This window comes from Phyllobates terribilis, unplaced genomic scaffold, assembly GCF_046119375.1.
Source record: "Phyllobates terribilis strain yellow unplaced genomic scaffold, ASM4611937v1 Scaffold_125__1_contigs__length_5108534, whole genome shotgun sequence".
In the NCBI taxonomy this organism is placed as follows: Eukaryota; Metazoa; Chordata; class Amphibia; order Anura; family Dendrobatidae; genus Phyllobates; species Phyllobates terribilis.
The window spans coordinates 1,160,249-1,232,337 of NW_027362885.1; the positions used below are offsets into that span (position 1 = coordinate 1,160,249).

The following is a 72,089-nucleotide window of genomic DNA, read 5'->3' on the forward strand; positions in this document are numbered from 1 at the left end:
GTGACAGCCTGCATGGGGCATTATATTGGACGCGGGCCAAAAGGACGAGGACGCAGGCCAGAGGACGAGGTATGGTGGACACGGGCTAAAAAGGACGAGGTATGGAGGACTCGTTTCAAAAAGGACCAGGTATGGAGGACGCTGGCCAAAAAGGACCAGGTATGGAGGACGCTGGCCAAAAAGGACCAGGTATGGAGGACGCTGGCCAAAAAGGACCAGGTATGGAGGACGCGGGCCAAAAAGGACCAGGTATGGAGGACGAGGGCCAAAAAGGACCAGGTATGGAGGACGCGGGCCAAAAAGGATGAAGTATGGAGGACGCGGGCCAAAAAGGACGAGTTATGGAGGACTCGGGCCAAAAAGGACGAGGTATGGAGGACGCGGGCCAAAAAGGACCAGATACGGAGAACGCGGACCAGATGACGAGGCCGCGGGCCAAAGGACGAGGTATGGAGGACGAGCGCAAAAAGGACGAGGTATGGAGGACGCGGGACAGGGGACCAGGTATGGAGGACGCGGGCCAAAAGAACGAGGTAAAGAGGACGCGGGCCAGAGGACGAGGACGCATGCCAGAGGAAGAGGTATGGAGGATGCGCGCCAAAAGGGACGAGGTATGGATGACGCGGGTCAAAAGGACGAGGACGCAGGCCAGAGGACGAGGTATGGAGGACACCGGCCAGAGGACGAGGACCAAAAGGGACGAGGTGTGGAGGACGCGGGCCGAAAGGACAAGGTGTGGAGGACGCGGGCCAAAAGGACCAGGTATGGAGTACGCGGGCCAAAGGACCAGGTATGGAGGACGCGGGCCAAAAGACCAGGTATGGAGGACGCGGGCCAAAAGGACCAGGTATGGGGGACGCGGGCCAAAAGGACCAGGTATGGGGGACGCGGGCCAAAAGGACCAGGTATGGGGGACGCGGGCCAAAAGGACCAGGTATGGAGGACACGGACCAAAGTACCAGGTATGAGGACGCGGGCCAAAGTACGAGGATGCGGGCCAGAGGACGAGGTATGGAGGAAGCGGGCCGAAAGCACGAGGTATGGAGGAAGCGTGCCGAAAGCACGAGGTATGTAGGACGCGGGCCAGGGGACCAGGTATGGAGGACGTGGGCCAAAAGAACGAGGTAAGGAGGGCGCGGGCCAGAGGACGAGGACGCGGGTCAGAGAACGAGGTATTGAGGACGCGGGACAAAAGCACGCGGGCCAGGGGACCAGGTATGGAGGACACGGGCCAGGAGACCAGGTATGGAGAACGCGGGCCAAAAAGGACCAGGTATGGAGGACTCGGGTCAAAGAGGACGAGGTATGGAGGACGCGGGCCAAAAAGGACCAGGTATGGAGGACGCGGGCCAATAAGGACCAGGTATGGAGGACGCGGGCCAATAAGGACCAGGTATGGAGGACGCAGGCGAAAAAGTACCAGGTAAGGAGGACGCGGGCCAAAAAGGACCAGGTATGGAGGACGCGGGCCAAAAAGGACTAGGGATGGAGGACGCGGGCCAAAAGGATCATGTATGGAGGACACGAGCCAGAAAACCAGGTATGGAGGATGCGGACCAAAGAACGAGGACGCGGGTCAGAGGACGAGGACGCGGGCCCAAAAGGACGAGGTATGAAGGGCGCAGGCCAGAAAAGGACGCGGACCAAAAAGAACCAGGTATGGAGGACGCAGGCCAAAAAGGACCAGGTATGGAGGACGCGGTCCAGAGGACGAGGAATGGAGGACGCGGGCCAAAAGAACGAGGTATGAAGGACGCGGGATAGGGGACTAGGTATGGAGGACGAGGGCCAAAAAGGACAAGGTATGGAGGACGTGGGCCAAAAAGGACGAGGTATGGAGCACGCGGGCCAAAAAGGACGAGGTATGGAGGACTCGGGCATAAAAGGACCAGGTATGGAGGAAGTGGGCCAAAAAAGGACCAGGTATGGAGGACACGGGCCAGAAAACCAGGTATGGGGGACGCGGGCCAAAGCACGAGGACTCGGGCCAGAGGACGAGGACGCGGGCCCAAAAGGACGAGGTATGAAGGACGTGGGCCAGAAAAGGACGCGAGCCAGAAAAGAACACGGGCCAAAAAGGACCAGGTATGGAGGACGCGGGCCAAAAAGGACCAGGTATGGAGGATGCGGGCCAGAGGACGAGGACGCTGGCCAGAGGACGAGGACGCGGGCCAAAGGACGAGGTATGGAGGACATGGGACAGGGGACCAGGTATGGAGGACGCGGGGCAAAAGAATGAGGTAAGGAGGACGCGGGCCAGAGGACGAGGTTGCGATCCAGAGAAAGAGGTATGGAGGACGTGGGCCAAAAGGACGCGGGCTATGGGACCAGGTATGGAGGACGCGGGCCAGGGGACCAGGTATGGAGGACGCGAGCCAAAAGAACGAGGTAAGGAGGACGCGGGCCAGAGGACGAGGACGCGGGCCAGAGGACGAGGTTGCGGGCCAGAGAACGAGGTATGGAGGACGCAGGCCAAAAGGACGCGGGCTAGGGGACCAGGTATGGAGGACGCGGGCCAGGGGACCAGGTATGGAGGACGCGGGCCAAAAGAACGAGGTAAGGAGGACGAAGGCCAGAGGACGAGGACGCGGGCCAGAGGACGAGGACGCGAGCCAGAGGACGAGGTATGGAGGACGCGGGCCAAAAGGTACGAGGTATGGAGGACGCAGGCCAAAAGGACGAGGACGCGGGCCAGAGGACAAGGACCAAAAGGGAACAGGTATGGAGGACGCTGGCCAAAAAGGACCAGGTATGAAAGAAACGGGCCAAAAAGGTCCAGGTATGGAGGACGCGGGCCAAAAAGGACCAGGTATGGAGGACGCTGGCCAAAAAGGACCAGGTATGGAGGACGCTGGCCAAAAAGGACCAGGTATGGAGGAAGCGGGCCAGAGTATGAGGACGCGGGCCAGAGGATGAGGTATGGAGGACGTGGGCCAATAGGAAGAGGTATGCAGGACGTGGGCCAGGGAACCTGGTCTGTAGGACACGGGCTAAAAGAACAAGGTAAGGAGGACGCGGGCCAGAGGACGAGGTATGGAGGACGAGGGCCAGAGGACGAGGACGCGGGCCAAAAGGGACGAGGTGTGGAGGACGCGGGCCAAAAGGACGAGGTGTGGAGGACGCAGGCCAAAAGGACCAGGTATGGAGGACGCGGGCCAAAAGGAACAGGTATGGAGGACGCGGGCCAAAAGTACCAGGTATGGAGGACGCGGGCCAGAAAACCAGGTATGGGGGACGCGGGCCAAAGCACCAGGATGCGGGCCAGAGGACGAGGACGCAGGCCCAAAAGGACGAGGTATGAAGGACGCGGGCCAGAAAAGGATGCGGGCCAGAATAGGACGCTGGCCAAAAAGGACCAGTTATGGAGGACGCGGGCCAAAAAGGACCAGGTATGGAGGATGCGGGCCAGAGGACGAGGACGCGGGCCAAAGGACGAGGTATGGAGGACGCGGGCAAAAAGGATGAGGTATGGAGGACGCGGGACAGGGGACCAGGTATGGAGGACACGGGCCAAAAGAATAAGGTAAGGAGGACGCGGGCCAGAGTACGAGGTTGCAGGCCAGAGAACGAGGTATGGAGGACACGGGCCAAAAGGACGCGGGCTAGGGGACCAGGTATGGAGAACGCGGGCCAGAAAAGGACGCGGGCCAAAAAGGACCAGGTATGGAGTACGCGGGCCAGAGGATGAGGATGCGGGCCAGAGGACGAGGACGCGGGCCAGAGGACGAGGTATGGAGGATGCGGGCTAAAAAGACGAGGTATGGAGGACGCGGGGCAGGGGACCAGGTATGGAGAACGTGGGCCAAAAGAATGAGGTAAGGAGGACGCGGGCCAGAGTACGAGGTTGCGGGCCAGAGAACGAGGTATGGAGGACGCGGGCCAGAGTACGAGGTTGGGGGCCAGAGAACGAGGTATGGAGGACATGGGCCAAAAGGACGCGGGCTAGGGGACCAGGTATGGAGGACGCGGGCCAGGGGACCAGGTATGGAGGACGCGGGCCAAAAGAACGAGGTAAGGAGGACGCGGGCCAGAGGACAAGGACGCGGGCCAGAGGTCGAGGTATGGAGGACGTGGGCCAAAAGGGACGAGGTATGGAGGACGCGGGCCAAAAGGATGAGGACGTAGGTCAGAGGACGAGGTATGGAGGACGCGGGCCAAAAATGACCAGGTATGGAGGACGCGGGCCAAAAAGGACCAGGTATGGAGGACACGGGCCAAAAAAAAAACAGGTATGGAGGACGCAGGCCAAAAAGGACCAGGTATGGAGGACGCGGGCCAAAAAAGGACCAGGTATGGAGGACGCGGGCCAAAAAGGACAAGGTATGGAAGACGCGGGCCAGAGGGTGAGTACGCGGGCCAGAGGACGAGGACGTGGGCCAAAGGACGAGGTATGGAGGACGCGGGCAAAACGGACGAGGTATGGAGGACGCGGGACAGGGGACCAGGTATGGAGGACGTGGGCCAAAAAGGACCAGGTATGAAGGACGCGGGCCAAAAAGGACCAGGTATGGAGGACGCGGGCCAAAAGGACCAGGTATGGAGGACGCGGACCTAAAGGACCAGGTATGGAGGACGAGGGCTAGAAAACCAGGTATGGAGGACGCGGGCCAAAGAACGAGGACGCGGACCAGAAAGACGAGGTATGATGGACGCGGGCCAGAAAAGGACCAGGTATGGAGGACGCGGTCCAAAAAGGACAAGGTATGGAGGACGCAGGCCAGAGGATGAGTACGCGGGCCAGAGGACGAGGACGCGGGCCAAAGGACGAGGTATGGAGGACGCGGGCAAAACGGACGAGGTATGGAGGACGCGGGACAGGGGACCAAGTATGGAGGACGCGGGCCAAAAGAACGAGGTAAGGAGGATGCTGGCCAGAGGACGAGGTTGCGGGAAAAAGAGCGAGGTATGGAGGACGCGGGCCAGAGTACGAGGTTGCGGGCCAGAGAACGAGGTATGGAGGACACGGGCCAAAAGGATTCGGGCTAGGGGACCAGGTATGGAGGACGCGGGCCAGGGGACCAGGTATGGAGGACGCGGGCCAAAAGAACAAGGTAAGGAGGACGCAGGCCAGAGGACGAGGACGCGGGCCAGAGGTCGAGGTATGGAGGACGCGGGCCAAAAGGGACGAGGTATGGAGGACGCGGGCCAAAAGGGACGAGGTATGGAGGACGCGGGCCAAAAAGGACCAGGTATGGAGGACGCGGGCCAAAAAAAAAAACAGGTATGGAGGACACGGGCCAAGAAGGACTAGGTATGGAGGACGCGGGCCAAAAAAGGACCAGGTATGGAGGACGCGGGCCAAAAAGGAGCAGGTATGGAGGACGCGGACCAAAAAGGACCAGGTATGGAGGACGTGGGCCAAAAAGGACCAGGTATGACGGACGCGGGCCAAAAAGGACCAGGTATGGAGGACACGGGCCAAAAGGACCAGGTATGGAGGACACGGACCTAAAGGACCAGGTATGGAGGACGAGGGCTAGAAAACTAGGTATGGAGGACGCGGGCCAAAGAACGAGGACGCGGACCAGAGGACGAGGACACGGGCCCAAAAGGACGAGGTATGATGGACGCGGGCCAGAAAAGGACGCGGGCCATAAAGGACCAGGTATGGAGGACGCGGGCCAAAAAGGACCAGGTATGGAGGACGTGGGCCAAAAAGGACCTGGTATGGAGAACGCGGGCCAAAAAGGACCAGGTATGGAGGACGCAGGCCAAAAAGGACCAGGTATGTAGGACGCGGGCCAAAAAGGACCATGTAAGGAGGACTCGGGCTAAAAAGGACCAGGTATGAAGGACGTGGGCCAAAAAGGATCAGGTATGGAGGACGCGGGCCAAAAAGGACCAGGTATGGAGGAAGAGGGCCAAAAAGGACCAGGTATGGAGGACGCGGGCCAAAAAGGACCAGGTATGGAGGACGCGGTCCAAAAAGGACGAGGTATGGAGGACTCAGGCTAAAAAGGACGAGGTATGGAGGACGCGGGCCAAAAAGGACGAGGTATGGAGAACGCGGGCCAAAAAGGACGAGGTATGGAGGACGCGGGCCAAAAAGGACGAGGTATGGAGGACGCGGGCCAAAAAGGAACAGATATGGAGAATGCGGACCAGAGGACGAGGCCGCGGGTCAAAGGACGAGGTATGGAGGACGCGCGACAGGGGACCAGGTATGAAGGACGCGGGCCAAAAGAACGAGGTAAAGAGGACGCGGGCCAGAGGACGAGGACGCGGGCCAGAGGACGAGGTATGGAGGACGCGCGCCAAAAGGGACGAGGTATGGATGACGCAGGTCAAAAGGACGAGGACGCAGGCCAGAGGACGAGGTATGGAGGACGCGGGCCAGAGGACGAGGTATGGAGGACGCGGGCCAGAGGACGAGGACCAAAAGGGACGAGGTGTGGAGGACGTGGGCCTAAAGGGACGAGGTGTGGAGGACGCGGGCCAAAAGGACAAGGTGTGGAGGACGCGGGCCAAAAGGACCAGGTATGGAGGACGCGGGCCAAAGGACCAGGTATGGAGGACGCGGGCCAAAAGGACCAGGTATGGAGGACGCGGGCCAAAGGAGCAGGTATGGGGGACACGGGCCAAAAAGGAGCAGGTATGGAGGACGTAGGCCAAAAAGGACCAGGTATGGAGGACGCGGGCCAAAATGGACCAGGTATGGAGGACGCGGGCCAAAGAGGAACATGTAAGGAGGACTCGGGCCAAAAAGGCCCAGATATGTAGGACGTGGGCCAAAAAGTACCAGGTATGGAGGACGCGGGCCAAAAAGGACCAGGTATGGAGGACGCGGGCCAAAAAAGACCAGGTATGGAGGACGTGGGCCAAAAAGGACGAGGTATGGAGTACACGGGCCAAAAAGGACCAGGTATGGTGGACGCGGGCCAAAAAGGACCATGTAAGGAGGACTCGGGCCAAAAAGGACCAGGTATGGAGGACGCGGACCGAAAAGGACCAGGTATGGAGGACGCGGGCCGAAAAGGACCAGGTATGTAGGACGCGGGCCAAAAAGCACCAGGTATGGAGGACGCGGGCCAAAAAGGACCATGTAAGGAGGACTCGGGCCAAAAAGCACCAGGTATGGAGGACGCGGGCCAAAAAGGACCATGTAAGGAGGACTCGGTCCAAAAAGGACCAGGTATTGAGGACGAGGGCCAAAAAGGACCAGGTATGGAGGACGCGGGCCAAAAAGGACCAGGTATGGAGGACGAGGGCCAAAAAGGACCAGGTATGGAGGACGCGGGCCAAAAAGGATGAGGTATGGAGGACGCGGGCCAAAAAGGACGAGGTATGGAGGACACGGGCCAAAAAGGACGAGGTATGGAGGACGCGGGCCAAAAAGGACCAGGTATGGAGGACACGGGCCAAAAAGGACCAGATATGGAGAACGCCGTCCAGAGGACGAGGCCACGGGCCAAAGGACGAGGTATGGAAGACTCGCGCAAAAAGGACGAGGTATGGAGGACGCGGGACAGGGGACCAGGTAAGGAGGACGCGGGCCAAAAGAACGAGGTTAAGAGGACACGGGCCAGAGGACGAGGACGTAGGCCAGAAGACGAGGACGCAGGCCAGAGGACGAGGTATGGAGGACGTGGGTCAAAAAGGACCAGGTATTGAGGACGCGGGCCAAAAAGGACCAGGTATGGAGGTCGCGGGCCAAAAAAAAAAACAGGTATGGAGGACGCGGGCCAAAAAGGACCAGGTATGGAGGACGCGGGCCAAAAAAGGACCAGGTATGGAGGACGCGGGCCAAAAAGGACCAGGTATGTAGGACGCGGGCCAAAAAGGACCAGGTATGGAGGGCGCGGGCCAAAAGGACCAGGTATGGACGACGCGGACCTAAAGGACCAGGTATGGAGGACGCGGGCTAGAAAACCAGGTATGGAGGACGCCGGCCAAAGTACGAGGACGCGGACCAGAGGACGAGGACGCGGGCCCAAAAGGATGAGGTATGATGGACGCGGGCCAGAAAAGGACGCGGGCCATAAAGGACCAGGTATGGAGGACGCGGGCCAAAAAGGACCAGGTATGGACGACGCGGGCCAGAGGATGAGGAAGCGGGCCAGAGGACGAGGACGCGGGCCAGAGGTCGAGGTATGGAGGACGCGGGCCAAAAGGGACGAGGTATGGACGACGCAGGCCAAAAGGACGAGGACGCAGGCCAGAGGACGAGGTATGGAGGACGCGGGCCATAAAGGACCAGGTATGGAGGACGCGGGCCAAAAAGGACCAGGTATGGAGGACGCGGGCCAGAGCATGAGGACGCGGGTCAGAGGACGAGGACGCGGGCCAAAGGACGAGGTATGGAGGACGCGGGCAAAAAGGACAAGGTATGGAGTATGCGAGACAGGGGACCTGGTATGGAGGACGCGGGCCAAAAGAACGAGGTAAGAAGGACGCCGGCCAGAGGATGAGGTTGCGGGCCAGAGAACGAGGTATGGAGGACGCGGGCCAGAGTACGAGGTTGCGGGCCAGAGAACGAGGTATGGAGGACACGGGCCAAAAGGACGCGGGCTAGGGGACCAGATATGGAGGACGCAGACCAGGGGACCAGGTATGGAGGACGGAGGCCAAAAGAACGAGGTAAGGAGGACGCGGGCCAGAGGACGAGGACGCGGGCCAGAGGTCGAGGTATGGAGGACGAGGGCCAAAAGGGACGAGGTATGGAGGAAGCGGGCCAAAAGGACGAGTACGCAGGCCAGAGGATGAGGTATGGAGGACGCGGGCCAAAAAGGACCAGGTATGGAGGACGAGGGCCAAAAAGGACCAGGTATGGAGGACGCGGGCCAAAAAAGGACCAGTTATGGAGGACGCGGGCCAAAGAACGAGGACGCGGACCAGAGGACGAGGAGGCGGGCCTAAAAGGACGAGGTATGATGGACGCGGGCCAGAAAAGGACGTGGGCCATAAAGGACCAGGTATGGAGGACTTGGGCCAAAAAGGACCAGGTATGGAGGACGCGGGCCAGAGGATGAGGACGCGGGCCAAAGGACGAGGACGCGGGCCAAAGGACGAGGTATGGAGGACGCCGGCAAAAAGGACGAGGTATGGAGGACGCAAGACAGGGGACCAGGTATGGAGGACGCGGGCCAAAAGAACGAGGTAAGGAGCACGCGGGCCAGAGGATGAGGTTGCGGGACAGAGAACGAGGTATGGAGGACGCGGGCCAGAGAACGAGGTATGGAGGACACGGGCCAAAAGGACGCGGGCTAGGGGACCAGGTATGGAGGACGTGGGCCAGGGTTCCAGGTATGGAGGACGCGGGCCAAAAGGACGAGGACGCAGGCCAGAGGACGAGGTATGGTGGACACGGGCTAAAAAGGACGAGGTATGGAGGACTCGTTTCAAAAAGGACCAGGTATGGAGGACGCGGGCCAAAAAAAAACAGGTATGGAGGACGCGGGCCAAAAAGGACCAGGTATGGAGGACGCAGGCCAAAAAAGGACCAGGTATGGAGGACGCGGGCCAAAGAACGAGGACGCGGACCAGAGGACGAGGAGGCGGGCCTAAAAGGACGAGGTATGATGGACGCGGGCCAGAAAAGGACGTGGGCCATAAAGGACCAGGTATGGAGGACGTGGGCCAAAAAGGACCAGGTATGGAGGACGTGGGCCAAAAAGGACCAGGTATGGAGGACGCGGTCCAGAGGATGAGGACGCGGGCCAGAGGACGAGGACGCGGGCCAAAGGACGAGGTATGGAGGACGCGGGCCAAAAGAACGAGGTAAGGAGGACGCGGGCTAGAGGACGAGGTTGCGGGCCAGAGAACGAGGTATGGAGGACGCAGGCCAGAGTAAGAGGTTGCGGGCCAGAGAACGAGGTATGGAGGACAAGGGCCAAAAGGGACGAGGTATGGAGGACGCGGGCCAAAAGGACGAGGACGCAGGCCAGAGGACGAGGTATGGAGGACGCGGGCTAAAAAGGACGAGGTATGGAGGACTCGTTTCAAAAAGGACCAGGTATGGAGGACGCGGGCCAGAGGACGAGGACGCGGGCCAGAGGACGAGGACGCGGGCCAAAGGACGAGGTATGAAGGACGCAGGCAAAAAGGACGAGGTATGGAGGACGCGAGACAGGGGACCAGGTATGGAGGACGCGGGCCAAAAGAACGAGGTAAGGAGGACGCGGGCGAGAGGACGAGATTGCGGGCCAGAGAACGAGGTATGGAGGACGCGGGCCAGAGTACGAGGTTGCGTGCCAGAGAACGAGGTATGGAGGACACGGGCCAAAAGGACGCGGGCTAGGGGACCAGGTATGGAGGACGTGGGCCAGGGGACCAGGTATGGAGGACGCGGGCCAAAAGAAAGAGGTAAGGAGGACGCGGGCCAGAAGACGAGGTATGGAGGACACGGGCCAAAGGGACGAGGTATGGAGGACGCGGGCCAAAAGGACGAGGACGCAGGCCAGAGGACCAGGTATGGAGGACGCGGGCCAAAAAGGACCAGGTATGGAGGACGCGGCCAAAAAAACAAAAAAGGTATGGAGGACGCGGGCCAAAAAGGACCAGGTATGGAGGACGCGGGCCAAAAAAAAAACAGGTATGGAGGACGCGGGCCAAAGAAAAAAACAGGTATGGAGGACGCGGGCCAAAGAAAAAAACAGGTATGGAGGACGCGGGCCAAAAAGGACCAGGTATGGAGGAGGCGGGCCAAAAAGGACCAGGTATGGGGGACGCGGGCCAAAAGGACCAGGTATGGAGGACGCGGACCTAAAGGACCAGGTATGAAGGATGCGGGCTAGAAAACCAGGTATGGAGGACGCGGGCCAAAGAACGAGGACGCAGACCAGAGGACGAGGATGCGGGCCCAAAAGGACGAGGTATGATGGACGCGGGCCAGAAAAGGACGCGGGCCATATAGGACCAGGTATGGAGGACGCGGGCCAAAAAGGACCAGGTATGGAGGACGCGGGCCAGAGGATGAGGACGCGGGCCAGAGGACGAGGACCAGGGCCAAAGGACGAGGTATGGAGGACACGGGCCGAAAAGGACCAGGTAAGGAGGATGCAGTCCAAAAAGGACCAGGTATGGAGGACGTGGGCCAGAGGACGAGGACGTGGGCCTAAAAGGACGAGGTATGGAGGACACGGGCCAAAAAGGACGAGGTATGGAGGACTCGGGCCAAAAAGGAACAGGTATGGAAGACGCTGGCCAAAAAAAAAACAGGTATGGAGGACGCGGTCCAAAAAGGACCAGAGGTCGAGGTATGGAGGACGAGGGCCAAAAGGGACGAGGTATGGAGGAAGCGGGCCAAAAGGACGAGTACGCAGGCCAGAGGATGAGGTATGGAGGACGCGGGCCAAAAAGGACCAGGTATGGAGGACGAGGGCCAAAAAGGACCAGGTATGGAGGACGCGGGCCAAAAAAGGACCAGTTATGGAGGACGCGGGCCAAAGAACGAGGACGCGGACCAGAGGACGAGGAGGCGGGCCTAAAAGGACGAGGTATGATGGACGCGGGCCAGAAAAGGACGTGGGCCATAAAGGACCAGGTATGGAGGACTTGGGCCAAAAAGGACCAGGTATGGAGGACGCGGGCCAGAGGATGAGGACGCGGGCCAAAGGACGAGGACGCGGGCCAAAGGACGAGGTATGGAGGACGCCGGCAAAAAGGACGAGGCATGGAGGACGCAAGACAGGGGACCAGGTATGGAGGACGCGGGCGAAAAGAACGAGGTAAGGAGCACGCGGGCCAGAGGATGAGGTTGCGGGACAGAGAACGAGGTATGGAGGACGCGGGCCAGAGAACGAGGTATGGAGGACACGGGCCAAAAGGACGCGGGCTAGGGGACCAGGTATGGAGGATGTGGGCCAGGGGTCCAGGTATGGAGGACGCGGGCCAAAAGGACGAGGACGCAGGCCAGAGGACGAGGTATGGTGGACACGGGCTAAAAAGGACGAGGTATGGAGGACTCGTTTCAAAAAGGACCAGGTATGGAGGACGCGGGCCAAAAAGGACCAGGTATGGAGGACGCGGGCCAAAAAAAAACAGGTATGGAGGACGCGGGCCAAAAAGGACCAGGTATGGAGGACGCAGGCCAAAAAAGGACCAGGTATGGAGGACGCGGGCCAAAGAACGAGGACGCGGACCAGAGGACGAGGAGGCGGGCCTAAAAGGACGAGGTATTATGGACGCGGGCCAGAAAAGGACGTGGGCCATAAAGGACCAGGTATGGAGGACGTGGGCCAAAAAGGACCAGGTATGGAGGACGTGGGCCAAAAAGGACCAGGTATGGAGGACGCGGTCCAGAGGATGAGGACGCGGGCCAGAGGACGAGGACGCGGGCCAAAGGACGAGGTATGGAGGACGCGGGCCAAAAGAACGAGGTAAGGAGGACACGGGCTAGAGGATGAGGTTGCGGGCCAGAGAACGAGGTATGGAGGACGCAGGCCAGAGTAAGAGGTTGCGGGCCAGAGAACGAGGTATGGAGGACAAGGGCCAAAAGGGACGAGGTATGGAGGACGCGGGCCAAAAGAACGAGGTATGGAGGACTCGTTTCAAAAAGGACCAGGTATGGAGGACGCGGGCCAAAAAGGACCAGGTATGGAGGACGCGGGCCAAAAAAAAACAGGTATGGAGGAAGCGGGCCAAAAAGGACCAGGTATTAAGGAAGTGGGCCAAAAAAGGACCAGGTATGGAGGACGCGGGCCAAAGAACGAGGACGCGGACCAGAGGACGAGGAGGCGGGCCTAAAAGGACGAGGTATGATAGACGCGGGCCAGAAAAGGACGTGGGCCATAAAGGACCAGGTATGGAGGACGTGGGCCAAAAAGGACCAGGTATGGAGGACGCGGGCCAGAGGACGAGGACGCGGGCCAGAGGACGAGGACGCGGGCCAAAGGACGAGGTATGAAGGACGCAGGCAAAAAGGACGAGGTATGGAGGACGCGAGACAGGGGACCAGGTATGGAGGACGCGGGCCAAAAGAACGAGGTAAGGAGGACGCGGGCGAGAGGACGAGATTGCGGGCCAGAGAACGAGGTATGGAGGACGCGGGCCAGAGTACGAGGTTGCGTGCCAGAGAACGAGGTATGGAGGACACGGGCCAAAAGGACGCGGGCTAGGGGACCAGGTATGGAGGACGTGGGCCAGGGGACCAGGTATGGAGGACGCGGGCCAAAAGAAAGAGGTAAGGAGGACGCGGGCCAGAAGACGAGGTATGGAGGACACGGGCCAAAGGGACGAGGTATGGAGGACGCGGGCCAAAAGGACGAGGACGCAGGCCAGAGGACCAGGTATGGAGGACGCGGGCCAAAAAGGACCAGGTATGGAGGACGCGGCCAAAAAAAAAACCGGTATGGAGGACGCGGGCCAAAAAGGACCAGGTATGGAGGACGCGGGCCAAAAAAAAAACAGGTATGGAGGACGCGGGCCAAAGAAAAAAACAGGTATGGAGGACGCGGGCCAAAAAGGACCAGGTATGGAGGAGGCGGGCCAAAAAGGACCAGGTATGAAGGACACGGGCCAAAAAGGACCAGGTATGGGGGACGCGGGCCAAAAGAACCAGGTATGGAGGACGCGGACCTAAAGGACCAGGTATGGAGGATGCGGGCTAGAAAACCAGGTATGGAGGACGCGGGCCAAAGAACGAGGACGCGGACCAGAGGACGAGGATGCGGGCCCAAAAGGACGAGGTATGATGGACGCGGGCCAGAAAAGGACGCGGGCCATATAGGACCAGGTATGGCGGACGCGGGCCAAAAAGGACCAGGTATGGAGGACGCGGGCCAGAGGATGAGGACGCGGGCCAGAGGACGAGGTATGGAGGACACGGGCCGAAAAGGACCAGGTAAGGAGGATGCAGTCCAAAAAGGACCAGGTATGGAGGACGCGGGCCAAAAAGAACCAGGTATGGAGGACGTGGGCCTAAAAGGACGAGGTATGGAGGACACGGGCCAAAAAGGACGAGGTATGGAGGACACGGGCCAAAAAGGACGAGGTATGGAGGACTCGGGCCAAAAAGGAACAGGTATGGAAGACGCTGGCCAAAAAAAAACAGGTATGGAGGACGCGGTCCAAAAAGGACCAGGTATGGAGGACGTGGGCCAAAAAAGGACCAGGTATGGGGGACGCGAGCCAAAGAACGAGGACGCGGTCCACAGGATGAGGACGCGGGCCAAAGGACGAGGTAAGGAGGACGCGGGCCAGAGGACGAGGTTGCGGGCCAGAGAACGAGGTATGGAGGACGCGGGCTAAAAGGACGCGGGCTAGGGGAACAGGTATGGAGGACGCGGGCTAGGAGACCAGGTATGGAGGACGCGGGCCAAAAGAATGAGGTATGGAGGACGCGGGCCAGAGGACGAGGTATGGAGTACGCGGGCCAAAAGAACGAGGTAAGGAGGACGCGGGCCAGAGGACGAGGTTGCCGGCCAGAGAACGAGGTATGGAGGACGCGGGCCAAAAGGACACGGGCTAGGGGACCAGGTATGGAGGACGCGCGCTACGGGACCAGGTATGGAGGATGCGGGCCAAAGTACGAGGACGTGGACCAGAGGACGAGTATGCGGGCCACAAAAGACGAGGTATGAAGGACGCGGGGCAGAAAAGGACGCGGGCCAAAAAGGACCAGGTATGGAGGACGCGGGCCAAAAAGGAACAGGTATGGAGGACGCGGGCCAAAAAGGATGAGGTATGGAGGACGCGGGCCAAAAAGGACGAGGTATGGAGGACTCGGGCCAAAAAGGACCAGGTATAGAGGACGCGGGCCAAAAAGGACCAGGTATGGAGGACGCAGGCCAGAAAACCAGGTATGGAGGACGCGGGCCAAAGAACGAGGACGCGGGCCCAAAAGGACAAGGTATGAAGGACGCGGGCCAGAAAAGGACGCGGGCCAAAAAGGACCAGGTATGGAGGACGCGGGCCAGAGGACGAGGACGCGGGCCAAAAAGGACCAGGTATGGAAGACTCAGGCAAAAAGGACGAGGTATGGAGGACGCGGGACAGGGGACCAGGTATGAAGGACGCGGGCTAAAAGAACGAGGTAAGGAGGACGCGGGCCAGAGGACGAGGTTGCGGGACAGAGAACGAGGTATGGAGGATGCGGGCCAAAAGGACGCGGGCTAGGGGACCAGGTATGGAGGACGCGGGCCAGGGGACCAGGTATGGAGGACGCGGGCCAGGGGACCAGGTATGGAGGACGCGGGCAAAAGAACGAGGTAAGGAGGACTCGGTCCAGAGGACGAGGACCCGGGCCAGAGGACGAGGTATGAAAAGACGCGGTTCAAAAGAGACGAGGTATGGAAGACGCGGGCCAAAAAGGACCAGGTATGGAGGTCGCGGGCCAAAAAGGACCAGGTATGGAGGACACGGGCCAAAAAGGACCAGGTATGGGAGATGCGGGCCAAAAAGGACCAGGTATGAAGGACGCAGGCCAAAAAGGACCAGGAATGGAGGACGCGGGCCAGAGGACGAGGACGCGGGCCAGAGGACGAGGAAGCGGGCCAGAGTACGAGGACTCGGGCCAGAGGACAAGGTATGGAGGACGCGAGCCAAAAGGAAGAGGTATGGAGGACGTGGGCCAGGGGACCAGGTCTGGAGGACCCGGGCTAAAAGAACGAGGTAAGGAGGACGCGGGCCAGAGGACGAGGTATGGAGGACGCGGGCCAGATGACGAGGACGCGGGCCAAAAGGACCAGGTATGGAGGACGCGGGCCAAAAAGAACCAGGTATGGAGGACGCGGGCCTAAAAGGACCAGGTAAGGAGGACGCAGTCCAAAAAGGACCAGGTATGGAGGACGCGGGCCAAAAAGAACCAGGTATGGAGGACGCGGGCCTAAAAGGACGAGGTATGGAGGACACGGGCCAAAAAGGACGAGGTATGGAGGACTCGGGCCAAAAAGGACCAGGTATGGAAGACGTGGGCCAAAAAAAAACAGGTTTGGAGGACGCGGTCCAAAAAGGACCAGGTATGGAGGACGTGGGCCAAAAAAGGACCAGGTATGAGGAACGCGAGCCAAAGAACGAGGACGCGGTCCACAGGATGAGGACGCGGGCCAAAGGACGAGGTAAGGAGGACACGGGCCAGAGGACGAGATTGCGGGCCAGAGAACGAGGTATGGAGGACGCGGGCTAGGGGAACAGGTATGAAGGACGCGGGCTAGGAGACCAGGTATGAAGGACGCGGGCCAAAAGAATGAGGTAAGGAGGACGCGGGCCAGAGGACGAGGATGCGGGCCAGAGGACGAGGTATGGAGGACGCGGGCCAAAAGAACGAGGTAAGGAGGACAAGGGCCAGAGGACGAGGTTGCCGGCCAGAGAACGAGGTATGGAGGACACGGGCCAAAAGGACACGGGCTAGGGGACCAGGTATGGATGACACGGGCTAGGGGACCAGGTATGGAGGATGCGGGCCAAAGTACGAAGACGCTGACCAGAGGACGAGTATGCGGGCCACAAAAGACGAGGTATGAAGGACGCGGGGCAGAAAAGGACGCGGGCCAAAAAGGACCAGGTATGGAGGACGCGGGCCAAAAAGGACCAGGTATGGAGGACGCGGGCCAAAAAGGATGAGGTATGGAGGACGCAGGCCAAAAAGGACGAGGTACGGAGGACTCGGGCCAAAAAGGACCAGGTATGGAGGACGCGGGCCAAAAAGGACCAGGTATGGAGGACGCGGGCCAAAAAGGACCAGGTATGGAGGACGCGGGCCAAAAAGGACCAGGTATGGAGGACGCGGGCCAAAAAGGACCAGGTATGGAGGACTCGGGCCAAAAAGGACCAGGTATGGAGGATGCGGTCGAAAAAGGACCAGGTATGGAGGGCGCGCTAAAAAAAAAACAGGTATGGGGGACGCGGTCCAAAAAGGACCAGGTATGGAGGACGTGGGCCAAAAAAGGACCAAGTATGGAGGACGCGGGCCAAAAAAGGACCAGGTATGGAGGACGCGGGCCAAAAGGACCAGGTATGAGGACGCGGGCCAGAAAACCAGGTATGGGGGACGCGGGCCAAAGAACGATGACGCGGGTCAGAGGATGAGGACGCGGGCCAAAAAGGATGAGGTATGAAGTACGCGGGCCAGAAAATGCCGCGGGCCAAAACGGACAATGTATGGAGGACGCGAGCCAAAAAGGACCAGGTATGGAGGACGCGGGCCAGAGGACGAGGACACGGGCCAGAGGACGAGGTATGGAGGACGCGGGCAAAAAGGACGAGGTATGGAGGACGCGGGACAGGGGACCAGGTATGGAGGACGCAGGCCAAAAGAACGAGGTAAGGAGGACGCGGGCTAGAGGACGACATTGCGGGCCAGAGAACGAGGTATGGAGGACGCGGGCCAAAAGGACGCGGGCTAGGGGACCAGGCATGGAGGACTCGGGCTAGGGGACCAGATATGGACGACGCGGGCCCAAAGAATGAGGTAAGGAGGACGCGGGCCAGAGGACGCGGGCCAGAGGACGAGGTATGGAGGACGCGGGCCAAAAGGGACGAGGAAAGGAGGACGCGGGCCAGAGGACGAGGACGCGGGCCAGAGGACGAGGTATTGAGGACGCGGGCCAAAAGGGAAAAGATATGGAGGACGCGGGCCAAAAGAACAAGGTAAGGAGGACGCGGGCCAGAGGACGAGGACACGGGCCAGAGGACGAGGTATGGAGGACGCGGGCCGAAAGGGACGAGGTATGGAGGACGCGGGCCAAAAGGAAGAGGACGCAGGCCAGAGGACGAGGTATGGAGGACGCGGGCCAAAAGGGACGAGGTGTGGAGGACGCGGGCCAAAAGGACAAGGTGTGGAGGACGCGGGCCAAAAGGACAAGGTATGGAGGACGCGGGCCAAAAGGACAAGGTATGGAGGACGCGGGCCAAAGGACCAGGTATGGAGGACGCGGGCCAAAAGGACCAGGTATGGAGGACGCGGGCCAAAAGGACCAGATATGGGGGACGCGGGCCAAAAGGACCAGGTATGGAGGACGCAGGCCGAAGGACCAGGTATGGAGGACGTGGGCCAAAGTACGAGGACGCGGGCCAGAGGACGAGTACGCGGGCCACAAAGGACGAGGTATGAAGGACGCGGGGCAGAAAAGGACGCGGGCCAGAAAAGGATGCGGGCCAGAAAGGACCAGGTATGGAGGACGCGGGCCTAAAAGGACCAGGTATGGAGGACGCGGGCCTAAAAGGACCAGGTTAGGAGGACGTGGGCCATAAGGACCAGGTTAGGAGGACGCGGGCTAAAAAGGACCAGGTATGGAGGACGCGGGCCAAAAAGGATGAGGTATGGAGGACGCAGGCCAAAAAGGACGAGGTATGGAGGACTCGGGCCAAAAAGGAGCAGGTATGGAGGACGCGGGCCTAAAAGGACCAGGTATGGAGAACGCGGGCCAAAAAAAAACAGGTATGGAGGACGCGGGCCAAAAAAGACCAGGCATTGAGGACGCGGGCCAAAAAGAACCAGGTATGGAGGACGCGGGCCAAAAAGGACCAGGTATGGAGGGCGCGGGCCAAAAAGGACCAGGTATGGAGGGCGCGGGCCAAAAAGGACCAGGTATGGAGGGCGCGGGCCAAAAAGGACCAGGTATGGAGGACGCGGGCCAAAAAGGACCAGGTATGGAGGACGTGGGCCAAAAAGGACCAGGTATGGAGGACAAGGGCCAAAAAGGACTAGGTATGGAGGATGCGGGCCAAAAAGGACCAGGTATGGAGGACGCGGGCCAAAAAGGACCAGGAATGGAGGACGCGGGCCAGAGGACGAGGACGCGGGTCAGAGTACGAGGACTCGGGCCAGAGGACAAGGTATGGAGGACGCGGGCCAAAAGGAAGAGGTATGGAGGACGTGGGCCAGGGGACCAGGTCTGGAGGACCCTGGCTAAAAGAACGAGGTAAGGAGGACGCCGGCCAGAGGACAAGGTATGGAGGACGCGGGCCAGACGACGAGGACGCGGGCCAAAAAGGACGTGGTGTGGAGGACACAGGCCAAAAGGACCAGGTATGGAGGACGCGGGCCAAAAAGAACCAGGTATGGAGGATGCGGGCCAAAAAGGACCAGGTATGGAGGACGCGGGTCAAAAAAGACCAGGTATTGAGGAAGCGGGCCAAAAACGACCAGGTATGGAGGACGCGGGCCAAAAAGGACCAGGTATGTAGGACGCGGGCCAAAAATGACCAGGTATGGAGGACGCGGGCCAAAAAGGACCAGGTATGGAGGACGCGGGCCAAAAAGGACCAGGTATGGAGGACGCGGGCCAAAAAGAACCATGTATGGAGGACGCGGGCCAAAAAGGACCAGGTATGGAGGACGCGGGTCAGAGGACGAGGAAGCGGGCCAGAGGACAAGGTATGGAGGACGCGGGCCAAAAGGAAGACGTATGGAGGACGTGGGCCAGGGGACCAGGTCTGGAGGACCCGGGCTAAAAGAACGAGGTTATGAGGACGCGGGCCAGAGGACGAGGTATGGAGGACGTTGGCCAGACGACGAGGACGCGGGCCAAAAGGGACGAAGTGTGGAGGACACGGGCCAAAAGGATGAGGTGTGGAGGACGCGGGCCAAAAGGACCAGGTATGGAGGACGCGGGCCAGAGGACCAGGTATGGAAGACGCGGGCAAAAAGGACCAGGTATGGAGGACGTGGGCCAAAAGGACCAGGTATGGAGGACGCGGGCCAAAAGGACCAGGTATGGAGGACGCGGGCCAAAAGGACCAGGTATGGAGGACGCGGGCCAAAAGGACCAGGTATGGAGAACGCAGGCCAGAAAACCAGGTATGGAGGACGCGGGCCGAATAACGAGGACGCGGGCCCAAAAGGACAAGGTAAGAAGGACGCGGGCCAGAAAAGGACGCGGGCCAAAAAGGACCAGGTATGGAGGACGCGGGCCAAAAAGGACCAGGTATGGAGGACGCGGGCCAGAGGACGAGGACGCGGGCCAAAAAGGACCAGGTATGGAGGACTCGGGCAAAAATGACGAGGTATGGAGGATGCGGGACAGGGGACCAGGTATGGAGGACGCGGGCCAGAAAACCAGGTATGGAGGACGCGGGCCGAATAACGAGGACGCGGGCCCAAAAGGACAAGGTATGAAGGACGCGGGCCAGAAAAGGACGCGGGCCAAAAAGGACCAGGTATGGAGGACGCGGGCCAAAAAGGACCAGGTATGGAGGATGCGGGCCAGAGGACGAGGGCCAAAAAGGACCAGGTATGGAGGATGCGGGACAGGGGACCAGGTATGAAGGACGCGGGCTAAAAGAACGAGGTAAGGAGGACGCGGGCCAGAGGACGAGGTTGCGGGACAGAGAACGAGGTATGGAGGATGCGGGCCAAAAGGACGCAGGCTAGGGGACCAGGTATGGAGGACGCGGGCCAGGGGACCAGGTATGGAGGACGCGGGCAAAAGAACGAGGTAAGGAGGACACGGTCCAGAGGACGAGGACGCGGGCCAGAGGACGAGGTATGAAGGACGCGGTTCAAAAGAGACGAGGTATGGAGGACGCGGGCCAAAAAGGACCAGGTATGGAGGACGCGGGCCAAAAAGGACCAGGTATGGAGGACGCGGGCCAAAAAGGACCAGGTATGGAGGATGCGGGCCAAAAAGGACCAGGTATGAAGGACGCGGGCCAAAAAGGACCAGGAATGGAGGACGCGGGCCAGAGGACGAGGACGCGAGTCAGAGTACGAGGACTCGGGCCAGAGGACAAGGTATGGAGGACGCGGGCCAAAAGGAAGAGGTGTGGAGGACGTGGGCCAGGGGACCAGGTCTGGAGGACCCGGGCTAAAAGAACGAGGTAAGGAGGACGCGGGCCAGAGGACGAGGTATGGAGGACGCGGGCCAGACGACGAGGACGCGGGCCAAAAGGGACGAGGTGTGGAGGACACGGGCCAAAAGGATGAGGTGTGGAGGACACGGGCCAAAAGGACCAGGTATGGAGGATGCAGGCCAGAGGACCAGGTATGGAGGACGCAGGCCAAAAGGACCAGGTATGGAGGAGGCGGGCCAAAAGGACCAGGTATGGAGGACGCGGGCAAAAAGGACCAGATATGGAGGACGCGGGCCTAAAAGGACCAGGTATGGAGGACGCGGGCCAGAAAACCAGGTATGGAGGACGCGGGCCAAAGAACGAGGACGCGGGCCCAAAAGGACAAGGTATGAAGGACGCGGGCCAGAAAAGGACGCGGGCCAAAAAGGACCAGGTATGGAGGACGCGGGCCAAAAAGGACGAGGTATGGAGGACGCGGGCCAGAGGACGAGGACTCGGGCCAAAAAGGACCAGGTATGGAGGACGCGGGCAAAAAGGACGAGGTATGGAGGACGCGGGACAGGGGACCAGGTATGAAGGACGCGGGCTAAAAGAACGAGGTAAGGAGGACGTGGGCCAGAGGACGAGGTTGCGGGGCAGAGAACGAGGTATGGAGGATGCGGGCCAAAAGGACGCGGGCTAGGGGACCAGGTATGGAGGACGCGGGCCAGGGGACCAGGTATGGAGGATGCGGGCCAAAAGAACGAGGTAAGGAGGACACGGTCCAGAGGACGAGGACGCGGGCCAGAGGACGAGGTATGAAGGACGCGGTTCAAAAGAGACGAGGTATGGAGGACGCGGGCCAAAAGGACAAGGTGTGGAGGACACGGGCCAAAATGACCAGGTATGGAGGACGCGGGCCAAAGGACCAGGTAGGGAGGACGCGGGGACCAAAAGGACCAGGTATGGAGGACGCGGGGACCAAAAGGACCAGGTATGGGGGACACAGGCCAAAAGGACCCGGTATGGAGGACACGGGCCAAAGGACCAGGTATGGAGGACGCGGGCCAAAGTACAAGGATGCGGGCCAGAGGACGAGGACGCGGTCCAAAAAGGACGAGGTATGAAGGACGCGAGCCAGAAAAGAACGCGAGCCCAAAAGGACCAGGTATGGAGGACGTGGTCCAAAGAGGACCAGGTATGGAGGATGCGGGCAAGAGGACGAGGAATGGAGGACGCGGGCCAAAAGGACGAGGTATGAAGGACGCGGGACATGGGACCTGGTTTGGAGGACGTGGGCCAAAAGAACGAGGTAAGGAGGATGCTGGCCAGAGGATGAGGATGCGGGCCAGAGGATGAGGATGCGGGCCAGAGAACGAGGTATGGAGGACGCGGGCCAAAAGGACGCTGTCCTGGGGACCAGGTATGGAGGACGCGTGCCAGGAGACCAGGTATGGAGGACGCGGGCCAAAAGAATGAGGTAAGGAGGACGCTGGCCAGAGGACGAGGACGTGGGCCAGAGGATGAGGTATGGAGGACGCGGGCCAAAAGGATGAGGACGCGGGCCAGAGTACGAGGTATGGAGGACGCAGGCCAGAGGACGAGGACCAAAAGCGACGAGGTGTGGAGGACACGGGCCAAAAGGACGAGGTGTGGAGGACGCGTGCCAAAAGGACCAGGTATGGAGGACGCGGGCCAGAGGACCAGGTATGGCGGACGCGGGCCAAAAGGACCAGGTATGGAGGACGTGAGCCAAAAGGACCAGGTGTGGAGGACGCGGGCCAAAAGGACCAGGTATGGAGGACGCGGGCCAGAGGACCAGGTATGGAGGACGCGGGCCAGAGGACGAGGACGCGGGCCCAAAATGACAAGGTATGAAGGACGCGGGCCTGTAAAGGGCGCTGGCCAGAAAAGGACGCGGGCCCGGAGGACGAGGACCAAAAGGGACGAGGTATGGAGGACGCGGGCCAGAGGACGAGTTATGGAGGACGCGGGCCAGAGGACGAGGTATGGAGGACGCGGGCAAAAAAGGACGAGGACGCGGGCCAGAAAAGGACGCGGGCCAGAAAAGGACGCGGGCCAAAAAGGACCAGGTATGGAGGACGCGGGCCAGAGGACGAGGAATGGAGGACGCGGGCCAAAAGGACGAGGTATGAAGGACGCGGGACATGGGACCTGGTTTGGAGGACGTGGGCCAAAAGAACGAGGTAAGGAGGATGCTGGCCAGAGGATGAGGATGCGGGCCAGAGAACGAGGTATGGAGGACGCGGGCCAAAAGGACGCTGTCCTGGGGACCAGGTATGGAGGACGCGTGCCAGGAGACCAGGTATGGAGGACGCGGGCCAAAAGAATGAGGTAAGGAGGACGCTGGCCAGAGGACGAGGACGTGGGCCAGAGGATGAGGTATGGAGGACGCGGGCCAAAAGGACGAGGACGCGGGCCAGAGTACGAGGTATGGAGGACGCAGGCCAGAGGACGAGGACCAAAAGCGACGAGGTGTGGAGGACGCGGGCCAAAAGGACGAGGTGTGGAGGACGCGTGCCAAAAGGACCAGGTATGGAGGACGCGGGCCAGAGGACCAGGTATGGCGGACGCGGGCCAAAAGGACCAGGTATGGAGGACGCGAGCCAAAAGGACCAGGTATGGAGGACGCGGGCCTGTAAAGGGCGCTGGCCAGAAAAGGACGCAGGCCCGGAGGACGAGGACCAAAAGGGACGAGGTATGGAGGACGCGGGCCAGAGGACGAGGTGTGGAGGACGCGGGCCAGAGGACGAGGTATGGAGGACGCGGGCAAAAAAGGACGAGGACGCGGGCCAGAAAAGGACGCGGGCCAGAAAAGGACGCGGGCCAGAAAAGGACGCGGGCCAAAAAGGACCAGGTATGGAGGACGTGGGCCAGAGGACAAGGACGCGGGCCAGAGGACGAGGACGCGGGCCAAAGGACGAGGTATGGAGGACGCGGGTAAAAGGACGAGGTATGGAGGACGCGGGACAGGGGACCAGGTATGGAGGACGCTTGCCAAAAGAACGAGGTAAGGAGGACGCGGGGCAGAGGACGAGGTTGCGGGCCAGAGAACGAGGTATGGAGGATGCGGGCCAAAAGGATGCCGGCTAGGGGACCAGGTATGGAGGACGCGGGCCAGGGGACCAGGTATGGAGGACGCGGGCCAAAAGAACGAGGTAAGGAGGACACGGGCCAGAGGACGAGGACGCGGGCCAGAGGACGAGGTATGAAGGACGCGGTCCAAAAGGGAAGGGGTATGGAGGACGCGGGCCAAAAGGACAAGGTGTGGAGGACGCGGGCCAAAAGGACCAGGTATGGAGGACGCGGGCCACAGGACCAGGTATGGAGGATGCGGGCCAAAAGGACCAGGTATGGAGGATGCGGGCCAAAAGGACCAGGTATGGAGGACACGGGCCAAAGGACCAGGTATGGAGGACGCGGGCCAAAGTACGAGGATGCGGGCCAGAGTACGAGGACGCGGACCAAAAAGGACGAGGTATGAAGTACGCGGGCCAGAAAAGAACGCGGGCCAAAAAGGACCGGGTATGGAGGACGCGGGCCAAAGAGGACCAGGTATGGAGGATGCGGGCCAAAAGGACCAGGTATGGAGGACGCGGGCCAAAAGGACCAGGTATGGAGGACGCGAGCCAAAAGGACCAGGTATGGAGGACGCGGGCCAAAAGGACCAGGTATGGAGGACGCGGGCCAGAGGACGAGGACGCGGGCCCAAAAGAACAAGGTATGAAGGACGCGGGCCTGTTAATTGCGCTGGCCAGAAAAGGACGCGGGCCCGGAGGACGAGGACCAAAAGGGACGAGGTATGGAGGACGCGGGCCAGAGGACGAGTTATGGAGGACGCGGGCCAGAGGACGAGGTATGGAGGACGCGGGCAAAAAAGGACGAGGACGCGGGCCAGAAAAGGACGCGGGCCAGAAAAGGACCAGGTATGGAGGACGTGGGCCAGAGGACAAGGACGCGGGCCAGAGGACGAGGACGCGGGCCAAAGGACGAGGTATGGAGGACGCGGGTAAAAGGACGAGGTATGGAGGACGCGGGACAGGGGACCAGGTATGGAGGACGCTTGCCAAAAGAACGAGGTAAGGAGGACGCGGGGCAGAGGACGAGGTTGCGGGCCAGAGAAAGAGGTATGGAGGATGCGGGCCAAAAGGACGCCGGCTAGGGGACCAGGTATGGAGGACGCGGGCCAGGGGACCAGGTATGGAGGATGCGGGCCAAAAGAACGAGGTAAGGAGGACACGGGCCAGAGGACGAGGACGCGGGCCAGAGGACGAGGTATGAAGGACGCGGTCCAAAAGGGACGAGGTATGGAGGACGCGGGCCAAAAGGACAAGGTGTGGAGGACGCGGGCCAAAAGGACCAGGTATGGAGGACGCGGGCCAAAAGGACCAGGTACGGGGGACATGGGCCAAAAGGACCAGGTATGGAGGACACGGGCCAAAGGACCAGGTATGGAGGACACGGGCCAAAGGACCAGGTATGGAGGACGCGGGACAAGGTACGAGGATGCGGGCCAGAGTACGAGGACGCGGACCAAAAAGGACGAGGTATGAAGTACGCGGGCCAGAAAAGAACGCGGGCCAAAAAGGACCAGGTATGGAGGACGCGGGCCAAAAGTACCAGGTATGGAGGACGCGGGCCAAAAGGACCAGGTATGGAGGACGCGAGCCAAAAGGACCAGGTATGGAGGACGCGGGCCAAAAGAATGAGGTAAGGAGGACGCTGGCCAGAGGACGAGGACGTGGGCCAGAGGATGAGGTATGGAGGACGCGGGCCAAAAGCACGAGGACGCGGGCCAGAGTACGAGGTATGGAGGACGCAGGCCAGAGGACGAGGACCAAAAGCGACGAGGTGTGGAGGACGCGGGCCAAAAGGACCAGGTATGGAGGACGCGGGCCAGAGGACCAGGTATGGCGGACGCGGGCCAAAAGGACCAGGTATGGAGGACGCGAGCCAAAAGGACCAGGTATGGAGGACGCGGGCCAGAGGACGAGGACGCGGGCCAAAAAGGACAAGGCCAGAAAAGGACGCGGGCCCGGAGGACGAGGACCAAAAGGGACGAGGTATGGAGGACGCGGGCCAGAGGACGAGGTATGGAGGACGCGGGCCAGAGGACGAGGTATGGAGGACGCGGGCAAAAAAGGACGAGGACGCGGGCCAGAAAAGGACGCGGGCCAAAAAGGACCAGATATGGAGGACGTGGGCCAGAGGACAAGGACGCGGGCCAGAGGACGAGGACGCGGGCCAAAGGACGAGGTATGGAGGACGCGGGTAAAAGGACGAGGTATGGAGGACGCGGGACAGGGGACCAGGTATGGAGGACGCTTGCCAAAAGAACGAGGTAAGGAGGACGCGGGGCAGAGGACGAGGTTGCGGGCCAGAGAACGAGGTATGGAGGATGCGGGCCAAAAGGACGCCGGCTAGGGGACCAGGTATGGAGGACGCGGGCCAGGGGACCAGGTATGGAGGACGCGGGCCAAAAGAACGAGGTAAGGAGGACACGGGCCAGAGGACGAGGACGCTGGCCAGAGGACGAGGTATGAAGGACGCGGTCCAAAAGGGACGAGGTATGGAGGACGCGGGCCAAAAGGACAAGGTGTGGAGGACGCGGGCCAAAAGGACCAGGTATGGAGGACGCGGGCCAAAGGACCAGGTATGGAGGACGCGGGCCAAAAGGACCAGGTACGGGGGACATGGGCCAAAAGGACCAGGTATGGAGGACACGGGCCAAAGGACCAGGTATGGAGGACGCGGGCCAAAGTACGAGGATGCGGGCCAGAGTACGAGGATGCGGACTAAAAAGGACGAGGTATGAAGTACGCGGGCCAGAAAAGAACGCGGGCCAAAAAGGACCAGGTATGGAGGACGCGGGCCAAAGAGGACCAGGTATGGAGGACGCGGGCCAGAGGACGAGGAATGGAGGACGCGGGCCAAAAGGACGAGGTATGAAGGACCCGGGACAGGGGACCTGGTATAGAGGACGCGGGCCAAAAGAACGAGGTAAGGAGGACGCTGGCCAGAGGACTAGGATGCGGGCCAGAGAACGAGGTATGGAGGACGCGGGCCAAAAGGACGCCGTCCAGGGGACCAGGTATGGAGGACGCGGGCCAGGAGACCAGGTATGGAGTGGAAGACGCGGGCCAAAAGAACGAGGTAAGGAGGACGCCAGCCAGAGGACGAGAACGTGGGCCAGAGGACCAGGTATGGAGGACGCGGGCCAAAAGGGACGAGGTATGGAGGACGCGGTCCGAAAGGACGAGGTATGGAGGACGCGGACCAGAGGACGAGGACGCGGACCAAAAGGACAAGGTATGGAGGACGCAGGTGAAAAAGGACGAGGACGCAGGCCAAAAAGGACGAGGAAGCGGGCCATAAAGGACGAGGACGTGGGCCAATAAGGACGAGGACGCGGGCCAATAAGGACGAGGACGCGGGCCAAAAAGGACGAGGGCGCGGGTCAAAGAGGACGAGGGCGCGGGTTCAAAAAGGACGAGGACGCGGGCCAAAAAGGACGAGGACGCGGGCCAAAAAGGACGAGGACGCGGGCCAAAAAGGACGAGGACGCGGGCCAAAAAGGACGAGGACGCGGGCCAAAAAGGACGAGGACGCAAGCCAAAAAGGATGAGGACGCAAGCCAAAAAGGATGAGGACGCGGGCCAGAGAGGACGAGGAAGCAGGCCAGAGAGGAGGCGGGCCAGAGAGGACGAGGACGGAGGCCAGAGAGGACGTGGGCCAAAGAGGACGCGGGCCAGAGAGGACGAGGACGCGGGCCAAAAAGGACGAGGACGCGGGCCAAAAAGGACGAGGACGCAGGCCAAAAAGGACGAGGACGCAGGCCAAAAAGGACGAGGACGCAGGCCAGAGAGGATGCGGGCCAAAGAGGATGCGGGCCAGAGAGGACGCGGGCCAGAGAGGACGCAGGCAAGAGAGGACGAGGACGCGGGTCAGAAAGGACGAGGACGCGGGCCAGAGAGGACGCGGGCCAGAGAGGACGAGGACGCGGGCCAGAGAGGATGAGGGCCAGAGAGGACGAGAACGTGGGCCAGAGAGGACGAGGACGCGGGCCAGAGAGGATGAGGGCCAGAGAGGACGAGAACGTGGGCCAGAGAGGACAAGGCCGCGGGCCAGAAAAGGACGAGGCCGCGGGCCAGAAAAGGAGGAGGCCCGGAGGCCGCGGGCCAGAAAAGGATGAGGCCTGGAGGACACAAGGACTCCCTCAAGGGCGGACTAGGAGGGCAACAACGATGTCGAGGAGGACTAGGATGGATGAGGAGGAGGTTAAGGATTGATGAGGACGACTCATAATAGGTGTACAATCATGATGCAAATATCATTAGAAAACCGCTATGTCATACTTCTGGACCCAAAACAATGAGTAGAGAAATCGTAATGCCTAAAAGTTTCAGATTCCTTCCATAAAACATGGCATGAAAACCTTGGCCAATTTTATTTGCTAGTGATGCAACTTCACTTAACTTTATGAAAGAACTTTTTAATAAGCTGATTCATTTTTCATTCATTCTATCATGTACGGTATAGAGACTAATTTCCTTTTAATCCAACTAAAAGATTTGGTGCAGAAAACAGCATGCGCGGAGGTGAGGAACAGGCAGGATGTTTATACCATCCTTCAATTAGAAGAAACCTATTAGAGGGTATTTAGACCAGAACGGTTTGCCATTTCGTACTTACAGCTAAAGGCTCTCCTTGTAGTGCTTGTAGTACAAAGTTACTGACAACTCTTCCATCATTCATGTGCATACGTGGCCCAAATGTATTAAATATCCGAGCCACTCTGACCTCCACACCTTCCTGCCAACAAGAAAAGCAGTTTAGAGACCACATTTTCTTCCAGTAAAAATTAGACTTTTGTTTGTAAAAACATTCTACACAAATAAGCATGTATTTTTCTACCATAGCTTGTATCGCTTTACAAGGTTGTTTTCATTACGAGTTTTGGAAGGTACCACTAACCAGCCTACTGGCTTCTTACTTGCCTGGGGGCGTTCCTGAATGAATGATGAAACTGACCAGCAACATGGCCGCACAGTTGGCCCAAACTGTCCACTGTTGACAGCAGAGCCAGCTTTGCCTCTGCGGCATTGTGTAAGTGCAGGGACAATGAACCTGGCTGGATCCAGCCATCTGGCTAGCTTCAGAGCAGCGCTTGCAAGCTCTATAGCATAAAGCATACAAGAGCTGCACTACTTGCCCAGGAACCTAGCCACCTCTGATAGAATACTGCCCTTTGTTAGTTTGCAGAGGTAGCCGGTAGCCTATGGAATTAAGAAGTCCTCTGTTATGAATGTTGACGAGCTGCTTGCTTCTATGTGCAGTTTGAAATTGTACCCATTTATAAAAAGAAAACCCATGTAAATGTTTCCAATAAGTTGTGATTAGCTTTCCTTGAGAGGGCACAGCATGTATTATATGACATAATGTTATCAATGCAGCATTTCCTATAGCAAGGACACACATTCACAAAACCATTTGTCGAAGACCTCAGGTCTATAATGAATTGCTCTGGCATGGTTAATTGATTCTGTAATTTGTGACTCGTATAAACACATTCTATTTTACATAATGAAACACCCTTTGAAATTTTTTTGGTTGGAAATAAAACATAATTAGCAATAATATAACAACTTCAAGCCCACTGCTGTGAAGATCAAGCCATTATTATATCAAGATGAGGCTGGCAGCAGAAGAGTGGACTGGCCACCCCAGAACTCATTGTCATTTAAAGTTATGGCAGAAACCCAACTTCAAAGACTGAACTTTGTGGTTTTCACAAAAAGATAGCAGAATTTCCAAGAAATCTGAAATACTTTTATCAAAGCGCTCCAAAAGAATTTGAAGTGAAAAGTAATATGTCAAATACCTTTTTGGTTTTTAAAGTGTTAAGTCACAGCCTCGTAGGAAAAAAAGCAGATGAGTAGTAGATGCTAAGAAGTCACAGCACCACTAGAAGGCTATCTGAGTGGTTCCCTACGTTGACCCAGTCTATATAGAACACCTATAACATAGTAACTGAAACATTTCCCACTTTTTTAGGCAATTACCGAGTGAAGCAACCTTGAGCAATCAGCTTTAAAACTTAGGGGAGGGAGGGGGTAATTGCAGTATGTATGTTCATTTCAACTGTAGCACCCAAATGAAGGATTGCAGCTTTTATTGCCCTCTGTCTTGCCAGGTCTTGCATAGGGCCCTAGCGGCTTAGCTGATCGTTATCAAGATGGGACCCTCATTTAATTCTCCAACGGTGTATTTTGGGGTTTTGTTTTGTTTTTACCATTTCTACCATTCTTAATGTACAGAACATTTATATTGCTTGTGTGCCACAGACATTTTAATATTGTAAGACTAAATTGACCCATTTCAGATGGAGCATGCTGTAAAGATAGTAGATTTAATACAAAAGAGCACTCTATTACATGGGTAGTGGAAAAATCAATTACTCCATCACATACAAGATTAGCTACTTATCAAGGGACTTAAAACTGCGCAAATTACACAATGTGCAATAGTTTTGAAACTTGGGCAAATCACACCATCAGCAAAAAAAAACAATCCCTCAGCAAATAAAGTCTCCCTAATGTAATTAGAGCACAGGAAATACATAGGGCTTAAAGATATAGAGGTCAGAATAAGGGCGTCTGCAAGGCCTTATTAAGAGTTTTTGTCAGACCCCATTATTCGGACCATGATATCCTCCAGTTTTATATATTTGCTTGGGAGACAAACGATTTTTTTTTTAGACATTACTGTATAACCGACTAATGCTATCCATAATTTCCACGGACCCACAGACTTGTATGAGCGATTTTGATTCATGACATGGGTCAAAAATTTGGGGTGGGGGGGAGGGGTGTTATTGTAGGTTGTAAGACGTCTTCCAGGTTACACTAAATATTAGTAACACGACCAACCTGTTTCATATAAGCATAGCACATGGTCTCTGCTACTCGCTTTCCCTCATCATAACAAGCTCGGGGCCAATAGGATTCACATGTCCCCAGTAGTCTTCATTTTGAGGGTGTACTTCTGGATCTGATGATTAACATAGGAGGAGATTGAGGAAAAAGCATAAAGTGAATGTAATAAAAAAATAAGTAGAATACAGACTATGGGCTTTACAAGGAACCATTATATCAAAACAACAAACAATAAAAAGGCCAAAGATTACAAGAGCTGACATGACATCATTTATCACAGTCTGGACTTTTTATCTTTTGCTCTGCAGCTTGACACCTGAGATAATGGTGGTAAAGATAATGAGACGCAGGAACAATGTTGAAAGCGATTTCAAGTGTAAAGGCCCCGTCACACATAACGAGATCGCTAGCGAGATCGTTGATACATCACGGTTTTTGTGACACAATAGCGATCTTGCTAGCGATCTCGTTATGTCTGACAGGTAGCAACGATCAGGCCCCTGCTGTGAGATCGCTGATCGTTACAAAGCTTCCTGGACCATCCCTGGGTCGTCGCGCTCCCGCTGGGCAGTGTGCATCGCTGTATTTGACACCTTATCAACGACCTCGTTAGCGATTCAGAACTGAGACACGTAGGCGTGCATAAATTGGACTTTTCCACGCCCCTGTAGTGGAGGAACCCCAAAACCGTAAGCGTTAAAATAAAAAAAATAAAGTGGTTTAATGCGTAATTCCAGCGGGGATAATGGGTTCCTATGGGAGAAAGTGCAGCCGCAGGTGTGTAAAGAATTGACATGTTGATTCTTTTTACGCCCGCGCTTTCTCGCATAAAAGTGCAGCGAATATTTACGCAGTGTTTGTACGGCAAAGTGAATTTCACATTCACTTTGCCGGCAGACCCAGGGGCACATGGAGCATTTTTAAAAAGCGTGCGCAAAAAAGTGGTCAAAAATGCACGTAATTTTACGAAAAGTAATTTTATGCACGCCTTTGTGACACAATACAGTCCCTATCAAGGTGTGGATCGTTGAAATAGCTGCTGTGTGAAAGCGTCCCAACGACCGCCGACATCGTTAGTTAGATCGCTGGGGCGGCCGAAATCGTTGGGAAGTTCTGCATGTTTGACAGCTCCCCAGCGATCACGAAACGACTCTCCAGCGATCCCAAAACCGTGACGTAATAACGATCTCGCTAGCGATCTCGTTATGTGTGACGGGGCCTTTACCCTCTTTAGCAATATTCTAAAATACACAAATGTAATGTCACAATTACCTCCATAGACCTCTGAAGTAGATGCCAGTAGTAGCCGAGCTCCAACACGCTTCGCTAATCCTGAAAAGACATGAATAAACTCCATGAAATTACCGGTATATATAGATAGATTGGCCTCATCCTCTGATTCACTGAAAACAATCTGCGCTAAAGCCGTATTTAGACGGAGAGAATTCTGCTCAAATCGAGCACGAATAGATAAAACAAGTTCAATGGCCTGTGGAAATCAGCCTTTTACAGAACAAGAACATCAATCTAAACTGCGTGAGGAAGAACGATTGTTCATGTGCACACTATATGGGGACAGAACGATCACATTGTTAGCGCACAACCCCCATTTAGATCACAGATATGAACCCTCTAGGATTACTATTTTGTGAATATTTTTTGCGGCATTACTCAATGAACAAGAGTTTTGCAATATATAAAATACATTTATTTAATTTATTTTAATTCTACATTATGTTATATAATATATATTTTACATACACATACTTTTTATCTGTATGTTTTTGCTCTAATCATTGGCCTTTGGGTCAGGCTACTCCCTCACATGAGAGACACCTGTTTTTCATGTATCTTTGTCCTATTTTTATTCTTATCAATAAAATATCTATTTTATAAAGGTATTCCTACTGTGACATGGTCCTTTCCACCCTCCTGCATTAGGATATTTGGAAGGTTATTCTTTTATCTCTATTTGTTTCAGTGACGTGGCATTCTTGGTAACCAAACTATTGATGGATTCAAAGTAAACTTGCCAGATTACAGACAACATTCAGTGTTATTCACTGTTTTAGGTAACTCTAATCTCTAAATATTCCCGCAGCAGCCTATACCACTCCCATGTGTCTTACTGTCTATATATATATATTTGCCTGAAATTCACTTACTATAATTTATAATAGTAATTTGCAAGCGTTGATGAACGATATTAAGGTGATTAAAACTATGGATGAGTGAATCCCTGCGTAACAGACAGCTGTCCAGCCAACACCTGAAGTGAATGGAGCGGAGGGCAAGCATGCGAATCGGCAGGTGTTGGCCAGGTTTTATTTCCTGCTCTGTACACAATCGCAACCAACATGTACCAGTGCTACTGTCACAGCCAACAAAGTACTTTGGTTCTGGGTAAAAGCAAAAATCTCAACAAGGCAAAAATATCACGTGATCAGTAAGGTGAAGGGTCTTTTTGGTCAATAGAAGAGTCAAGAAGGATGCTAAACAGAGAACCAAAACACAAGAACCCAAGGAGAAGGAATTTGTTAAGACACTTGATGCCGCTCACGCTGAGGCCATGAAACTTAAGGAAGAATGTGACTTCTTGCTTCCTCAAAGAGAAAAAGGTAGTTGTGGAAGCATGGGAACATTAGACAAAAAGCTGGCCAAGGTCGAGGAAAGAAGATTTAGGAGAGAATTATAGGCAGAGAAGTGAAGAAAAATGGAAACTGAGCAAGTTCGGCAGTCAACAGCATCGGCTGAACTTTGCTGCCGTAGTAGCAACTGCAGAGACAACGGCGACAACATAAATATGCATGAATCTATTACAGTAAAAGGTAATTGAAAAATACCGCCATCTCAGGACAAAGGTAATCGGTATCACTATTAGTTGAAGCATGATAATCATAATAGAATTCTAAAACACACAAGGTGTTAGTCTCCAGAACCATTACACTCTACAAATCAGCTAAGGTAATCTAGAGGTGTTAAGGATCCAAACTGAGCTATTATAAAGTTGGCAACACATGCAAATATAATCTGGACCTGAAATATGGGAAAAAAACTCTGCGAATATAGATAATGTATAATCATTTTTATGCCATATACCCTTAAAAGGATATCATGGAAATGTTTATAAGTATATTGAAGGATTTACATCAGTGGTGTCAAACTCAAACACAGGGCCAAAATAAAAAAAACTTGGAGAATGTTGCGGGCCAACCAGTACAGTATAATGGGCCCCACAGTCCTCCATACGGTATAATGACATAGGGGTGGTGGTTCTGGTGTAGCGGGACAAATATAAAATCACCCTGCAAGCCAGATTTGGCCCACAGGCCAGAGTTTGACACGTATGATTTACATAAACACAGAAGAATACAATTTGAGATCAAATAAATAAGAGGACGAAGTCCACATAAGCCCAGTTGGGGTAGTGACGTGTTGTGTGACAAAAACATGACGGAGGACAAGATCCCGGAAACTTCCTCCAGATAATCTCGAAAGATGATTCAGAGTGAAGAAAAAGAAAGGACTTCAACCACCTTTACTGCAATCTCTTTAAGTCCTCACACGTCACTACCCCAACTGGGCTTATTTGGACTTCGTCCTCTTATTTATTTGATCTCAAATTGTATTCTTCTGTGTGTTTATGTAAATCATACGTGTCAAACTCTGGCCTGTGGGCCAAATCTGGCTTACAGGGTGATTATACATGGCCCGTGACACCAGAACCACCACCCCTGTGGGGCCATTATACTGTATGGATGATTGTGTGGGGCCCATTATACTGTATACTGGCTGGCCTGCAACTTTCTCCAAGTATTTTTTATTTTGGCCCTCTGTTTGAGTTTGACATCGCTGATGGAAATCATTCAATATACTTATAAACATTAGACTGATATCCTTTTAAGGGTATATGGTATAAAAATGATTATACATTATCTATATTGGCATAAGTATTTTCCTATATTTAGGTCCAGATTATATTTGCATGGGTTGCTAACTTTATAATACATCAGTTTGGATCCTTGATACCTATATTATCTTAGCTAATTTGGGGAGTGTAATTGGAATTGGTTCTGGAGATGGTAACACTCAGCTCGTGTGTTTTAGAATTCTATTGTGATTGTCATGCTTCATCTAATAGGGATACCGATTACCATTGTCCTGAGATAGTGATATTTTTCAATTATCTATAATTGCCTTCTTCAATTACCTTTACTGTAATATTTATGCATTTAGGGACTCAAATATTTTGCCTTGTGTTCTTGCAAGCACATTTTTATTCTAACCATTGCTTACAATTTTTTTTCTGGTTACTTGCTTAGAAATATAACGCATCTTGTAACATATTGAGATCTGATGGTCTTTTGGGTAAATCTGGTATTACGCCATCTTTTCATACAAAAATGTACAAAAAAATGCGATGTGTATACTTGATTAAAGTTGCGCATCCGTACGCTCCCCTTCTGGGTGCGATGCACAGGATCAGACTGTTCGCTCTACTTTGCATGCGCGGTACGCGCCTCTAACAAGATGCACCATATAAATTGATGCCATTTACCTCACGCGCATGCGTGAATGTCAATAAGTGACTGGAACGCAAATTGGTCAATGTGCACATGTGCGGTAGCACATTTCCTTTTGATATGTGAATATGTTGCGGTCTGGAGCATGCGCAATTGTATCCCCAATATGGTTGCTCTCGGTAAAGTCGAACAGCCATTTATCTTTCTTTGATGGTCTGTTCATTTAAACAAATTCATTCAGCTGATACAGACCCGTGAGGAAGCCACAGTTTGTTTGGCGACACGCGTTGGGCATCTCTGCCCTGCAGCTCTCTTCCAACCATTTTCTAATCGAGGATCTTGCTATATCATGGCATTCAAAGCTTTGCGATATTTTCCTTTTGACACAATTATGTGTCTTGCATTTATCTCCAACAGCTCTGTTAGTTCTTTTGTGGCACTTATTTGATGCTTACAATGCATGTCATTTTTATCATTGCTTTTCTAATTGGCAGAGTAGGTATTATTTTAGTTCATCTATTACTTTGACAAGTTTAGGCGGCCAATTTATTTCTGTTGGTACTTTTGTCAACATATACTATCCACAATTTGTATGGATAGTCTATAATTAATCATACTATGTTCTAAATGTTTACACCTTGACCATCGAGTCTTTCATATATTTCTAGGCATAGATTGTTGACAACACATGAAAATGTCCTCAGTGCTGTACTGTTCTACTATTATAAATCTTTTAGACTCTTTATGGTTGGCGGTTTGAGATGCATGGGCTATTTAGGCTTATTTTAGGTTAACAGTGTTTTCATGTAATTTTTGACTAAGTGTTTTTAATTGTTTGCTGAATGGTTCAATAAAATATTTTCTATTTTTGGTGATCCCTGTATCCATAGCATGTTTCTTTCTGGTTTCTGGTAAATTGGCAATTCATCACATGCTGCAGGCTCATCCCGAGTACTAGGTGGTGCCTTCTTTAAAATGTGTTTCACATGTTTGTTAAATTGTGTCTGGTGTCAACAGGTCCAAATATAAAGTTATAAAGTTGCCTGGAATCAACTGGATAAAACAAAGGTTTTCGGCTTGAATGGAGTTTCAACTGAGCTAGGACCACTTAAAAAGGAGTGTCTAGTTGAATTTTACACCAACCAGCTGGCACAATGCCATCCAAGAGATGATTACAAGGAATTGTTAACACTGGCACTCCTGTTCCTTGGTTCACTGGCAAACCTAGACATACACATCAACACTCCAGGCGCCTACCATCATGCTTGATGGATGGCCAAAGTGATATTCAGAGCGTATATCTTCATGATTCGTCACCAATTTCATTTAATTTTGACAGAGTTAAAAAGTCTCCGTCAATTTTGCAATTTTACTGCCTGCTTATACTTGAAGGCTGGTACCGCTGTCAGATCCCAGCCACATCTCCGTGAAATGACTTGACATTACTCCAAGAACTTGTAGCATACAAAGGAATCAACCAACCTGTTGCTGAGGCAGCAATAAAAACTTTCCACAGATACCTGTGGCACCTCACTGAGATTATGGTGGGTCTGGCTTTTTCTAACCGTTAGGTTCTAACTGCAGAAAAGGTTGAGATGGTTCTGGCGGTATAGCTATTGGGCTTAATTATGATTATTAATGAGTTGGGGGCGCCACTGGCGTAGGATGGTAGGGTGCCAACCTCCACGTAGGTAGGGATTAAGTTAGTTAGGGACAAAAAGAGGGATATTGCCCATTGGTCCTTTTTCCTTCTTTCCTCCTGTTTGTATGTGCTCAGGTCCTTTATGTCTCGCACTACCAAAAGGAACTGGCTACTCAATTATTATTGGGTTATGTGTTTAATATATTTTCCCCTTCTTCCTCTTTCATCTCATGTTCTTGTGGTGACATTAAAATACCAGTGACTATCACCTCTCTTCATTTAATGGATTTATTGTCTAATCAGAGGTATTGCTTCTGCTAGTATTTGTCCCTTTCGGTCAAGCATAAAAACAAGATTAATGTAATTTTTGACTCTGTACATGCTGAGAAAGGGCATGTGGAGCTCCTTTATAGAGTTTACATAAAGGTTCCACAAGATGCCCCGCATAGGCTACGGGGGAATGCATATGTCCGCAGGGACTGCCTATCTCCCTGGCAATAGGGGTTGTTCTAGAGCTATGGACCTGAGCGCTTTTGTTTGGGCCCATTGCCGCACACCTGGGTGTGACAAGCACTCTTTGGAGCACATTCCATTTAGATTCCCTTTCTCTTTCCCAGGTCTATTTAAACTGGGGATATGTGGTATAGGGTTAGAAATTAAGCGAGTCCTGTCCCTGGCCCTTGGTGTATGTGTACAATTTAAGTATCATAACCATGAAAGAGGGTTATTTATTTTGGGAAGACTCTAACACTACAAATTGCTGCTTTATGGGTTAAATAAATATGTTACCTTTATATTTTCTCCTATCCAACAAGCATCTTTCAACATATCTTTTACATTGATCCTTATCTAGTTAGTATTAAAATAAGATGGTCACTGAAGTGTACCATTAGATGCTGTTCGTTGCATGACCATTATTGTGTCTGAGCAGGACCTTTCTGGGTAAATTTTCCTGCTTTGAGTATAGGTGGGGTAACCAGTTATACATGTGAAAGGTCATGTGAACACCTGATGTTGTTGGGTGTGATAACTGGAGAAAAGGAGTGTATGAGTGGATCACTCTTTTATTGTGTATATGTTAGTCTGTGAGCACTTGCACCTTATTTTATAAGTCTTTGATTAAAAGTTAAATTTTAATTGATACACAGCTATTTCAGTGAGATGGTTCTGGCTCTGCAGAAGGAAGGCAACGATGTCTGCTCAACTCGCGTGCAGCCTGCCGAAGACCTTGTGTCACACAAGAAGCTTCAACACTTCATGTCGTCCAACACAAAAAACACTGTTTGTTGCACTGGAAATAAACCAAGATTTTCTTCATCAAGATCCTTGTCTATGGCACACTAATGCAAGTTACAATGATGCATCCTCAAGTCGCTGGATGGAAAATCATGAATGATGCCGCTGAAAGCTCCATTGCCAGGGGCGTACATAGGAATCATGGGGCCCCATAGCAGAAGCTCTGATTGGAACCCCCCCCCCCCAAAAAAAAAAAAAAATAATAAATAATTGTCGGGGTCACCAAAGATCAGATCTCACAACTTTCCATCCTTTACATAGTAATTTTCCTCCTGCTCGAGTCCTAGATCTCTTTCATTGCCCCATAAAGTGTGATGCCAATAAAAGGGCCCCCCAAACACAGTATGATACCCCCATGGTGAATTCCTCCACATGCACAGCATAATGACCCTACTGTACCCCACCTCAACTTCCAGGGAAAAGTATGCTGACCCTAACACAGTATGATCATCCCCCAACTGTGAGCCCCTACAGCTAAAGATGATGGTACATAATAAGGGAGGGTGTTAAACATAATAAAAGAGGAAACTATATAACTAAGGATGGCGCTATACATAATAAGTGAGTACACTATATACTAAGGGACTGTGCTATACATAATAAGGCTACATTCCTGTATCCGTGTGCAGTGTCGGTGTGCTGCCCTGTTTTACCGACGCATTAAGCATGTCCTATTCTAATCCTCAATATCGGATCAGAACAGGACATTCCCTGACCCTCACAGATCTCATTCTCAGATCCGTGATTTTCATGGATGTGTGAATGGATCTATAAAACTGTACGAGTCAGTGGACCATCCGATAAAAAAATCTGGCAGCACACGGACATTTCACACAAATGTGAGAATGCAGCCTAAAGCCCCCATCTCACATAGCGAGATCGCTAGCGAGATCGCCGCTGTGTCACGGTTTTGGTGACGCAACAGCGACCTCACTAGCGATGTCGCTATGTGTGACACTTTGCAGTGATCAGGCCCCTGCTGTGAGGTCGCTGATCGCTGCAAAGTGTCCTGGACCATTTTTCTGTGTGTGACCAGCGGGAGCAGCGATCAGGCTGGTAACCATGATAAACATCGGGTTACTAGGGGCACACGCGTTCCAGCGCCACCATATTGCTCTGTCCCAGCGCCAACCTATTGCTCTGTCCCAGCGCCTCCATATTGCTCTGTCCCAGCGCCTCCATATTGCTCTGTCCCAGCGCCACCATATTGCTCTGTCCCAGCGCCTCCATATTGCTCTGTCCCAGCGCCACCATATTGCTCTGTCCCTGCGCCACCATATTGCTCTGTCCCTGCGCCACCATATTGCTCTGTCCCAGCGCCTCCATATTGCTCTGTCCCAGCGCCACCATATTGCTCTGTCCCTGCGCCACCATATTGCTCTGTCCCTGCGCCACCATATTGCTCTGTCCCAGCGCCTCCATATTGCTCTGTCCCAGCGCCTCCATATTGCTCTGTCCCAGCGCCTCCATATTGCTCTGTCCCAGCGCCTCCATATTGCTCTGTCCCAGCGCCTCCATATTGCTCTGTCCCAGCGCCTCCCCTCCCCAGTGTTTCAGTAAAAAAAAAAAAAAAAAATACTTACCTCAGCAGCTCAGCTCGCTCCCCTGCAGCATTCTCCTGGCTGCCGGCAGCTTTCTTCCTGACCCAGGCACGCGCTGGATGATGACGTCATGAAGCTGCACGTGCCTGGGTCAGGAAGGAAGCAGAGGACGATCCCTGCAACTCCGCTGCTATTCTTCTCCTGACAGCAGCGGAGCTGCAGGGATCGCTCCCTGCGCGCCGCGTGCAGGGAGCAGCTGCACCTTGCGGGCCCCTTAGTGCAGCTCCATGGTGGGGACCCAGCACAGCTGCACCGGCGGCGGTATGTCCGCTCCTGGACTGCTATGGGGCCCTCTAGGCTCACGGGCCCCCTGGGCTCACGGGCCCCATAGCAGTCGCGTGGTCTGCCGCCATTGGCGGTACGCCACTGTCCATTGCACTCATGAGCACATTCAATTCATCACTGAGCACTCAAGAAGACTAGAAATAGTTTATTATCCAGTGTGTGGAAAAGCATCACCATGACATGACTATCCTGAAGCAAATAAAGGGTGTTTCGTTAAAAAAAAAAAGTGAAACTACTGTAAAGTTGTACATTTACTTTGCTGCAAGACATTACAAATAATTGCAACATTGTTTACTGGTAACTCAATCATCACAAAACTAACAATGTTACGAAATTTTGTGTATGTTACAATCACACCAAAATGGAATTATACCCAGGGGTGAGACCTAAAAATTGGCACAAAAATTGACTGGTGCCTGTACTCAGCTACTTGCATTTCTCCACGTTGCAAGGACATTTTTATTGAATAGATAAAGCATTTCGAAACACAGTTCCCTTTTCAAAAGGGAACCCGTCAAGTAGAAAATGCTGTCTGATCTGGTGATTTTTATAGAAATGTAGCGGAGCCAATTGATATATACTATATAAAAAAATATTTCCTTACTTTATATAACTTAATATATTGCTCTGAACCCCTGTTCTTTCTATGCATACAAGTCCAGTGAAAGGCTCAATTAGAGCCGGCCCTAGAGCGGTGCAGACAGATAGTGGTCATTCAGTAAGTAGGACCGTCCCCACTGGACTCCTAAACCTCTGCTCTTTCTATGCTTAGAGCAATATATTAAGAGTTATACTGAATAATTACCCACAAAATCACATAATCCGCTCTTCTCCTATTGATACAATACTGCCTGTTGATCATACAACTTTCTAAAAATTATGCATTTCACTTAGACATGGAAAAAAACGCCCCAACATTCTGGACAGCAGTTACATAAATGTGCATGCTATATAGCAACTCACCCAACATGTTCAGGGTTCCTATTGTGTTGGTTTTTAACGTCTTGATTGGATTATACATGTAATTAGGAGGAGAAGCAGGAGAGGCTAAATGGTAAATTTGGGCCACTGTGAAGAAAAAGAAAAACCACCACCACATGTAATAGTGAACTTTAATTGCAATTTATTTCTAAAATGACTTATTCCTGAAAAATGTACAATTATTACCTATCCAATTAATATCAGTTTCAATTGTTCCTCATGTAACTTAAGGGAATGTGTCAGTAGATTTTTGCCATCCATTTAATCTGACAGCAGCATAATGTAGAGGCAGAGATCCCAATTCCAGTGATGTGTCACTTACTGGGCTAATGCTGGTTGTTTCAATAGTAAAAAAAAAATAAAAAATTCAACGGTTTATCAGCTGGAGATCATTACTAGATGACTAGGCGTCTCACGCCACGTGGTTCATTTGCGCTGTGTAATCCAACCACTGGTTGGCAGCTTTCTGCCTATGCACAATGTACACAAAAGCTGCCAATCAATGGTGTGGGTGGAGTCATATAGACTCCGCATTCAGGCAACTGCTAGACCGGCAGCAAAGAAAACTACACCAAGCAGACCACTAAGTGACATCACTGGAATCAGGATCTCTGCTCCTACATCATGCTGCACTACAAAAACATAGCAAACACCTGCTGAAAGACTCCCTTTAATAATTGATTTTCCACAGAATATTTGCCCTGGAACCTGAACGTGGTCTCTAATGAAGCAGTTTTGTGTGATGAAATGCAAGGATATCCCAAATCAAGGCGTGGGCTGAGGCAGTGCAACAGTACCGACCCCCGAGCTGCATCTTCTACCAACATCAAATGTTGTAATATTTAAAACTCAGATGACATATGGAGGTGGGCTTAGTGTAATAGAAGTTGAAAGGGTTATGCCATTTAGATCTGTTTAGGGACCCAATTCATCAACATTCACAATAGGTAGTACAAAATTATTATATTAAAAAACTCTTATAAAGAAATGCTTCTGCACATACCCTATGTGTAAGGAATCTGCAGCCAGTAAAAAACTCCAGGGGGCCGATTCATAACTGTTTGCACCAAAACGCTACAATAAAAATGTTGCAAGATTTTTCACAACTCAAAAATCGCACCAAAAGGTCATGCCTCTTGGCATTTTTCAGCCATTTCCCCCCAACAGCTGGATGGGGCGAGGGCAAGCGCCACTGAAGTGACTTAAAGGGGTACTCCGGAGATAAATAAAATAAATAAGTTGTACTGTCCCTGCCCTCTATAAAGATGAGATGCCCTGCGCACTTCTGTTATCATTAGAGCACTTGTAATTCAGTGTGACAGCAGCTGCTCCCCTCTGGGACAATACATCACAGCAGTGTGAAGCTCTCCGCTGTAAGAAACAGCCAGTCCGAGAAGAAGGAGCATGTCAAGGGAGTGGCCTGCTCTTGGCTTTTAATAGCAACAGATGTTGTGGGCAATATGCCCTTTTCCAAGATGGCGCCAGTATACCTGGTCTTCTAGTGCACAGATGCGGAAGTCGTTACCTCCTGTTCTGACATGCGTGGTATTAGCTACAGGAACGCCGAGATTTTGGCGCTATATGCAAATGCAAATTGGGGTGAGCCATGTTTCCCTATTTGTATACACAGCTGCTGCATATGATCAATTATGTATTGATATGAGTGTTATGGCTATAAGCCTGTTTACATTGTTGTTTTGCACTAAGTCATTTACACTGATTATGCACCATCATGTCTTGTAATATTATTTATCTGAAAGATTATGTATATTATGCACTTTTCATGTAATTGCTGCTGATTACTATTGTAATTAGATCGCCTTAAACACTCTGCACTTGCACCTTACCTATGCTTGAGAAAGGGCCACAATTTTGGACTGAAACGTTGCCATATGGGCTATTAAACATGTATGTATGTATGTATGTATGCATGTATATACACACACACATATACAGGGTGGTCCAAAAGTAGGTGGCCAGAAAATAATAACATTTATTTTGATTTATATATAAAATGATATTTACTAACACAAGCATAACATTGACAATTAAATTTTATTCTGAACAATAATACAAAAGCCCTTAAATTTTATCAACGCAGGTGCGGAAACTGTTTTCCATTACAAGTTGCACAGCTTTGAAGTCGCCTCTTACGTTTCAACAAACTTTTTTGCACAAGTCTCTTTGGGTATTAATTTCTTGAAATGCATCTCAAGTAATTTTCAAATCACTGACACTTTTTGGTTTTCGACTATAAACTTTGTCCATGAGTACTCCCCAAAAGAAAAAATCCATTGGGGTCAAGTCTGGTGAACGTGCCGGCCAATCAAATGGGCCTCTTCAGCCAATCCATTTATTAGGAAATGTTTCATCAAGATACTCGCGGACCACTCTTGAATAATGTGGAGGGGCCCCATCTTGTTGGAAATAAAGGTCATTTGAATTAGGCTGTTGCTGTAACTGGGGAACAACTTGTCACATAAGAATTTCGAGACACTTATCTCCTGTGACTGTTCCATAACCTTCATAACCTTATGTCCACCTACTTTTGGACATGTATGTACATATATATACACACACACACACACACACACACACACACACACACACACACACACACACACACACACACACACACACACACACACTAGGTGGCGCTCATAGCAATCTTTACATGACAACCACAGGGGTCTGCTGCGTGATGGGGTCACCGATGGGCGGGGTAAGTGACGCGCTTACGGCACTGTTAAATGCTGCTGTCAGAGATTGACAGTGGCATTTAACTGGTTAACAGCCGTGGCTGGATTGCAATTCCACCCGCGGCTGTTGCAGGCACATGTCCGCTGTATAAATCAGCTGGCATTTGCCCGGTTCAGTGCAGACTCAGCGCCAGAGCCCCTGCTGAACCGACCTTTCCAACGTGGTGCGTACTATTACTGACCATGTTGGAAAGGGGCTAAAATCACATTTCACTGATTAAAGCAATCTGTCACAAGGTTTCTGCCGCATAAACGTAGAGGCAGAGAACCTGATTCCAGCAATGTGTCATGCCACTTACTGATCTGCTTGCTGCAATTTTGCTAAAAAAAAACAAAACAAAAAAACAAACAAACACACACACACGCGCACACACACACGCACACGTGTGTGTGTATGTGTGTATATATATAATTTTCCAAGTGCCAACTGAAACATGTGTTCACTTTGCACTTGCATTTCTTTTAATCTCCCCACTGTCTGCCAATTTACCTACATTATAGATCCAAACAGATGGTTAGATTCCTCTGCTGAGGCTGTTTCACGTAAGGACACGGGACGTGGTCCCCAGCATGGGACACCCATTCAGGGCCGGCGTAAGGGCAGGCAGACTAGGCATCTGCCTGGGGCCCCCAGCCCGTGGCGTGCCGCTATAGGGCCCGTGAGTTCGTCCCCCCGCATCGCGCATTGAACTGTATCGGCAGCGGGAGAAGACTGTGCCTGCAGAGTGGAGTTGCTGAGACGCTCTGCAGAGCATGGAGCAGCTGGAGAACGAGGAGAGGTGAGTATTGTATGTATTTGTTTTTTTATACGTGGTGACCATAATACTGCAGAACTGGGGGGCTGCATTATACTGTATGGAGTGGCTGAATTATACTCTATGGGGGGGCAGAATTATACTTTATCGTTGACTATGGGTTGCATTATATTATATGTGGAACCCCAGGGGTCTGGTTACCACAGTAATAGCAATATTACGTCTGTGAGCAGGTGGGAGGTCTCCTGGTCAGGAATCCTAAGCATGCCACACCTCCTGCCCAGTCCTGGGAGGGGAAGAACTTCCCCTATAAAAACTGGGGCTGAGGTGGGGTTATAGAGAGAACACAGACAGAGACAGAGACACAGTCTGGTCTGGTGTGGAGCAGTTACAGGGAAAATAAGAACAGGAGCTCTGTGGGAGCAGTGATAAAAGGAGTCCGGGACTGGAAGCTGTAGAGCTCGTCCGGACTGAAGAGATCTCACCGGACACGGAGTCCGAGGCTGTGGGGACTGTTCCATACCCAGCAGCAGAAACCGACCGGCAGGGGATTTCAGGTCCTCTGGCCAAGAAACCCGAAGGCACGGTCACACGCAAGGGACCAGCACCGCCGTCGTGGAGCGGAGGCTACCAGAAGGCCCCGAGTCACCGGCCATACGGGTGAGCACCACACGGTACACTCAGGGACGTGGGCTACTTTTACCCGCTTCTAGCAAGGTAGCCAAGAAGAGTACAGTTAGTTGGGGAGGCCTACAACTCCGCCTGGCCAGGGGAGATCCTGTCTGCTCACGGACTGACCAGGCCCCGATCGCTAGCCAGTACTCCCGGGAGGGTCTACCTTTGCCACCAGTAAAGACCCTGAACTATACCGCATCGTCTCTGAGTGGTGCCTGCGTGCAAATCCGCTATCCCCATCATCCACGTCTGCTGCCCTGAGGCCATACCCCTCCCGTTGGGGGTTATACTACCCACGCTGCACAACTGTACCACCGGCCTCAGCGGTCTGCCCTGCAGCGGCGGTTTCATAACTGCATTCAGCGGGTGGCGTAGTCGAACACTAAAACATCATATACTAATTCCGCCACTTAGTTTGACACCCTGGGCACGGACCGGGTCACCGCCACGAGGACTACTACCCCCAACAGATCCGGCTCCGGGTATTCCCCAAACATGGCCCAGGGGGCGCGTCAACTTTTGGCGTAGTCAGCAGGATTCCGTGCCCGCAACCACCGGGTACTGCGCGCCTGAAAAAGACTGATAAACTTACCTGCGGTGAAGATTCCCGCCATCCGTGGAGTTTTCCCGCCATCCGACGCCATCTTCTGCCTTCTTCCCGCCATCCGTGGAGTTTTCCCGCCGTTGGACGCCATCTCGAGGACGCCGCGCGGGAAGAAGAGGGGCGTGGACTCCGAAAGCGCGCGAGAACTGAAGCCCCGCCTCACGTCCGGACGTTGCGTAAGGTCCTGGAAGGAACCCAGCAGACGCCGACGTCACAGGAGCGTGACGGAAGGTCCTCAACCCTGACGATCCACTGTGGAGCCGCGGCCTACGGAAGAGGATCATCGCAAGGTAGGCCACGGTCCACTAGGGGGGAGGAGGATGTCGGATACGGAGGAGAGCTTCACTGCCACGGCCACCGCCAGCACCACCGCTGCTGCGGTCATGCCTTTCACCATGCCCTACATACCGGGGGCAGCCTGGCTACCCCAGTACTCAGGGGAGTCACATACCCTAAATGACTTCAGAGAAAGGCTGGATAGCCTCTTCCAGGTGTACCCCCTCACAGAAGAGCAAAAAGTGAGCATCCTGGTGGCTCAATTAACAGGGGCAGCCCAAAGGGAGGTAAAGTCATGGCCACTTGGGAGGAGGAGGACTGTCGCAGAGATACTAGCCCGGCTGAAAGACACATTTGACACCCGCACCTCAGCCGAAATAAAGCTTAGATTCTACGGGTGCAAGCAGCGAGCACATGAGAATATAAGGGACTATGCACTAAACCTACAAGAGGCCCTGAGAGCCATTAAGCAGGCCGACCCTGACGGCGTGGGAAACGAAGACAAGCTGTTGACTGAACAATTTATAGAGGGTCTACATTGCAATGCCCACCGAACCCAGTTGCGGGCAATGGCCTTACAGGACCCTCATCTGGACTTTGCACAGTTCAAGGACAGAGCCATCCGGGTGCTCCGAGAACCGGCACCAGGTGGCGCTGTGACCCACAAACGCCCTGCTACCACTTACCACCAGGAGGCGGCGCCCTTGTCGGCAGGGCCTGTGGGAGCTGATGCGCAGGCTTTAAACAATGACCCGGCTACAGACCTGCACCATCAGGTCCAAGAGCTAACTAAAAGCGTTGCCGCGCTAACCCGAACTGTGCAGTCTTTACAGGTTTCTACTCCAGGGAAGATCCAGCTGGCATCCGGACCGGAGTATATCCCGTGGCGCCGACCAAGGAGGACCCCACCGGCCAGAGGAAGACCCAGCGACCGATACAACGAGGACGGACAACCCATCTGCCGCCGCTGCAATCAACCCGGACATATGGCAAGGTACTGTCCTTTAAAACTGGCACAACCTGGGGTAGAGGGCCAACCCCTAGGAATAAGATCACCAGGCCCATCGAACTGGCGTGACAAATACGTGGGAGGACATCCAGTCTTGCCTGTAGTACTGGATGGCATTCCTATGAGTGCCCTACTTGACACCGGGTCACAGGTCACCACCATCCCGTACGTGCTCTTTAAGCAGTACTGGAATGACTTGGATATAACCCGCTACCCTGACGACGATGGTCAACCCGTGCCACAGATCGGATTCAAAGAGATGACCATTAAAGTCGGTAGAGTCGAACTGGCAGCACAGGGACTGATCATTGTAGACATTGACAAGCGCGAGAGTCACCCAAAGATAACTCTAGGAACTAATGTGATTGAAAATTGTCTTGCAGAGGTGATTTTCATTTTACAGCAGGTTGCCAAGAACGCCAGCTCCGGCCAACAGCGAGTGCTCCAAAAAGAGATCCGGGCACTGATGCGGCGGCAACAGGTCGAACTCTCCGGTGGTGAGATTGGAAGCGTGAGAATGTGTGACCCTTTCCCTATTGCCATGCCCCCAAAAAGTGAAATGATGATTTGGTGCCGGGCAGCTATTGGTCTAAGAGGTAGAGACTACCAAGCAATGGTAGAACCCGTCTACTTAGACAGTAGGCCCACCATTTTGACAGCACGGGGGGTGGTTGATGTACGCCATGGGAGGGTGCCCGTTCGCATAATAAATATCGGGAAGAGGGAAGTGTACCTGCCCCGGTATGCTACGCTAGCCAAATTGTATACCATCAATCAAAATTCTGTACAGTCCGTGGAACCCTTGCCTCCATCTCATCCAGAGGAAGGTAACGGCTCTAAGAAAACAATAGAGGACTGGTGTCAGCAACTACATTTGGGTACTGACTCCACTCCCTCACACCAGAAACAGGGAGTCTATCGGGTGGTTCAAGAGTACGAGAGAGTGTTTAGTAAACACCCGTTAGACTTCGGGCGAGTAAAGGGGGTAGAACATCACATCCCCACGGGAGACCATCCTCCCATAAAGGAGAGGTATCGTCCCGTACCCCCTGCACACTACCAACACGCCAAGGGGATGCTTAGAGACATGAAGGAGGCTGGGGTAATCAGGGATAGCTGTAGCCCCTGGGCAGCTCCACTAGTCTTGGTTAAAAAGAAAGACAACACCATGAGAATGTGTGTAGATTACCGGAAAATCAACCGTATCACACACAAAGATGCGTATCCCTTACCAAGGATAGAGGAGTCTTTGGCTGCTTTAAAATCTGCTAACTTCTTCTCTACTTTGGATCTCACTAGCGGGTACTGGCAGGTTCCTGTAGCAGAGGAGGACCGGGAGAAGACCGCATTCACCACCCCGATGGGACTTAGCGAGTTTACCTGCATGCCGTTCGGACTCTGCAATGCACCAGGAACCTTCCAACGATTGATGGAATGCTGTCTGGGACACCGGAACTTTGAGACGGTCCTGCTGTACCTGGACGATGTTATAGTCTATTCCAAGACCTACGAGGACCACCTGAAACACCTGGCAGAAGTGTTCGAAGCTCTGGCAAACTACGGCCTAAAGGTGAAACCCTCCAAGTGTCACCTCCTGAAACCAAAGGTGCAGTACCTGGGACACGTGGTGAGTGCTGACGGAGTGGCTCCCGACCCTGATAAGATCACCGCGATTAAGGAATGGCCAAGCCCCTCCAGCGTAAAGGAAGTGCGGCAGTTCCTCGGGTTGGTAGGCTACTACCGAAGATTCATTCCCGGTTTCACCAAAAAGGCAGCTCCTATGCAGGACCTCCTGATAGGCCAGTCCAGGAAGGCCAAGAATCAGAAGCCGCCCTTCAGATGGGAGAAGCTGGAAGAAGAGTCCTTCCGCCAGCTGAAGATGGCCCTCACGGGGGATGAAATCCTGGCGTACCCTGATTACAGCCAGCCCTTTATCCTCTACACCGACGCAAGTAACATCGGGCTAGGAGCCGTACTGTCCCAGATCCAGCAGGGGAAAGAACGGGTAATTGCTTACGCCAGCCGAAAACTGCGACCCACCGAAAGAAACCCTGAGAATTACAGCTCATTCAAGCTAGAATTCCTGGCAGTGGTGTGGGCAGTCACCGATCGCTTTAAGCACTACCTCGCCTCTTCCCGGTTCACCGTGTACACGGATAACAACCCGTTGACACACCTGGATACGGCAAGACTCGGTGCCCTGGAGCAGAGATGGATGGCCCGCCTGTCCAACTATGAGTTCACGATCAAATACCGGGCAGGACGCTCCAATACCAACGCGGATGCCCTGTCCAGAATGCCAAACCTACCGGACGTAGGGGAAGATCCAGAGGAACTGGAAGAAGTTGAACTCCCCGCGTTTCACCGTCATGGGACTACCCAGTATTCCCACCGTGTAAGGGGTAAGCAATCCGCTACGTTCAACCCCTTACCTCATTACAACTGGGCGGAAACGCAAGACAGTGACCCCGCCGTCCGACTGGTGAAGGAGATGCTGACTCAGCCAGATGCCCGCCTTGACCCAGACGCTCCGGAGGAGACCAAGCAACTGTGGGCTGAGAAGAGTCGACTGTTCCTTTACAAGGGGAAGTTGTGCCGCAGAATGGTTAACTCCCAGACGCATGAACTGATCTGGCAAGTAGTGGTGCCAAGAAGAGACGCGGCTATGGTACTGGAGGCATACCACGACGGAGCTGGGCACTTCGGATGGAAGAAGCTGGAGTTCCTGCTGCGCGGGCGGTTCCACTGGGTAGGCATGAGAGGAACCATCGAGAGGTGGTGCAGAGACTGTGGACCGTGCCACCTAAGAAGGAAGGACCGTGCCAGCCAGAAGACTCCCTTGCAGCCCATCATCTCCCGACAGCCACTGGAACTGGTAGCCCTGGACCATGTGAAACTGGCTCCAAGCAGATCTGGGTATGTCTACGTCCTCACAATCGTAGATCATTACTCCCGGTTCCTGGTGGTGGTCCCGGTCAAGGACTTAACGGCTCAAACAGCAGCTAGAGCCTTCCAGCAGCACTTCTGCCGTCCACACGGATACCCAGAGCAGGTGCTGACGGACCAAGGACCTGCCTTTGAAGCGGAAGTCTTCCAGGAGTTCTGCACTCTGTATGGCTGCCGGAAGATAAGAACAACACCCTATCATCCGCAAACCAATGGACTCTGCGAGAAAATGAACCAGGTGGTGATAGACCTTCTGAAAACATTGCCCCTGGAAGAACGCAGTCTGTGGCCTGAGAAACTGCCTGATCTGGTGGACCTATACAACCATATCCCTGTAGGTTCTACCAACTGTACCCCGGCTTATCTAATGAGAGCAAGACCTGGTAAGCTTCCTGTTGATCTGGAGATGGGAGTCCTGACACCCGAGGACACTTCACCAGAAGCAGACTGGGACACAGAGAGGCAGCAGCAGTACCGGAAAGTACAGGAGAGCGTTGAGCGAAGTCTCTGTCAAGCTAGAGAAAGACAGGAGAAGACTTACAACCAGTATGCTCCCGCTGTTCCCCTGGTACCTGGAGAGCAGGTCTTGAAGAGGAAGAGACGGCTCCACAAGTTGGACGACCAGTGGGAGAAAGACCCGTACACCGTACTGCCCTCGAGCCATGAGAACCCAAAGGTCTGCACAATCAGTAAGGACGGAGGAGAAACCACAGCCATTGTCTCCCGAGATCACCTGAAGAAGTGTCCCGAACAGCTACGAAACCCTGAAGAAGAACAAGAAGACCCTCGACCCGCAGAGGAAAGGGAAGAGATGGTCCGTACTGTACTCGGAGACTTCCCTCGGTCTTGGACACAAGTGAATGGCGCTGTTGTGGTACCCGTCCTCACCTTCCTCCAACCAGCATCCCGAGTGCCTACGGAAAAACAGGTAGAGCTGGAAGAGCAGCCGGTCCAGGAGGCAGAAGACCCCACACAAGCAGACCAGGAGAATCAACCCTCTGCTTATAGTGAGCCTGCCGTACCCCTAGTGAGCCAAAGAGTCCGTAGACAGCTGCCCAGCTTACCTTTAACAGCTCCTACACCCTGTAGTGCAGGACCAGTTAGTCAGCTCCGTAGGTCTACTAGGGCCACTAGAGGCCAGTTGCCCATACGTTGGAGGATCTAAAGTGTTTAGACTGTTTTATTGATATTTACCTGTTTACTGTTGCTTGTAAATAATTATGTTTTTCCAGTTATGTTATAGGTGTCTTTTGTGGATTTACTAGAACTCTATTGTATATATGTTTGGAGCGTAACCCAGGAACGGACTAAAGACTGTTAAAGACTCGGGGCAGGGCAGACCCCTACCTGGTTACGGCTCCCTGTTCTTTGGTGAAATGGACACCCTTTTTGCTTCAAAAGTTGCACCCGGTTGCGGATACGCTGTGACCACCTTAACGTGTTTTTCCTTATTGTATTGTTCCTGTTTATACCCTGTTATGTTTTCAAAAATATGTTTAGTCCCGGAGTACTAAATTTTACTAGGGGGGAATGTGGAACCCCAGGGGTCTGGTTACCACAGTAATAGCAATATTACGTCTGTGAGCAGGTGGGAGGTCTCCTGGTCAGGAATCCTAAGCATGCCACACCTCCTGCCCAGTCCTGGGAGGGGAAGAACTTCCCCTATAAAAACTGGGGCTGAGGTGGGGTTAGAGAGAGAACACAGACAGAGACACAGTCTGGTCTGGTGTGGAGCAGTTACAGGGAAAATAAGAACAGGAGCTCTGTGGGAGCAGTGATAAAAGGAGTCCGGGACTGGAAGCTGTAGAGCTCGTCCGGACTGAAGAGATCTCACCGGACACGGAGTCCGAGGCTGTGGGGACTGTTCCATACCCAGCAGCAGAAACCGACCGGCAGGGGATTTCAGGTCCTCTGGCCAAGAAACCCGAAGGCACGGTCACACACAAGGGACCAGCACCGCCGTCGTGGAGCGGAGGCTACCAGAAGGCCCCGAGTCACCGGCCATACGGGTGAGCACCACACGGTACACTCAGGGACGTGGGCTACTTTTACCCGCTTCTAGCAAGGTAGCCAAGAAGAGTACAGTTAGTTGGGGAGGCCTACAACTCCGCCTGGCCAGGGGAGATCCTGTCTGCTCACGGACTGACCAGGCCCCGATCGCTAGCCAGTACTCCCGGGAGGGTCTACCTTTGCCACCAGTAAAGACCCTGAACTATACCGCATCGTCTCTGAGTGGTGCCTGCGTGCAAATCCGCTATCCCCATCATCCACGTCTGCTGCCCTGAGGCCATACCCCTCCCGTTGGGGGTTATACTACCCACGCTGCACAACTGTACCACCGGCCTCAGCGGTCTGCCCTGCAGCGGCGGTTTCATAACCGCATTCAACGGGTGGCGTAGTCGAACGCTAAAACATCATATACTAATTCCGCCACTTAGTTTGACACCCTGGGCACGGACCGGGTCACCGCCACGAGGACTACTACCCCCAACAGATCCGGCTCCCGGTATTCCCCAAACATGGCCCAGGGGGCGCGTCATTATATGTACTATATGTTTGGCTGCATTAAACTATAGAGAGGCTGCATTATACTCTATTAAGGACTAAGGAGAATGCATTATACTATATGAAGGACTATGGGGAGTGCATTATACTATATGGAGGGCTATGGGGAGTGCATTATACTATATGGAGGGCTATGAGGAGTGCATTATACTATAGGGAGGGCTATGGGGAGTGCATTATACTATACAGAGGGCTATAGGGAGTATATTATACTATATGGAGGGCTATGGTGAGTGTATTATACTATATGTGTGGCGCCCCTGAGGGTTCGGTCGCCACAAGAGGGGATACTGCAGCCTGTCAGCAGCTGTAGTGTCTCCTCACCCAGGTAAGGAAGGTGCACTGGTCAGGACCCTGTCTTGCATCCAACACTACACACTCCTGACCTATGGGAGGCAAGTATGCACCATAGTGCTGCCTCAGCAGGATCACGAGTGGGGGGAACCAAAAGTTAGGGGAACCATGTAGTGGGTGAAGGGTGTAGAACACACTTTTAGTTTGCACACACAGTTTCATATATAATAGCCAGCCATCTTAAGCACAAGGTTCTTGATTCTTGGTTCTTGGCTCCTGTTCTTTGATTGTGGTCTTTGCAGCTGACAGTGGCCTTGTGGAGGAGCCTGTAGTGTGCTGAAGATGCACAGTCCTCGTGCTCTGACCTTGACACGAGGAGCGGGTACGAGTTAACAGAGTCTCTACCCCGGTCAAGTTCCCTTGCTTAAGAAGGTCGGGAGCTATAGTGTAGCTCCATAGCAAAAGGATCCCAGGAGGATGCAGACGGAGCGGTATACTCCACCTGTCCTCGCTATACTGGCCCAGCCAGAGGGACTCCTGCTGCAAGAGGGGTACCGGCCCCCGATATCTGACTTTGTCACTTTAGGTCTCTGTCAGAGAAGCCCGGTGGGCTACAGTGGATCCCGTCGCGGGACGGACGCAACAGCAATTGCCGCCGTGCCCCAAATCTGTGGAAAGTCCAGAGGGATACCCAGCCTTTAGTCTACACACGGACAGGAGAGGTCCAAAAAGGGGAGAGTTAGGAACACTCTGAGGGTCCTGATCCAGGCACCTGAAGGACTTGGGTGCGCTGAGCCCTCATCCCTGGTGGCCGCAGTCATCCATGAGGAGCAGGTAGAAGCCTTGCGGCTGAGCTAAAAGAACTGTGAGTAAAAGACCTGAAAGACTATCCTTATGGCCTATGGTTCCTTTATTTCTGCGCTGCACCACACCGCACCCGAGTGACCCAGGACTACTCTCCCCATCCTCCTGTCTCATCTGCCCTGAGGCACAGCTCCGCCTGTGGGGAGTTATACCATCGCAAGCTGCCACAACTCCCGGCCTCAGAGGACTGCTAGCAGCGCTGGTGGCGCATCACCAGACTCCGCAGGTGGCGTAGTCGATAATACCACTCAACCCTGAAAGCCCTTACATCCTTTTTAATGTGACGGCCCTGGGCACGGAACGGGTCCGGTCCACGACTGCATCCCCCCTAACATCTGACCTGGTTCCGAGTACCCCCACCATCTTTTCCCAGGGCAGGGATCAAAGTGATCAAAATACGCATTTGCCTAATAATTCTGCACGCGGTGTACTATATGGAGGGCTATGGGGCAGTGTATTATACTATATAGAGGGCTATGGGGAGTGTATTATACTATATGGAAGACTATGGGGAATGTATTATACTCTATTGAGGAATATGGGCCACATTATACAATATGGAGGGCTGGGGGGCACATTATACAATATGGAGGACTATGGGGAGTGCATTATACTATATGGAGGACTACGGGGAGTATATTATACTATATGGAGGGCTATGGGGAGTGTATTATACTTTATGGAGGACTATGGGGAGTGCATTATACTATATGGAGGGCTATGGGGAGTGTATTATACTATATGGAGGACTATGAGGTGCATTATGCTATGGGGAGTGTATTATACTATTTGGAGGAATATGAGCCATATTATACAATATGGAGCTCTGTGGGGCACATTATACAATATTGAAGACCTTTGGGAGTGCATTATACTATAGGGAGTGTGTTATACTATAGGGAGTGTATTATACTATATGGAGGGCTATGAGGCATTATATTATACTATATGGAGGGCTATGGGGCAATGTATGATACTATATGGAGGGCTATGGGGCAGTGTATGATACTATATGGAGGGCTATGGGGCAGTGTATGATACTATATGGAGGGCTATGGGGCAGTGTATTATACTATATGGAGGGCTATGGGGCAGTGTATTATACTATATGGAGGACTATTAGACTATATAGAAGGCTATGGGGAATATATTATACTATATTGAGTAATATTGGCCACATTATACAATATGGTGTGCTGTGGGCACATTGTACAATATGAAAGACTATGGGGCGTGCATTATACTATATGGAGGACTGTGGAGAGTATATTATACTATATGGAGGGCTATGAGGTGCATTATACTATATGGAGAACTATGAGGTGCATTATACTATATAGAAGGCTATGGGGAATATATTATACTATTTGGAGGAATATGGGCCACATTATACAATATGAAGGGCTGTGGGGCACATTATACAATATGGAGGGCTATGGGGAGTGCATTATACTATATGGAGGGCTATCGGGAGTGTATTATACTATATGGAGGACTATGGGCCTCATTATACAATATGGGGGGCTGTGGGGCACATTATAAAATATGGAGGACTATGGCATGTATTATACTAAACAAGCAAAATGCTGCCTATTCATCGAGTAATTGGATTGTTTATGCCAGAACAAAAATCCTTGTTCTCAGCAGCACATCGCCCGGTGGATAACATGATGCTGTATGGGGACAGATTGATCTATTAGTGATTGTTCTGTATCCATCATTCTTCCTCAGCTGGTGTAAAGAGGTCGGGAAACAAGCGTCGAACGGCTTCAGTATTGTGGATTGCTCTCGTTTAGCGGCCTGATCTCAGCGCATGTAAATACAAGCTAAATGTTTGTGTGGTGCTGTATGTCAGCATTTGGGACCCCACTTTAAACTTTTCCCCAGGGCCCCACTTTATCTAAAATCGGCCCTGCACCCATTTAAATGGTTCCCGTACGCTGCACAGACTGGGAGAGAGAGGGGAGACTATTTGTGGCTTATGTAGTGGCGCTCAGTTTTGTGGACATCGGAGGGAAAGTTTTCTTTTAATTTATGAAATTCAATTCATGTGCTAAATTTAAAAAAATAATATTAGTAACAATTCAACTTTATTTTAGTCCTTAGGTTATGGGTGAGGATCTTTTGGCAGAAAGAGCAGAGGAAGGACAAACGGACACAAAAACCACTCAGACATTGGCCTCTTACATAATGCCGTCTGACGCCGAGTTCAGAGTCAAATGGTTTCAGAAAGCGACCACTTTCCTAATGAGCAGCGAGTAAAGATGATCAGCTCTCCGCCATCACTGACTGTCTGCCAACTGGAGCTTGTCCATCTCTAATCATTCCTGCTCAATGGGGGCGACAATATTTTAACTTCACAGTAATCTCTGACATCTTTTCGGAGTATATTGTATACATAGTGATATTTATACGGCTGGAGCACTTAGCAAATCAGATGGCATGCAGGTAGCGTTGTGCGAGATACAGTATGCCGTCCTGCTTCTATCATTAGAGGGTCCTGCTAGAGAACAGCGGCCACACTATTATACTGTGTCCAGAGTTACAGGAGTCTGTCAGATGTGGACTGCTACGTTGCAAAAAATGCTTAATAAGTTATTTTTTTTCAAACTGGATTGATATGCAAAATATTTTTAATAAAATCATTTTCTTATACTTGCAGGGTTTCTGTTTATTCAGTAATGTTGTAGCTGTTTTCTCTCACGCTGTGGATAATTGTAAATGAATACAGTTTCCTACATAATCATTGCAGCGGATCAGTTAAAAACGGGTGCCGTATGTGTTGTACCCAGGGCCGGCATCACCACCCGGGCAAGTGCCTGGGCCCTGAGCGAGCAGGGGGCCCACTCACCCTCTGGGACACCAGTGCGCTATGGGGCCCATGAGTCGGCGGGGCCTGATGCCAGCGAATGGGCACTTGCACTGGGCCTTTCCCAGTGCTTTAAACTGTTTGCAATACTTACCTCTCCCTGTTCCTCTGCTGCTCCTCTGTCTTCTGCGTCTTCTTACTCTGTAACATCTCAGGGCAGAGGGCGCGATGACGTCACTACAGAGCGCCCTCTGCTGAGCAGTCCCAGTGCAGAGAATCGGAAGATGCTGATGAGACAGGCCTGCTTCCAGCAAGGAGCGGTGAGTATTTGATTTTTTTTTTATGTAAGGAGTATTATATGGGGCTCATTATGTATGGAGTATTATATAGGGCCCATTATCTATGGAGCATTATATGGGGCCTATTCTTTATCGAGCAATATATTGGGCCCACTATTTATGGAGCAATATATAGGGCCAATACTGTATGGAGCAATATATGGGGCCCATAGTGTATGGAGCAATATATGAGGCTCATTTTACTTTATGGAGCAATATATGGAGTCCATTATACTGAATGGAGCAATATATGGGGCTCATTATACTGTATGGCGCATTATATGCGGTCCATTATTCTGTATGAAGCAATATATGGTGTCCATAATACTGTATGGAGGACCATGTGGTGTCCATAATACTGTATGGAGGACCATGTGGTGCCCATAATACTGTATGGAGTATATTCTGCCACCGATGTACGTGGGGCGAGATGTGTCTGAGGGATGTGACACGGATCTCTGTATAAGCAGTGGCGGATAGCGTCAACTCACTGACCTGAATAGATGAAAACTACCGCACTCCTGAGGTGATGGTGGTGCCCAGGTAGGGTTACAAGCCCGTAGTCATGTAGAGAAGTAACCTGGCACTCAGAAGACTGATGGGTTCTTTTATAGTTTTTAATAAAGTAGTGCAGAAAAATAACCAGACGTTTCGGTCACATTAGACCTTCATCGGTGTACTACAAAAATAAAAATGGCAGTAAGTATCATATAGACATGTATAAATAATACAGATGTGACCAAACATGATCAAATCAAACCAATTAGTCATGAAAAAGTGCTTAAAGGGAGTACAACATGGGAAAAAAAGGATGGGAAGGGGAGGAGGATTAGGAGAGGGAATGGTGGCAGATCCTGAAATCTTATAGAAAGGAACCTACCAGTTAGCAGAAGTGGGTATATTAAAGCAGTAGCCTATTAGGTTCTGTAAGCTGTGGGGATAAAAATAAAGGCATAAATGCCATGGACCAAGGCTATTACTAGTATGGAGATTGAGGGGATTGTCCCTATGAAGTTACCTGTAGATGTGTGGTAGCCGGACACTGTGTCCACCGTTTGTCAGGAGGTGCTATGAGGGACTGAGGACCTTATGGGTCTTAAGTAGGTAGTGGAGAGGGTTAAAGGTCACTCTCTGGGCTGATCATTGGTAGCAGTGGGATTAGAGCGCGCATATAACAATCAGAAGGACCTGAGAAGCGGAAGTAGCGTCATTTGACGTTCTTTAAGGTCCTACAACGAGAAGGGCCGGTCAGGTGACCGGAAGTGATGCGCGAGTGCGTTCCACGCTATGTTGTATGCGTTCCACTGCATAAGAGTAGCGCTGGAGACAGTTTGGTAGGATGGAGGGATGTGATAGGATCAGGATAGGAGTCCAGGAGGGTAGGGGATCAGGAGGGAGGAACCGCCGAAGGAGACGAGAGGTAGAGATTGGGAAAAGGAGTTACGCCACTGTACTAATCTTGAACTACATTGTGCCACACTCTCTAAATACATCAGAGTCCAACGTATTCCAAGGGGACTTAGAGTCCCATTACGCCCTACACTTTTCTATGACCAAGAGGACTATTGCATAAAGTTTGAACTTATTTTAAACAAATGCTCGTTTGATCTCATGACTTTAACGATTGAATTCTTACAGAAGGAAATCATCGCATCCAAAGAACAGATTTCTAGCATTGAAACTCAACTAGCATCCACGATCTCCATAGAAGAATTGAATTCTCTAAAGACCAAGGTAAATCAGAACCTGGAACAACACCGACGGGATACAGAAAACAGGAAACGACTGAAATTCATCCGTGACGCAGAGGACTACCAGAAGGATCGAGTATACAAATGGCGCGACTTCTCCAGCACACGACGTGGTCCGGGACAACCGGGTCACTCCTCCACCGACCTTTCCTCTTCTGGCTCGGAATTGGACAGACCAAATCACCCATCCACCTCTACTCATTATTTAGGTTTTCGGAAGAAGTACAACCGAAAAAGAGGAGGACGAGGAGAGGCGGTACCAACAGTTGGCGACAGGAGCTTCGTTAGGGTTACACGCTCCCAGGTATGACCCCATTAGTTGTGAACATTTCGTCACGATCCCTCAGCATAGCGGAACTATCGGTGTTACAGAAAGGCCTGTCTTTCTGCCCGTCTTACAAGTGTAATACTTTTGGTTTAGAGATGGATTTACAAAGGTTTTTCAGATCTATTAGACTCAAGGCTCACTTCTCAGGAGGTTATTCCCAATACCACTACACCTATCATTAATCCAGTCAGCATCACAGCGGCTAGCCTAGGATTAAAGAATAAAAGTACTTATCGACCCCCCCAGAACTACCATGCTGCAGAAACTTTCATCGATTTTATTAAACAATCTTTCCAAAAATTACGATCAGATATTGATTTAGGCCGGTTACATTACCAACAGAATCTGTCCTCTTTGGACAGACAAGCACTAAAAACACTCCAATCTGATTCTTCCATTATCATCAAGATCAGCGGACAAGGGCGGGGCGATAGTAGTAATGGACAAATCCACCTATCTGAATGAGATTCATAGACAACTAGACGACAACTCAGTTTATGAGAGACTTACACACGACCCCACCTCCACTATTAAGGAGGCTATCTCCAAAACCCTGGAACATCATTACCTTAAGGGAACAATTGACAACAAAACCCGTGAATTCTTAACCAATACCTTCCCAATTACTCCAGTGTTTTATACCTTACCGAAAATTCACAAGAATCTCGAAAACCCCCCGGGCCGTCCGATAGTCGCTGCCACTAATTTCATTCTATCACCTTTAGCGATTTTCTTGGAAAAAATATTGACCCCTTTGGTTAAACAGACCACATCCTTCATCCTTGACACAGGAGCCTTCCTCACTATTATTAAAGAGATCGCACAGATCCACCCAGAATCCTTATTAGTCACATTTGATGTCAATAACCTATATACCTCCATCCCACATGAGAAAGGGATCACTTGTGTAAAAAACCTACTGGCTATTTCCCATACACCACCAGAGATCAACCGCCTCTGCCTAGATCTTTTAACCTTGGTCCCATCTAAAAATTTCTTCTTATTCCAAGACACTTTTTACCTACAGAAACAGGGTACCGCAATGGGGTCTAATGTAGCCCCCCCGTATGCTAACTGCTACATGTCAAGATTTGAGGAAGAGGTAGTATACACAAATCCACTATTCAAGACCCACTCTAGGTTATGGAAGCGATACATAGATGACATTTTCTGCATTTGGACAGGGCCCATGGAGACTTTGACACAATTTTTTGAAATTCTGAACTCATCCTGGGATGGTCTTGGTTTCACCATGTCTTCCAGTAGACAATCTATTCATTTCCTTGATACCACCATCATCAAAGATGAGCTGGGCTTCCTCTCTACTGACTTGTATGTGAAACCCACAGACAGAAATATTCTTCTACACTACACGAGCCTTCACCCGAAATCCATCTTTACCTCAGTACCCAGATCCCAATTCCACTGGGTTCAACGCATTGTTAGTAACCCCTCTACACAGGATGTCAGGATCACTGAGATGAGGGAAAAAATTCTTAACATGGCTGGTGGATAACCTCTGTCATCTCGAGCCTTAGAGCCCACTACAAGCACTCGTCTTACTTCTAACAAACGCATACCATTCGTCCATACTTACCATCCTATGGTTTCAATATTACATAAAAAGATCAGACAACACTGGAACATATTGAAAACAGCTTATCCAGCAGTTCCAGAATTTAAGGTCCCGTTCTTACCATGTTATAAAAGATCCACCAACCTCCGTGACCAACTCGTCCACTCAGACATCGGTACCACTAACACTCAACCAAGACAGAGATTCCTATCCACTCCGAAACATTGGACTTTTCCATGTTTACAATGTCACCAATGCAATAACATTATCCGGGGAGATACTATCTATCACCCACAATCAGGCAAACAGTATAAAATTAGGGATTATTTCACATGCAACTCTTCCTACGTGGTTTACGTTTCAAAATGCCCTTGTGGCCTGATTTATGTGGGGGAGACTACTCAGTGTATCAAAGATAGGATCTCTAAGCGTAAATCAACAATACGTTGTAAAAATTTACTCTTACCAGTTCCCTTACATTTTGTGACAGCCGGTCATCTGGTGTCACAACTCAAATTCCAGGTGATTGAACATTTCCCCCCTCCCAGACGGGGAGGAGACCGAATCTGTTTGTTAAAACGCAGGGAGTCTTTTTGGATCCATGAGCTACAATCACTATCCCCTAAAGGACTCAATAAAGAATATGATCTTAGCTCATTCACTTAGTTATCAATTAGCTCATGCAATCATATTGAACATGGGCTTAACTATGGCATTTAACAGGGACCTTTGATTTTCTACATATGATACCGTTTATCCAAGGGACTACTAACTCAGTTGTCATTATCATATTGACCTATATGGGATACCCTGTTATTGTAATCATTACTCTGATTCTCTGATGTCTTGAAATATGCGATGCCTTGCTGATATGATCTATATTATTCTATGTTGGTTTAATGATGCATACTATGATCATGTTATTTATACCCTTTTTCTCATTTTCTTTAGATCCCATCCTAATTGGTGTTCCTCCCTCCTGATCCCCTACCCTCCTGGACTCCTATCCTGATCCTATCACATCCCTCCATCCTACCAAACTGTCTCCAGCGCTACTCTTTGTAAGGCAGCGCTAGTCATCATAATGGGGAATACTCGCTTCGCTGCGACAATCAATGCACACGTGCAATGTCTTTACATTTTTCTCACAATGTTGCAGTTTATTACTTCATAAGCCACAGTTCACCGGGTCCAACTCAGTGGCACGCCGACACACATATCTATAATATTCACGAGCCAAGTGGCACACAGGCCCACTTGCTCCAGGTTACAGCCTACGGCAAGGTAATAAATTATCAATGTCCATAACACAGTCCATGTAACAAAGTGTATTACCTTTGCCGGGTTTAGTTGAATCATAGAATGGTAGAGTTGGAAGGGACCTCCTGGGTCATCTGGTCCAACCCCCTGCTCAAAGCAGGATTCACTAGATCATCTCAGACAGATGTCTGTCCAGCCTCTGTTTGAAGATGTCCATTGAAGGGGAACTCACCACCTCTCGTGGCAGCCTGTTCCACTCATTAATCACCCTAACTGTCAAAAAGTTTTTTCTAATATCTAATCTGTGTCTCCTCCCATTTAGTTTCATCCCATTGCTTCTAGTCTTTCCTTGTGCAAATGAGAATAAAGATGATCCTTCTACAATGTGACAGCCCTTGACATATTTGTAGACAGCTATTAAGTCTCCTCTCAGTCTTCTTTTTTGCAAGCTAAACATTCCCAAATCCTGCAACCGTTCCTCATAGGACATGGTTTGCATACCAGTCACCATTCTGGTCGCTCTTCTCTGAACTTGCTCCAGTTTGTCTATGTCTTTTTTAAAATGTGGTGCCCAAAACTGTACACAGTATTCCAGATGAGGTCTGACCAAAGAGGAGTAAAGACCGATAATGACTTCACGTGATCTAGACTGTATGCTTCTGTTAATACATCCCAGAATTGTATTTGCCTTTTTTGCTGCTGCATCACACTGTTGACTCATGTTCAGTCTATGATCTATTAGTATACCTAAGTCTTTTTCACATGTACTGTTGCTTAGCTCTATTCCTCCCATTCTGTATATGCTTTTTTCATTTTTATTGCCCAGATGTAGTACTTTGCATTTTTCCCTGTTAAAAACCATTCTGTTGGTTGCTGCCCACTGCTCCAGTTTATTTAGGTCTTTTTGAATCCTCTCTCTCTCTTCTCTAGTATTAGCTATCCCTCCTAGCTTTGTGTCATCAGCAAATTTAATCAGTTTACCCTCAATTCCTTCATCTAAATCATTGATAAAGATGTTGAACAATACAGGTCCCAGGACGGAGCCCTGTGGTACCCCACTTGAGACATTCATCCAGCTGGATGTGAAGCCATTTACAACCACCCTTTGAGTCCGATCACTAAGCCAGTTATGAATCCACCTAACAGTTGCCTGGTCCATTGCATACTTGGTCATTTTTTCAATAAGGGTGGTGTGAGATACTTTGTCAAATGCTTTGCTGAAGTCAAGATATACTATATCTACAGCATTTCCCTGATCCACCCAGTCAGTGATTCTGTCATAGAAGGAAATTAAGTTAGTCTGACATGACTTGTTAGTTACAAACCCATGCTGACTCTGGTTAATCACTTCATTCTTATCCATGTACTTACATACATGTTGTTTAATAATTTGTTCAAAGATCTTTCCTGGTATAGAAGTCAGACTCACCGGCCTATAGTTCCCTGGGTCCACCTTCTTCCCCTTTTTGAAGATAGGAACAACATTTGCTCTTCTCCAGTCTTCTGGGACTTCTCCTGTTCTCCAAGAATTTTCAAAGATTATGGAGAGTGGTTCTAAAATTTCTTCTACGATCTCCTTCAGTACTCTGGGGTGTAATTCATCTGGACCTGGAGACTTGAACTCATTTATGTTAGCTAAATATTCCCTCACAATCTTTCTGTTTACAGATAACTTGGATTCCTCTATTCCTTTAAAAGGACAGTGAAGATCAGTTGATGTTACATTTTCTTTCTGAGAGAAAACAGATGCAAAATAGGAATTAAAAAGTTCGGCCTTCTCAACATCCTCTCTTACCATTTCTCCATTTTCATCCTGTAAAAATCCTATAGCATCTTTGACTTTTCTTTTACTTTTGACATACCCCCAAAATCCTTTTTTATTGCTTTTGACATCTCTTGCAAGCCTTAATTCATTGTCAGCTTTAGCTAACCTGATACGTGCCCTACAGGATCTGCAGACTGCATTATAATCTTCTTTAGATATGCCTCCCTCTTTCCATTTAATAAACATTTCTTTCTTTCTTTTTAGCATGTGTTTAAGTTCTGTGTTCATCCATCCTGGTTTCCTTAAATGCTTCCCATTCTTCCTACTTTTCGGGATTGTTAACGATTGTGCTTTGAGAATCTCATTTTTAAAAATTTCCCATCCTTCCTGGATATTTTTGTCCTTAAGGACATCCAGCCATTGGATCCCTCCTATTCTCTTTCTGAGTCTCTTAAAATCTGCCTTTCTAAAATCTAACCTTGAAGTCTGAGTCTTCACATGTCTTCCTCCTCTAGTTATCCAAAATTCTATAATAGCATGATCGCTGCCTCCTAGGGTCCCAGCCACCTTTACCTCCTCAACCATTTCCTCCCTGTTTATAAGGATTAGATCCAAAGTAGCAGATCCCCTTGTTTTCTCCCCTACCTTTTGGAAGATAAAGTTGTCAGCAAGAGAGGATAAGAATTTGCTTGACCTGTTAGTTTTACTTGAGAGAGATTCCCAACAAATGTCTGGATAGTTGAAATCTCCCATGACCACTACGTCATATTTTTTGGAGAACTTGGTCATTTGATACATAAAGAGTTCATCCATATCTTCAGCTTGCCCAGGTGGCCTGTAGTAAATGCCTACAATGGTGTCCTTTCCGTTGTTCTCTCCTTGTATTCTTACCCAAACAGTTTCCACAGAACTCCTAGTCTCTGAAGCTTCAATCTCTGTGCAGATATACGCTTTTCTAACATACAATGCAACACCTCCTCCTCGTTTATCAAGTCTGTTTCTTGCAAATAAGTTGTATCCTTTTAGCCTTTTATTCCAATCATGTGTATCGTCCCACCAAGTTTCAGTGATTCCAATGACATCATATTCCTTTTCCTGCATTAGTAGTTCCAATTCTCCTTGTTTGTTGCCCATGCTTTGTGCATTTGTATAAAAACATTTTAGTTTGTGATTGGTTTCTCTTCCTCCCATATTTTTATTATTTAAATTGTTTTGTCTTTGTTCTTCCTTTCCACTTCCAGTAGCAGAGATCTCAATAGTATTTGTCAGCTGTATGGCTTTTTCTGGCCTTTTGCTTCCCTTCCCACATTGTTCTAGTTTAAAGCTCTTCTGATGAGTGTAGCAAGGCGACTTCCAAATACATGTTTTCCAGTCTTCGTAAGGTGCACCCCATCTCTAGCAAGTAGTCCATCGTATAGGTAATTCATTCCGTGATCCAGAAATCCAAATCCTTGTTGACGGCACCATCGACGTAGCCAGTTGTTCACCTGTAGAATCTTATTCCACCTCATTGTTCCATGGCCATCCACTGGGAGGATGGATGAGAACCTTGTCAGTTGCTGCAGTCCATTTAATCTGCCACCACTGTGGCTTTGTGGCTTCCCAGGTAGGGGTCTCCAGCCGTCGTTCCCTCAAAGGCCACTGACATCCACACAGGATCCAGGCTCGACCTTTCAGGTACCAGGCTTCGCTCCAAAGCCGCTGCCTTCCAAGGCCACTAGCATCCGCACAGGATCCAGTCTTTGCCTTTCAGGCTGCCAGGTTTCACTCGGCCTCACTAGGCCTCTCACAAACGGTGTCCCACACACACGGAGCACAGGCCTCACACCGAACACACCTGTCTCAAATTACCAGGGTTTATATATCCTGTGCACACACACACAAACTGACAGGACCTTGCTGATGTCAGTCATGTGATCAGTCAGCTGTGTGTATAGGTCCTGTGTGCTGTCCCAGTCATGTGTACAGACCTTTACTGTGCATACAGGACCTGTGTGATGTCACAGTCATGTGACCAGTCAGTTAAAGGGGAAGGTACATGGTCAGGTAAACACATCCTGGACCATATACAGTAATGCTAGCAAGCTGCTGCATTACATATCCCCCCCTCTGTTCAAACTTGTGTGGTTGAACACATAATATACACAATAACATTATAACCCCCAGCTCACATAGAGACCATGTACTTTACAATTGTGCTACTCAGCCCCTGGAACCTTAGTCAACGACATTAGCCCATTCCTTAGGGACCTAGCATTTGTCACTGTCACTGACTTCGTCAGGTCACCTTTCCGGGTCGTAACCTTGTCAGGTCTCCCCCGCTCCCAGCGGTCAGTCATAATCTTGTCAGACCTCCCCCGCTCCCAGCGGTCAGTCGTAACCTTGTCAGGTCTCCCCCGTTCCCAGCGGTCAGTCATACAGCGGTGTGACTCACATGCCCTGGTATCTAAGGTCCGGTTCGACTCCGTAATGTCCCGTCCTCTATTGGGTCGTTTGTATGGGCTTCTCAAACCTGAGTCACTGGAGGTCTCACTACCTCTAAACCCACGCCCACTACTCTCAGGACATCTTGAAAGGTCCCTAACTCCAGCTGTAGCTGTTCTGGTATTTAGGGGGCCCTTTCTCTGTCGGGTCTCACTATTTCTAGACGGCTTCCATCTTCTGCTGCTCAGATGATGCTGTCTATCTACTCGCAGTCTAGCGAGATTCAATTGTTCTACCTCTCGCAGGTAGGTCACTCAGTATTCAATCAGCATGCATATATATTCTAGGCTTTCTTCTGTTCCTGCAGCGGAGAAGGACACCATGCCGTCTTCGTCTGGTATCCAGTCCTGATGATCACGTGGACTGCTTACTTTCACCACACCAGACTTCTTGACCATCATCTGCATGGCTCGACCGCTTCTCCCAATGAGCTCTCTCACCAGAACATGAGGCACCCGGATGACCTCTTCACGCATACTGTGAGATTTCCTCATCCAGTTGTCTAACGGCTTGTTCCATCTTCAACCGGAGAAACCGCTTCGTGCGAATACATCGCCAATGCATATAACTTAGGATCGCCACTCTCTTCACTGTGACTTCGGTCATGGACAGAACCACCAGCTGTTTAGCTTCGGAGGTCAAGTACACCTTACAGGCTCCCACAGCTTTCTTAAACTCTTCATGCACGGACTCACGGGTGCATTCTTCCCTCAAATCCTCGGGTACATCTATGAGGCATTTGTACCAAGACGTTTCGGACTCACCAGTAGTTTCCAGACGATCAACCAGCTCAGGGTTCAGGGACAACTGACTTTCAGCTTCTTCCCCCTGTATGCTTACCCTGAGCTGACTCACAGCTACAAATTCACGAATTTTCGTCTTGACCACTTACACTTCATATTTATCTTCTGTTACCCTGCTCTTAGCTCTCCTCAGGTCCACCTTCTCATGGTATAAGGGAGTGAGTACAACGTGTTCACCCTTTTCCTTCTCCAAGAATGCCTCGTTCACTGAGTGATACTTTGTCAGGCGACTTTTGAGCCCGGAAACTTCTTCCTCTAGCTCCGTCACTCGCCTCTCAGCGGCCCGTCTCTGAAGCTCTTCCTGCTTCAACTGCTCTTCCAGCAGCAGAGTTCTCTCAGACCTCTCCATCTCCAATGCGCCCACTCGGCTCTCAATAGCCAGTCTCTCACGCTTCTCTTGCGTCCACTGGGTTTGTAGCAACTCCTTGAGCTGCTTGAACTCGGCTCCGACATCCACCGAACCCTCCGAGCCCACATCACTCGAGGAGGTATCTGCTTCATACCTCCCATCACCAGCGGTCAACTCCTGGCCCTGGTCTGTGGCTTTTCCGATGGACTCCTCCATCCTCTCTCGCTCAGCTTCCATCTTGCTGACTGTTTCCTTAAGGTACGTCTCCGCCTTCTGGAGAGTATCACAGGACATCTGTAGCTCCTTCACCTGAGCTTCCAGATCTAGGGTCTTTCCCCAGAGACCATCATTCTCCTCACGGGTGTCTTACAGAGTGGTCTCAACCACTTGGTGCACTTGCTCTGCACCCGCCTTATCCTCCTCTAGTTTTTCCTTCACCTTGAGGAGATCCTCATAATCTCTCTTACTCTGTTGCAGTTCCCTACTGCGTTCACCATACTCCTTCTTGGAGTCACACAGCTCCTGGTTGAGCTGTTTGCGCAGACGTTCTAGGATTTGTTCACGTCCAGAAACACCATCCTGCCGCGCCTCCTTCTCAAGCTTCAACTGCAAAACCTCTTCCTTGATTTTGCGGCGGTCCTCCTTAATTGCGTAGAACATTTCCTTCCAATGGTTAATTTCCGCGTTGCTTCCCTCCACGTCTCGCTGCCAGTTCCTCATAACCTGGTATATTTTCTGCTGTTCAGACTCCAGGTTCAGCTGGTCTGCGGACACGTTCCCCAGGTTTTCCCTTATCTGCTGCACGTCACTCTGACACTGTTGCCTGATAGGCTCCAGTTCTTGGTCATGACTGGCCACCTTCTCTTTCAGGGCTGTCAGATCCTGATCCGTCAGTCTCAGTACCGCACTGGAGGTTGCTACTGGCAACATCACCTCCTCTTCTACCTCTAAAGGAGGACCCACACTTGAAGCAAAGGCACACAGTACTACATTCTCTTTATTTTCATTTTCAGCGAGGACTACCGGAGCAACCTTTTTGTGGCCCTTGCGCCATCGACGACGAGAGGGGGACTCTCTCCCCTCGTCTAGCCCCTCCTGACTGAACTCACTTTTTACTTTCATAGTGTCACAGTCAGCTGCGGGGTCTGTGTCACTCCCCATGGTGTTGTGGACTAATAGGTCACCTCCCACTTTGAAGTCACCCCCTTCTACTGGAGTTACCGCGTTATCAACGGTCACATTGTCATTTTTAGGAGGTACCAACCCACAACCAGTAACAATTTTCAGTTTTCTACACTCCACACTCTTGTGAAAATCCACCCCTTTTTTAGACTCTGCCCCCTTTTTAACAACCACACCGGCAGGGTAATTTTTACACAAAAAAATCAGCAGTAGTCTTAGGACTCAGTTCACAACATCTCTTACCACCTCCCCGGGCACTCTGGGACAACACTGGCGCCCCCAGAGAGTCCATAGAATGGTCCACTGCCGCCATTCCATATGGTGCCCACAGCTCCTGCGGTTCCTGCACCATGTCCAGTAAAAGTTTCCCAAATACCTGCTCCGGTCCCAACCGGCCCTTCAACCGCTAAATAGCTCCAGACAGATCTGCTGCTTTGCTCACAGCCATCGCGGTGCGCTGCTCACACTAGAACTTCACCGCTCTCCCGGAAAAAATATTCGTGGCCCCGCCGAGCCACCGCAAACCAGTTTTGAGTGCGACGATAATCTTCGCAACCCCGCCGAGTTGCCGCAAGATGCTTTAAACTTCGTGAGCCCCGCCGAGCCACAGCAAACCAGGTTTGAGTGCGACGCCAATCTTCGCAACCCCGCCGAGTTGCAGCCAGATGCTTTAATCCACACTCGTCCTGTGCCGTTGCCCCTAGCAACCGGGCTGCAGCTGCCTGCACTCTCGAACAATATGTAAGGCAGCGCTAGTCATCATAATGGGGAATACTTGCTTCGCTGCGACAATCAATGCACACGTGCAATGTCTTTACATTCCTTTCAGGACTCCTCACCAAGTCGGCTCTCCCTCAAAGGCCACTGACATCCACACAGGATCCAGGCTCGACCTTTCAGGTACCAGGCTTCACTCCAAAGCCGCTGACTTCCAAGGCCACTAGCATCCGCACAGGATCCAGTCTTTGCCTTTCAGGCTGCCAGGCTTCACTCGGCCTCACTAGGCCTCTCACAAACGGTGTCCCACACACACACAGCACAGGCCTCATGCCTCACACCGAACACACCTGTCTCAAATTACCAGGGTTTATATATCCTGTGCACACACACACAAACTGACAGGACCTTGCTGATGTCACAGTCATGTGATCAGTCAGCTGTGTGTATAGGTCCTGCGTGCTGTCCCAGTCATGTGTACAGACCTTTACTGTGCATACAGGACCTGTGTGATGTCACAGTCATGTGACCAGTCAGTTAAAGGGGAAGGTACATGGTCAGGTAAACACATCCTGGACCATATACAGTAATGCTAGTGTAGCACCCTGAGGATTCGGCTGCTACAGGGGTATTACGCCTCAAGCCAGAGGTGTGGTATTCCACTCCCGGGTAAGGATGGAGTGTGGAACTGAGCTCAGTAGGCTGCATGCACTACATACATCCCATTTCCGGGGGACAGACCAATGGTACTCCCACTAGAGAAATGTGCAGGTACGACAGTGTCTGTCCCTGGCTGGAGTGGGAGGGGGGTGGAACATCCCAGTAGTGTAGGGGCAGATAGGGGGAGCAGTCTGGGTAATGCTAGGAGCTCATTGGGTGCTGGTCACCTGAGCTCACACATAGAGGGAGTATATAAGGTGGGAACCATCTTAGATCAGGGTCAGTCTGTCAGAGTTGAGTCAGAGAAGCAGAGCAGCTCAGCCAGCTCCAAGGCCAAGATAGAGAGAGAGGAGAAAGAAGGACCCAGAGGGGGAGAAGAGGGAACTCCAAGAACCCAAAATTAGATCAGAGGGTGAAGAGTTGGCACAAGGGTACCAGATCCCAAGCTGGTGGAGGGCCCTAATCCTTAGCCAGAGACCGGAGGTCGTGGGCAGGATCTGCCACGACCACCCACTAAATCCACCCGGAAGGCAAACCAAGAATAGGGTCAGGGAACCCAGAGACAAGGGTTTTACCAACAAGAGGCCCGAGGGAGCCGGACTTAGGTGGATCCCTGGTGGGGAAGGCCAGAGAGAAGGACAAGTCAGAAAGGGAGCTCAGGACCACGCTCCAGAATCACCTGGGGGTTGGCCGAGTCCAGGACCTGGTGGACGCAGCACGGCTCGGGCGGTCACTCAAGGCCGGAGTGACCAACGCAAAAGCAGTAAGTAAAACCCTGAACTGCACAGCCCGACTCGGAGTCTTATTACCACTCTCACTGCACCACCACAACCACCACCCTCTACAACTGACCCCCTGAGGCTATACCCCTCCCGTTGGGGGTTATACTACCTGAGCTGCACACACACCACCAGCCTCAGCGGACCCTGCTGCAGCGGCGGCCGTAGTGACCGCAAATCAACGGGTGGCGTAGTCGACACTAAAGAACATCCAGTAACATCTGTAGGACTGCCACACACTGAGCTTGACACCCTGGGCACGGACCGGGTCACCGCCACTCGGAGACTACAACCCCCATCTGATCCGGCTCCGGGTATCCCCCAAACAACACTGGCCCAGGGGGCGCGTCACTAGCAAGCTGCTGCATTACACTCTTATGCAGTGGAACGCATACAACATAGCGTGGAACGCACTCGCGCGTCACTTCCGGTCACGTGAACGGCCCTTCTCGTTGTAGGACCTTAAAGAACGTCAAATGACGCTACTTCCGCTCCTCAGGTCCTTCTGATTGTTATATGCGCGCTCTAATCCCACTGCTACCAATGATCAGCCCAGAGAGTGACCTTTAACCCTCTCCACTACCTACTTAAGACCCATAAGGTCCTCAGTCCCTCATAGCACCTCCTGACAAACGGTGGACACCGTGTCCGGCTACCACACATCTACAGGTAACTTCATAGGGACAATCCCCTCACTCTCCATACTAGTAATAGCCTTGGTCCATGGCATTTATGCCTTTATTTTTATCCCCACAGCTTACAGAACCTAATAGGCTACTGCTTTAATATACCCACTTCTGCTAACTGGTAAGTTCCTTTCTATAAGATTTCAGGATCTGCCACCATTCCCTCTCCTAATCCTCCTCCCCTTCCCATCCTTTTTTTCCCATGTCGTACTTCCTTTAAGCACTTTTTCATGACTAATTGGTTTGATTTGATCATTTTGGTCACATCTGTATTATTTATACATGTCTATATGATACTTACTGCCATTTTTATTTTTGTAGTACACCGATGAAGGTCTAATGTGACCGAAACGTCTGTTGTTTATTTTTCTGCACTACTTTATTAAAAACTATAAAAGAACCCATGAGTCTTCTGAGTGCCAGGTTACTTCTCTACTAACTCACTGACCTGTGCTCCTGTTCCTCATGAACTGCATGTGGTAATCCAGAATGATGATGCAGTGATGAATTCAACAGATTTATTTACAGTTCTTGATGAGGTGAAATGAGGGAAAGTGAAGGATGAGGAAAGGGTAGGAATTGTAGGTATTAGAAGCGCCAGGTAAAGTGGTAACAAGAGAATCCTTTCTCCAGTCCTGCAGCATGAGTAGTCAAGATGGATGTGAAGAAGAAGAAGGAAGTGCTGAGCAGGAGATAGGAGGAGTTACAGACTGAAGGGGTTTGTGGGTAAAACACAAGAATAATACATGTTATAACATACAGTATTATAACAATGGCCAGTAGATGGCAGCAAAGTACAACAATACAATAATCATGTAACATTAGGTAATGCCCCAAATGTCTGAAAGTCTTTTCAAACAAAAAGCTGGACAGCACACTCCCCGTCTGAAATCCCTGGATTTCACTATATTAACAGTCTTGA

The 72,089-nt window shown here is 51.7% G+C and overlaps 1 pseudogene; it reads right to left on the bottom strand.

Annotated features, from left to right (window-relative positions):
* Nucleotides 1–28,329: 28,329 nt before the first annotated feature.
* LOC141203875 (UDP-glucuronic acid decarboxylase 1-like) lies at nucleotides 28,330–41,051 on the bottom strand (annotated as a pseudogene).
* Between the last annotated feature and the right edge of the window lie 31,038 nt (nucleotides 41,052–72,089).